Source organism: Elaeis guineensis, chromosome 9, assembly GCF_000442705.2.
Source record: "Elaeis guineensis isolate ETL-2024a chromosome 9, EG11, whole genome shotgun sequence".
Lineage (NCBI taxonomy): Eukaryota > Viridiplantae > Streptophyta > Magnoliopsida > Arecales > Arecaceae > Elaeis > Elaeis guineensis.
The window spans coordinates 60,568,485-60,640,573 of NC_026001.2; the positions used below are offsets into that span (position 1 = coordinate 60,568,485).

Here is a 72,089-nt window from a genome sequence, read left to right on the forward strand (position 1 = left end):
CATTCGAGTGCTCCATTTCTGTTGAAGCAGAATACTGACTTGAGCGTCGGTCTTGCCGGAGCACTCCCAACTCCGATTTAGACTTTTCTTGCAGGTCCCGATGGCGGCCGTGATCTCCTGGACTCCAGCTTCTCCAGCATCGACGGAATTCTGTACCAACAATATCTATCTTAAAGTAGAAATCTTAAAGTTAAAAACTTCTCTACTAACAGAGTCACCAATTTCGTGATGAGAGTTGACCAATGCCAAGCCTCAGGCCTAAATTCTATTCATTTTTAATTAGATTTTAGATCGAGTCTATATAAAATTTAATATTTTTTGGGCCCAAGCCTGACCCATGATCAGATCTATTGGTGATTAAAACAAAGTATAGCATTCACTTTCATGCTTATGTCCAGAACATAGTTTTTATCGGTACTACTATCTAGTTAAGTAATACACACCAAATAAATTAGCCATCAAGCAAATCAATATATATCTCTAAGTAAATCAATACATAGTTTTCAGAATATAAAATTTATCAATATATAGTATATGACTAAATAATATATATTTAAAAATTAGTTATCTAGCAATTTAATGTAAATATTTAAGCAAATTGATATATAATTTCTGAAACATCGTATTTAATAGTATACACTAGTTAAGTGATAGATACTTGTCGACTTTCTAATACATATTGTAAGCTTGTTTTGATACATATCCAATAGTGACCCAATGCATATCTCCAGATAAAAAGTATATTTTGAAAACTATGTATCGATTTATCTAGGGATGTGTATTAAATCAGTGTTGGGTGTATATCAAAAAGAGGCTTATGGTGTATATCAAAAAATTGACAAATATATGTCACTTGGTCATATCATATATATTAGTGAACATGATATTCAAAAAATTATATATTAATTTACTTAAAAGTATATATTGAATTGTTAGATGGTTGATTTGCTTAATATATGCCATTTGACTATGTACTATGTTCTAATAAATATTATGTTTTAAAATTATATATTAATTTAACTAGATGTGTGTATTGACTTGTTAAAAGACTAATTTAGTTGGTTTATATTATTTGGTGATATAGTATTTATCGATAAAAAATATATTTTGAAAATGAGAAAGAAAGAAAATGCTACGTAAAGGTGGTAATTGGATCTGGTTGAGTCATAAACAAGAGGTAGCTCATGATCAAGGAGGAAAAGAGCTCGATGAAGCAGATATTTCTCTCGAAATCCCAATAATATCAATGGCAAAGAGATGTAAGAGAGGTTGTCAGCTACAGGATCTGAGAGAAGGGGGAAGAACAAAACCCTAGATCTAAATCGCAATGAGAAGGCACCTGGGTGGAAATGGGACAAGGCCAAGACAATGTGGCATTTATTCACGATGGGGAGGCTTCATGGGGGAGCGTGTCATGATTTTGAAATTTGAATCCCAATTCCAAATGAAAATAAGCTCAAGCCAAGCGGCATCCAACCCATTTGCCATTTAAATAATATACAGGTCAACTCATTTATCTAATCCGATTTGATCTATTTAATAAATAAATTAAATAAATAAAAATTTAGAATTTGAATCTAACTTAAATAATAAATAAATTAAGTAGATTAATTTATGATCCAAATATATTTAGCCTAAATCCAAACTTGTTTACGATAGATTGAATGCGAATTGGGTTGATGGATTGGATCGCATTTTACCATCCTTATTGCTACATTTAATTATTTTTTTTTTTATCACAGGGCTAACAACTCCACTAATAAGAGAAGTTCCTAATTTTTGGACTTTTACTTTAAGATGGGCATTAGTAAAAACATGGCAAAATAAGAAGCATGCCCCATATTTCCTTCTCTAGCACCCACTTTATATGATTTTTGTTCATAAATAATACCCACATTTCTATTGTCCTAATTAATGGAGCTTGGATCTCATACATTTGTGTTTAAATTGGAGAGAGATAATTCAAATCACTGGCCAGACATATATTGGATGATGGTAGGTTACTAGACAAAACCATGATGTACATGTTTCAGCCTATCAATCACTTGCCATTGCAAGATGTACATGGACAATACGTGATTGACTAAGATGTTTTTAGTACTGGAAGAGGACTAAAATCTAATTTTTGTCACAAATTTAAGAGTGATAGTGGATCGAATAATACATATTTGGATCCATTTTTACATCCGTATCTATCCAAATATGAAAAAAAAATTGAGCATTTGACGGATATCCCTTTTTTTTTGGTAAAAAAGAAAGCCGAAGCTGTATTACTTGAAATAATTGTAGCAAAGTACAAACTATTGTATAGAAATAGCCATTAAGAAACAAACCTCTTTACAAGGAGAAATGAACATAAGAAATACATGACAGATACACATATATATAGCAACTCTCTGCATCCAAACTGAATCCTGGTTTGAGAAGTAAGAACTCAACTATAGATTAATATCCATATTCATATCAGTATCCATTAAACTATTGTATAGAAATAGCCATTAAGAAACAAACCCCTTTATAAGGAAAAATGAACATAAGACACATACATGACAGATACGTATGTATATAGCCACTCTATACATCCAAACTAAACCCTAGTTTAAGAACTAAGAACTCAACTATAGATTAATATTCATATTCATATCCATATCCATTAAAAAAAAATGGACATGAATATGTATAGACAACTATCCAATTCATATCCAAATATCCGATCTCATTTGTAATCCTATTTGATTTTATATAGCATTCATGAGTTTTTAAGATAAATAAGTAATCATATTAACATGCTATTAGCTTGATTTATCATCTACTTAATAATATCTTTGATTCTGTGATCATAAAGTTCAGTCATCCAATTATATCCGTATTTATATCCATACTTCTGGCATCTGATTTGTATAATACCCATTTAAAATAAATATGGATATAAATATTTGCATCTGACTAATATCAATATCCATAACTATATTTATTAAATAAAATAGATATGGATACAAATATATTAGTATCAATCCATATCCAATCCATTTTTAGCCCAATGCATATTGTATAGTCACTTACGAAGAAAGAAGTTAAAAGATAAGTCCAGATTGCATGCACTAGAAAGTTAGACTATATAATAAATATCAAATCATATACTAGCATCCAATTTATATCCAATCTGTTTTCAGCCCTATGCAAATTGTATAGTCATTTATCAGGAAAGAAGTTAAAAGATAAGTCTATATTGCATAACGTAGAAAGTTAGACTACATAATAAATATTAAATCTTTGTGAAAAGATTTAAAATTGAAGATTCTAAAAGCAAATCTGATATATTTAGAAAACCTCTAACATATATGTATTTCAAGTGAGTACAAAAATAAAATGTATCAATTATACCAATGCTAAAATACATGATAAGATACATAAACAAAAATAAACTTTGTTAATCACAACCTGAATATCTTAAAACATAGACAGATCTAAGTCCACAAGGTTTCGATGACTAGATCATAGTTAAATACAATATTTTGCTTATGTAGTTATCTATTTTATGCATATTTAATGTTTAGTTTCAAGACCACCAAAATATATGAATTTTTTAGTTTATAAATATTTATTATGATATAGATTATGTTCAATAGTTTGGATCTTCAACTTTTATGTTGCATCATTGATTTTATATTGTTATCTTTTACTAAAAATTTAATATTTAATGTGTGTGTATATATAAATATATATACTAATAATTGCTAGCTCAGTTGATTGAGACCATGTGGATGCCTCCAGGAGGGATTAGGAATTTGTTAGAAAAAATAATACGACCATCATCAATTTTTTTTAGAAAAAAGGAGAAATAAAAAATCATGATTTAAAATAATAGTTTGGGCATGGGAAGGAATAAAAGGAAGGGTAAGGCTAAGGGTCTTACTAGGGAAGGGATTCACGCCCCTAGGAAAACCCAAATTGGGCTAGGCCTCTAGTTGCCCCCTCTCGGGTCTAGAACAAGTTATGAATACCTATTTGATAAGTGTTAACAAAACATTCAATCCCAAATTTCATAGCAAATCCATGCTAACCTCAAATCCTGGTGACTCCATGGCTTAGGGGCAAGATCTGCCATGCCTTTGGGATGTTTCTAAGGCTGGGCAATTAGGGTTTGTCCTGAAAGGATCCTTTTTGAGGCTATTTTAAAGAAAAATAAAGATAAAAAGGAACATAAACTATCCACCAGCAAAACAGTATGTGCAAATATCCAGCATTGATTAAGCACAAGCTTTAATACAAATAAGATTGCATGGTCTCCAAAAAAGTCTACACAAATGTCAAAAAGAAAAAAAAGGGCAAAGAGTATCAAATCTCTCGGTAGAGGGGGAGGCTTTCCTTCTCGAAGATGACCTTTTGGAGGATCTGTTTCTAAAAACTCCTTAGAAGCTCCTTTCATGCCTTTCCTTCAAGAGGCTCCTTAGAGGATCTAGGCTTAAGGTCTAAGTTTGCTGGAAGAGTTTGTGTCTGCAAAGTTTTCTCCAAGGTTTAAAGCTAAGGGGGCAAGGTTAGGAGTGGAGAAAGAGCACAGCGTCCCAAGGCTTTTCTAAAGAAGGAAAGCTAAAGGAAGGGCTTTATAAACGAGGACCCTAAGGCTTTTCTAAAGAAGGAAAGCAAAAGGAATCTTTCATTTCTCTAATGAAGGGCTTTATAAACGAGGAGGGTCCAGTGCAATGGTTGATAGGCCTTCAGGAGTGTTTTCAATATCAGAGGACTTACTGATTGAATATCCATTAATTTCATAAATTGATCGTTGTCGACCAAAGCAATAAGGAATTAGTCATTACCAAGCCATGGTCTCAACTGTTGAAGAAAACAATCACGATGTTTGGATGACCAATATTAAGATTAGACATTAAGTTGATCCATTACGCAACAAAATCTGGAATAAGTGATATATCTATCATGTGATTGGAGGGCTTGGGATGATCTATTGAGATACACTAAAACAACCTTACAATGGTTTGATGGCAAGATATCCCTCAATGGATCTCATCATCAAATAATGGTGATCCAAATGATAGATTCATATGCCACCAACTAGAACTACACAGTGGAAGCGTCTAACATAATTTGGGTACTTTTAACTTTTTTAGTTGTTCAGCTTTACTTTCGGTTAATTTGATAGTTTTGTTTAGTCTTAAGAGGTTTTAGGTTAACGTTTGCGGTAGATTATAAATTTAATATAACAGGGTTTGGTTGATTAAGAATCCAATTTTGAGAATTCCAAGTATAAATTCAAAGTTAGGATCAAAGTCTTCCACACGAGTGACCTGGGAATGGGCCTTCACCCGCTATCCATAACTACGTTTTTCTTTCCAAGAACATTTTGATTAACAGATATTATGGCAGCTGATGGGGTTCGTACCAGCACGGACCTTTAGGCTTGCACTCTTCAGACATGTGGGATAAAAGTAATCAGATTCCAGTAGCTTATCATCATTACCTTCAGAATAGCAGTCCGCCTTAAATCCTCTCGGATAAAAGACCTTGCAATAAACCCTCTTGTAGGAAGCCATGTGACTTGAGTCTCATTTGTATTCTAATGCATGTCAAACTGAATCAACAACAATTCTACATGAAGTGATAATATGATCCAACGTTCCTAAACAAGAGTCTGATAAAATTATTTCTAGGCCGGTCAAATTGCAAATGGCATGCTCTATTAGCTTTAACAAATGCACCAGGATTCATAAATACACTGCACCTGATTTTCCGTTTAACTGAAAAAAAAAAAAAAAAAAAAAGATGGAAACAGTAAATGGCAGGACCATTAATATCGCATAGTCAAAAAAGAACTCTCTAGGGCCAAGGATACCAAAATTGTTCATAGTCCAATTTTTTTGACCATAAGCTTATTACGAAAGTTACATTCCAATGATAAATGGGGAAAAAGTTTACTTTCGGTCGGCACGACCATCTTTGGCATCCGGAAAATATGACGTTACACCCCCTTGTTTTCCTTTATCTCTTTGATTACGCCTTCAGCAAGTGCATCAGCATCATAGTTCTTACCAAAGAATTTGACAAACTCCATGTTTGGGTTCATCAAGTACCTGAAAGTTGATCCGCATAAATCAGTTACATTGGATACAACCATCATATAGCATAACAGAAGATTGTGATCCATTCTAGTAAATCAGAGTTTGTCAGGACACATAAAAATTCAGAATGTCATCGTAACAGATGGAAACTGTGGGCCAGGCTCATGTCTCAAACCTAGACTCAGTTATTTAACCTGGTAAATAGTGGATTCAACAAAACTGAATCAAAGCCAATAATAAATAAGACATCAAATTGATCAAAAAATTTTAAATGAGATCAAAATTTAAACCCAACACAGTCCTGCATTCCAAAATCAATAGCTGGTCATGTACTGTCCAGATCACGCCAAATCAAGACCTAACTTAACCTGTTATCACCTCATGTAGGAGATCTGAATTATGGGTCAAAACCCCAGTCCATTTGTTATCATCATACTTGCTTTTAATCCAAAAAATGCATTGATTAAGTAAAGGTAACCACAGGTTCCCTTCCTGATGGCAACAATGTTCACATGAGTTTAAGCCCTTGATTAGGGAGTCAAAGGCAGCAAATGCCCTTTCCGTCAATTTCCTCCCTCTTTCAATGAGCCCTTGCCCTCGAATTCTCAGAGTGACCGTCTTGGCTATACTTAACTGCCTCCACGTCATCCTCAGACTAACGATGCCATCCACGCCTATTGACTTACCTTCTTTATTCTCATAATCATGGTGCGAGGCATGCAGCAAGCAGACTGCCCAATGACTACAGTTCAATATGGTCCATGATTTTATTTTTAAAAATGAGGCTAAACAGAAACAATCTCAGAGTTCAACAAATTACTATCGTATAAGCATGCATGATGCACATGAAAAATCGCATTTATATTGACCAGAACAAAGTTCAGTATATATCCAAACAGGGCCTAAATATGAACTAGCACCAAGGATAAAAATCCCGATATTAGGAGCTGTCCCAGTTTGGAACCGGATTTGCACATTACTGGGACTCCTATCCCAGCAGTGGGGATAGGCTAGCATCCCAGGAAAACATTAGGACATCCCCCTCTTGCATGTTTACTTCATTATTTTGTTTTAAATGAGTTTTTAGGCTCTTAAATAGGTTTCTTGAGCCATGACTAGGTTTATCATGCTGGTATTTGTACTAGCACTAATGGTTTGAAATAAAATTAAAAATTTATTGTCTGTGGAAGAATGAAGAATAAAGCCTCTAAATAACCATTAAAAGTTAGAACAAGAAAAAATAGAAAAGATAAATTAGAAAATAGCATCTCAATGAATTGCTAAGACACTAGGCCATCCAAAGTGTCATAACAAAAGACCGGTCCTGGTTCATCTTGACTGAGATGGATTAGGACAACCTGGTTTTGAGAGACCTAGGCCTGCACCTATAAGGCTAGGTCTCTCCCAATGTCCTGAAAAGCAACTCAATGTGGGCAAGCGCAATTATGATTTTTTAACTATTAAAAATAAAAAACTATATTATATATGATAAAAATAATATTTAGGATAGTGATTTTTCAGAAGTACAAGCAATATTAATAACAATAACTGATTACTACTTATTACTTAATACCTAATAGAAATAAATATCATATAATTAAGAATATTAACATTATTAATACTCATATCGGGCCCACATGAAACCAACCTAATTATCATTTTGAACCTATTTAACCTACACAGACCACATAAAGCCTCAAAATCCCAGGTGGACCAGGTTAGCCACGCATATGGCTATATAATGCTAAGCTAGCTGCATATATGACCGTGCAATGCTGAAGGAATTGCCTTTCCAGTCCACACGTCGTATGACCACACAGAAGCCATATATAAGCAATCTAGGGACTGCATTTTGAAACATTAGGGAGCCCTAGCCAGGGGGCTCAAAGTTTTTGATTATAAACGTTTGATCAAATGGTTGACAGCATTATTTTTATCATTTTACCATTAGCTACATTGGTTGGAGGAAGAGTGGTGAATTAGTTGATAGAAGGGAGAAGGAATTTGCTGTTTTGTCTACTGTAAAGCACATTCTTGCTTGTCTCATGTCTTAGGCTGAGATGAAGGCTTGGTTTTTAGTGGTGAATATGCTCATGAGCTACAGTAGCAGTATATGGGATCACTGATGATATTATAGCAAAGAGATTGACGGCAATCACAGGACTCCAAAACAAATTGGCAAAGTTAGATCTAGATTGGCAGCCAAACCCACAAATTCCTGGCTGGGGAGGAACATGAGTTTCTGTTATGCATGGCAGTAGAAGAGAGCCTGATATAAGCTAGGAAAAGTGGTTCACACGATCCTAACAGGCATTTGGTGCTCCAAACTTACAAAAAGAAAAGAAGAACCTTATTTATAGTTCTTTCAACCTCATTTTGATGTCTAATGTGATCATGAAGATTACTGAAATTTTGCTAGGTGTATAAATGGTCCTATGCATTGATATTTGAAATAACACAAATTGATCCAGAGTCAACTTGGTAAAGTCAAGGACCAAATATTTGTACCATGGTTTGCCATACCAATCGATACCAATGCGTACCGATCATACCATACTATACCAATACCAAATCATAATGTGGTACAAGGGCATACCAATACTCAATACATCGAACTCATACCGTACCATACCAATACCCAATCATAATGCGGTACAAGGGCATATCAATACTCAATACATCAAACCAAGTATCATCTGTAACAAGATGCTACCAATATGAGATCCGATACCAAGACGACAAATCTTGATCTGCCTTTGATCCAATCTCAAAACTAGTCTCAAAATGTATACCTAACCTAGACGGGTAGACCTAGTTAGGCATCCATATAGCAAAGATGATAAAGCTTTGACTGAATCTACAGACTCTATGAAAAGTATTAAATACTAACCCCATACTATCAGGTAAATTTATGTCTCGATCCAAAATAAGGTTTATTAAACCAGGCTGAACCAGCTATAGTTCCAAACATACCAAACAAGACCGATTGATTGGACCAATTCAACATATAAATAGGTTCCCCCCTCCCCCACAATGATTCAATGCCTAATCCTCCTCCTTGATCATGACTTCGACCCCACAACCCCCTCACTTAAAACCCTAATCCTCCATCCCTAGCGCTCGACAACGACGCTGTCACCGACGACAATGAGGTCCCCTAGGCCCTTGGTAAGTCTCTCTCCCTCTCAATGATGCCTTCTCCCTCTCCGTCTCCCTTTCTCCCCCTCCCTCTTCCTTTCCCTCCTCACCCCCTACCAAAACAGGGGGTTGCCCTTGTCTCCTTTCAAAGTAGAAGATGTCCTTAATTTTGTTTTTGTAAATTTTGAATTGAAATCAGCAAATAGTTTGCCAACTTCACTCAGAAGAAGTTAGCAAATGGTTTGTTGAAGTTGGCAAACCATTTGCCAATTTCAAGTCGATGTTTACAAAAAAAGTGGGGGCATCCCCTAATTCAAAACAAAACGAAGGCAACCCCATATCAAGCTTTTGAACCCTCTCTCTCCACCTGCCCCCCCCTCTCTCGCTCCCCTCCTCTCTCTTTTCCTCTCTCTCCTCCTCACTCTCCGGCTCTCCTTGGGTCAATATGTCCTGGAACGACATTGCACGAAGCCATACCATGCCAAACTGGTCGCCAGCCAATACCCCCGCAATATAGGTTCAGCAAACCTTGGTCCAAAACCTAAGGTCAACTATTTAGCATTGCACTCAAGAGTGCATATTTGGATCTCAGCTTAAAGTTTTCATTTTTTTTCAAATTGAGATGTTCAATAACATGGGATAGGTAAAGGCTCTTCTATCAAATGAGAGAGAGGAGAGGGAGATAGAGAAAAGAAACTGGTGGATAATGTGTATTGAAATTGAATGGAATGTGACAAAAAATTACACAAGTTTTCAAAAGTTAAGGTTAAAAAACTTCATGATACCTAATGATCTCTTTGCCTATTCAAGAACAAAAATAACTAGAAGTTAGAATTTATTGTTTACAGATTGCTGCAGAGTCAAGGGATTTATAGGTTACAAACTAAGCAATTGACAAAAAAGTTATTAATCTAGAAGAATTCTTCCAATTATAATCCACATAATCCGTACATACATACTCTGTTGCTTCAGAAAAATTTAGCATAACCATACTTTAGCAGAAATGATCATCACAAAAATCACTAAAAAAATGCCTGGATTGCCAAATGTACATCTGATAAAAACAATACATCATCATGCTCATAAAAGTCATCATTTCTTACCCTAGATGAAAAACTTATATGCTTAAGCAACAGAAAAAAATACAATATTTATACAGCTAGCAATTGCATTCCAGAAAAATATAAGCCAAAAATGTAGGGAACTTGAACACAAAGAACTAATACATATCGAGTAATTTACGGGCCATACTCACATAACAATTGAGTGGTCAACAAGGTAATCAGAGCCCTCCTCCTCGGTCTTCATATAATAAACTCGATAAGCACGCGCAACTTGCCTTATCTCATCTGGCGTACCAGTTAAGCCAACTAAATCTGGGTGAAATTCTGCACAACAAAAAAACACGTGGCATTTATCCAGATGAAACAATGACTTAATATAGACTAAAATTACATTGTTCGCATGCATGAGAAACATGATGATGTAGTATCATAGATGTAGAATACAAGAGAATGAAACAGTACTTAATTTGGTTCAGATCTAGATTTATCTGAACAAAGTGCTTATCCATCAGCTTCTCTGCCTTAGTAAGCAGCAAATTAGTTCAGTCCTTATTCAGATATGATCTGCTATGGTACAGCTGAAATTGTATCTCATGCATGCAGTGAAATATAGGTGAAAGAGGGGAAGCCGGGAGGGTCAAAAAAGGAAGAATACAAGGAATAAAAGGAAGAAGTAAGAGAAGAGAAAAGCCCTCCAGCCAATTTTCATTCTCAAATAAACTCAGCATACAATTTCCAAGAGCTCCAAACAGCCAGCCATAAACTTTTTCAATAGGAAAATGCTTTAGGGTGCCCATTATGTGCACATAAGAAATTTCTCGGGCCCGCTAATTCTGACTTGGTAACTACACATTCAACCACCGCCATGTATGGCACCAATGTCAGAGTTACACCAACCCCTCAAGCCACGTGCTAGAAGAACTTTTCAAGTGCACAAAACAGCCACCCCTTAGTATTACTCCTCTCAATAAATTCATCCAACCCCTAATCCTACTCAAATAAGCATTCTCACAGCTGAGAATAAAACTGAATCCTCATTGACTTCTAGGACTCACTTATAAGGAACTAATGACAGCTGATCAAATTCCAATAGAATATGGACTGACCAGATCCCAGTTTAACTAACAAGTGAACTCTTAAGTCTCAAAACCATTTAAAAAATATATCAAAAAATATAAAAATCTGCAAAAATAGGAATGAAAAACCTAAAAATTGAAAATAAATTCAGCCTATTCCAATTGCATCATTCTAGAGTACAAAAAATGGTATACAAGGAAAAGCCTAGAACATCACATTTCATTATCTTAATTTTAAAGAAAAAAGAAAATATGAGTACTCTGCTCACAGCCATTGTTACCAACAAAACAATAATGGGAACACACCTTTGACATAATCATGAACTTGCTCAACAGTATCTCTCTCAGGATCCACTGAAATAAAAACAGGAACAATATGTATCCCCGCCTTCCCTTCTACAAGAAACAAAAGTCTATTATTAGAACAACAGAGGTCCACTATATGGAAGATAAAAAGGAGAATCCATATGGGAACAAACTTGTAAAGATTGCACAAAATTAACAAATGACTCTTAACAAGAATTGTCATATTTCTATAAAACAATCAATAAGAGATAATATCTTATGATAGCAAATTTCATAAATATAGAGACTGACATGGTTTATTGATCTAATATTCCCAAAACTGCATATTACTTTCTTTGTGTCTCACCAATTTTCTTGTTGTTATATATTTCATTCTCAATACCAATGTTTGGAAACCAGCAACCCAGATTAAACCCTTCTTTTGGGGGCCAAAAAAAAGGTTCGGGTCACAGGTCACTAGTTTGACCATGGCTGAACCATGATTCAACTAGATAATAGGCCCTCAATTATCCCTTGAACCCAGCTCTCTTCTACCCTTCTATTCTCAAATGTATTCTCCACCCCTCACTTCTCTATTTTCCATATCTGAGCGATTGATCCCTCCACCTAAGACTCCACCAGCACCAAGGTTCTCATCCATGGCGAACTCAAACCACTTTCATTTCCTCTGCCTCAAGTCCACCTTGCTATCTTATGTCCCCTCAATTAAAGCCTAGAGCCCTCAAACCCTCTCGGCTCTATAACCTTAACCCCTTCAGCCTCATCTCTCTAGCACCGGCACTTAAACCCTCCTCTAGCAGCTGACTTTACCTAGACACTGCACCCTTCCCACTGCCACAATGCCCTCAAATGAACGGCCTTGATCCCCTCCAAACACACTACCCAAGCACAAAAGAAGATCAGGATGAAGAAGAGGAAAGGAGCACCAACGAATCTCATCAATCATCATTGATGTTGTCAATCCAGTGCTTCAATCAAGATGACAAGAGATCATTGAATCAAGGTCTAGGGTAGAAAAAGCAATTAGATTTTCCCTTTTTCAATTTTTTCTATTAATTCAAATGGTTCAAATTAGCCACTGACCGGAAGGTTCGAATGGTTAAACCACTGGGTTAGATGGTTTAGACGGTTTTCAGCCAAATAAGGGTTTGGACCCTATCCAACCTGACCTGGTCACCAAGATTGATAGGCGACAGTCAAACGAGTCAACCCAAATGGGTCTCAAAACACTATTCAATCATAGCAGAACCCTTGAAAGACACCATATTCTTTCCCAATAATCCAAAATTATCTAGCATTTGAGATCCTTGATAGCTAATTTTCCAACTAACTTTCTTGACCGACTCAAATGAAATATTCCATTCTCAAACCCACCTCCTACCACATGCCCTCATATATCTTGATTGATCATCCTCAATCTTGGTAAGATCTCCTAATTCATCTCTTTTTTAAACATTTTCCATGTCTCCTACTCATTATATATTTTAGCTACTTATTAGTATGGAACTAAATCCTAAAATGCCTCTTTGGTTCTTCATTTGCCCTCCTCTACTCCCTTTTACTTGTTTTAACTTTCTTCTACAAATACTTAACAAAGATATGTTAACCACCAAGATGCAATGATGAATGAGATCTGGCATTAGAAATTCTTAAAGAGTGTTATTCAGTATGCCAACTTTTCAGAACACTTAGGTTGACTCCCTAAATTGACATGTGAGAACCACATAGGGCTGAGCCCATGTCACAGCGAAAGGGTGTAGACTTGGGGGTCTTGTAAAGTGAATGAATTAAATATTCCCTTTTCTAAAAAATGAATAAAGAATGTATTAGTAAATGAAATATTAGATTGAGATGACACTCACTGCCTCATAATATAATCTCTCAGGCATGCACTGCACATGCTAGACATAAAAGTGTGAAATTTATGTATGTACCCACATACATATGCATATATCCATGTACATACGTATGTATGCAAAACAAAGTTTAATTCCACATAGTGCTAACACTTCAAGCTTTATCCTGTTGATGTAATGTGAAAAACAGTGGTCCCAATGGTAGCGTATGTCTAGAAAATAGCAGCAGCAGCAACAACACTGAAGGCCTTTTTCATTTTGAAAGCAATGAACAATTGGTATGGGTCAAATGCAAACAAGAGATGCAACACTTGTCAATTAATAACTAGGGTATAAAATTGAGGCAGCACAGATATAGAAACATGCAACTAGTTATCTTCAAGATAAAATAATTCTCTAGATAAAGATGGCAGCAGAATCCATTCTTCAAATGAATATGCCAACAGCAAACTCAGTCTTCTAGTTAGAAATTATCACAATATTTTCTACTATGATAAATATCTCAACGAACCAAACTGTAAACTTCCAGGACTAGATGTTGAATTATGTCAAAGCAACAAAACCTCGGGTTCACCTTGTGAAAGGGATGAGGTGACCGTGGAGACATCAAAATTGTAGAAGCATGTCACACACTATTCTTCAAATTGGACTGTTATCAACTAGAGAAAATATAAAGTTGCTTATGTTGCTTAAATCACTTCAATAGAAAGAAATGTAGCTAAGTTTATATGCTGCTAAAATGTAGCTAAGTTTATCTGCGAACCATAACACAGTTTTTCATCAAATGTGAAATCAAAAAAGGAAAACATCTCATCATCACTATCCTAGAGTAAGCAATATTGCATCATGCTTTTTGGTGGTACAATCATCTTATTCCAATATTTTGGATTTTGTGTGCACTAAATGAGAGCAATTTACTTATTTTATCGATTGCAGCAGCCAATTTTTGGAGTTCATCAGGACATATATCAGGGCAGTGTGTGAATCCAAAATATATCAGCGTCCACTTCCCCAGAAAATCCTTTTCAGTAACTGATTTTCCATCATGGTTCACAAGCTTGAATGCACCACCAATAGCAGCAGTTCCTATGGATGGTCCTTGTTTCACCGCACTTGATCCAGTCTTCAGTTCTGCAAGCATGAAAAGAAAACCAACTGAACCAAATAGAAATAAAGAAAATATGCCAAATTGAAACTTTTTTTGATAAAAAGGGAGGAGAGAAAAGGAAAGAAAGAAAAAAGAGAAGAAAAGAAGGGAATAAAAAGAACTTTGAATCTTTTTCTCTGAGAAAGTGGGTTTCTTTTCTTTCTGAATCTCTCTACTTTTAGAAAGGTTAAAATGCAGGGTAGAGAGGTCTCCTCTCCATTTCTTTTTCTCTTGCCTCCTCATTTGACCTTCCAAGTGAGGTATTCTGACTCGATGTTCTTTTATGTCCTAGCCAGATGAGGGATACTGACATTCTCTCCTTTCTTTTTCGTTATATACAAATCTCTCAATTCAAATGAGTGTAAACGAGATCAGTTTCCAGGGAATTGGTGTATAAACATATACCTGTTTTTGGAAAGTTGAGGAATAAAGTTGAGATGTTCAGACACTAAACAAGGTGAGGCATAACCTCAAGGTATGAGGCATCAGCCTTATTGATTCCTTTTTTAGGAGAAAAAAAAAAAGCTAGAATGACAACAAAAATAATGTGAAATCAAATGACGTAAAAGGGTTTCACCATTATGTTTGAACTTGGCTAGGATTTTGGATGGACACAATCTACCAAATGTTCACAAATCAATAACTGAAAAACATATTTTACCATCCACGGATGATGTCATGCAAAAGCATAAAAGAAACTTAACTTCTCCCCTTCTATTTAGTTGTGGAAAGTGATGGAAAATATCAAGGTCTTACAGATACGCACAGTATATAAGGACACTTAAAGTTACAACTTACAGGGCATGCACCTCACATAGACCTTACAATATTAATCACATGATAAAGCCTCACAAATAAGCCTCAAGGTATTCTTCTAGGGCATTTCCTTCGCACATAAGGTAGAGGCATGCCTCAAAGAAGCAACATTAAACAATGGAGTGCAACTTAAAATACATGCTTAGTCCATCCATATTTATCACTTTATGGAATCACCTTCTGAATGAACTGAAAATATAGTCTTTCATCATTACATGGTCTTACACTAGCATTTATGAATGTTACATCACGCACATCAAATACCAAATTTACTGTATACATTTTGCCCGATGCAGGGATGCCCTCATGGGAAGAATATGTTCTCAAATAAAAGAAATGTTTTCCACATGTCTGGAAATGATGTGGCATAGACATAGTAAATAAAGTACATCTCATAAACAACAAACTAAAGAGGATGGATTTGCATATTGCATCATCACATCAGCTTCTAAATGGCAGCACAATAAAAGGGAAATCATCTCAGTTGTGGAACCTTCGGGACTCGGAGACAGATCAAAAAAAGGAAGCGACTCCAGAAATTGCACATTGTTATTTGGGAACTGCTTCAAGTAATCTCTAGGTTTGACAGGCATAAGTCAAAAAAAGATATTGCATCTTCGATTGTGCTTAGAATCAAGATTTTACATCCCGGTGGGACGGGGGCCATCCCATTCGTCCCGCCACATCTCATTTCTATGAGAAAACAGAATCGAGACAAGTTTGAGACTTTGAAACCCATCTTTGCAGGGAGAGAAGAAGAAAGAGAAAAAAGGAAATAAAAAAAAGATGAAGAAAAGAAAAAAATAAAAGGAAAGAATAAGAAAAATGAAAAAAAAAAAAAGAAAGGAAGGAAGAAGAAAAAGAAAGAAAAAGAAAAGGAAAGAAAGGAAAGCAAAGAAAAAGAAAGAAAAAAGAAAGAAAATAAAGAAAGATGGAGGATATCCATTGGGATGCATGATCGAAACTGCTGTTGGGATGGAACGGTCCGGGACATCCCATTCTATGAAAAAACCGGAACACTTTTGTTCCACGGGATTTAAAACTTAGAATAGAAAGTTTTTTCCAAGTTGCCTATGGCAAAAAATATCATAAATAGCCATAACATCCACATAAGGCACATATTTTTTTAATTCATACAGAAGTCAAGAAGCATGGCAAAATGGTCAATTAAGCAGAGGCAATGGGATAAACAAGCAGGAGGGAGTGTGAAAGGCAGTCAATCCAATAACCTCGAAATATTTAGAGTACTAAAAATCACCTTTAGATCAATTCAGGCATTCTGTAGACAGGGATTTCAGGACTCAGATATTCCAAACCCTCCCACTTCCCTAGTTCTACCTACTCTTCTTCGTGAATTCCCATCCATTCAGGATATATTACATGGACATACTAAGCATGCATCACAACAATAAGTTACCCCAAAGGCTCCTAAAAAAATAGTGTTGGTGCAAAATTCCGCCGACGCTGGAGAAGCTGAAGTTGAGATGACCGCGGCCACCGCCAGGACCTGCAAGGGAAGTCTAAAACGGAGTTGGGAGTGCTCCGGTAAGACCCTCCGACACTCAAGTCAATACTCTGCTTCAACATAAATGGAGCACTCAACTGAGATTTCGACAGAATTTCGAGATAGAGTTTAGAGCTTAGAGAAGAACGTATCTGGGAGTCCCTTTTTATAGACGGAGAGCGTAACTGATTGACAGCAATGTCTGTAACCGCCTGATAGTGGGTCGTTCGGGGCCACGCGGAGTTTGTTACGGAGAGTAATGGCGTCAGGGGACCGTTCAGGGCCACGTGAAGTTTGTTATGGAGAGTAGTGACGTCAGGGAGCCGTTCAGAACCACGTGGAGTTTGTTATGGAGAGTGGAGTGGTGTCCGTTGTCGCGACTTGCCAGAGAGTTCGGGCTTGATGGCTGAAGCTCGGTTGGGACGTCTGATGGAGCAGAATGGCTCTCTACTTCTGCAATCTAAGAGAAGCTGGATGTCTCCGAGATTGCTGACGAATCCACTGTTGTCGGATGTCTTGGGCGCTGATTGGACGCTGATGTTGCAGACGAAAATCATCCGCTGTAGAAGCTCAGACGGAGACTTTCTGTTGGAGAAGTCCGATAAGAGTCCAGCTGCTAGGAGAGTCCGTCTGAAATTTGCCTGATGTAGAAGCTCGTCTGTAGATTGCCCGTCGGAGAGGTCCAGTTTCATGAGGAATCCGGCAGAGGATCATCCGACAGTGGAGTTCGGATGGCGCTGTGAAGGTTTGTCCGCTGGAGGAGTCTTGAGGACACTGGGGAAGGTCGAACGTTGGAGGAGTCCGGGATTCAATTCTGTCGTAGAAGTTCGGACGGAGTCCAGCTCTTATAGGAGGCTGAAAGGAGGCCGCTTATTGTAGAAGCTCGATCGAAGATCGGTTGTCGTGGAAGCTTGGATAGAGATTTTTTATTGTAAAAGCTCGAAATAGTGACCTGACTGGTGGAGCCTGTCCCGTTGTAGAAGCTCGTTTGTGATCCATCCACTGTAGGAGCTCGGTTGGGATCCGGCTATATCGGAGCTCGGGTGAAGCCCACTTGCAATAGAAGTTCGGAGTAGAGATCCGACTGGTGGAGCCCTTCCGTTGTCGAAATTCGTTTGGGATCCATCCACTGTAGGAGTTCAGCTGAAATTCGATTCTCATAGGAGCTCGGATGGAATCCGAAAGGTGGTCGACCGTCGTAGAAACTTGGATGGAGTCTGGTTACTGTAGAAATCCCGCTGTCAGAGAAGCTCGGACATTGACGAAGTCCGAAAAAAGTTTAGAGTAGAGTCGTCCATGGCCGGAAGAAGTCTGAAAGAGATTCGGAGAATAGTCAATCACTGTAGAAAATCGACTGATAGTGAAGCTCAGAAAGCATTTGGAGCAGCCCGGTAGATGAATGGAGGAGCTCATTGTCGAAGAAGTCCGAATGGCATTATGAAAGCTCGGACGGTCGGGGGAGTTCAGAAAGATGCCACACAAAGTCGGAAGCCGAAAAAGCCCTGGAAGGGTCGGCCTTTTACAAACTTCGACTGGGGGTATTTTATACCCAACACCAGTCTCCCTACTTTCGAGTTCGAGTTCCAAATAAAGGAAGTACAGAGAAATTTTCACAGCCGAAGTTGCCTCCCTTGATTTCCGCACTTGGTTGTTTCCAGATATTTTGGCGTTTGGCGTTTGGCGCGCTGGTGCCGGAGCCTTTTCAAATCGAGGCGATCCGAAAAGATTTTTTTGAAATTCCCACTGAAGCGTTGCCCTAGGTACGGCGCAATAATGGCTCTGTCAGCTGTCGGCCACTTTCAACCGCCTGCCATGGTGAGTGGGACATGCGGCAAGTGTAGGTCGGCCAGAGGAGATCCGCAATCATTACTGCGCCGGGCCCTGTTGCCTATTTAAACCCGCTCCCCTCTTCCAGGGATTTCACTTTGCCTGAGAGTCCTGTTGGTGCCCTTCTTCATCCCCGAGAATTCTATCCCTCTCGACCTTAGACGTTCTTCAAGTCGATCCCCATCTCTGCATCTCTGCACCTCTCGGACCAGTCTAGGTTAGTTCCAGAACTCCCCTCTTCTCCTTTTTTTTTTCTTCCCTGCTGTTCTTCCATTTTTCCTCCTTTACATTCTGCCTGTTCAGTTTTCCACGAGCGCCCCATCTCTTATTTTTCCCAATTTTTTCGAGATTTTTAGGATTTTCACTTGATTCAAAATGTCCTCCAACACTTCCTCCTCTAGCAGTTCTAGGAGTTCGTCCGTTCCAGTCCCACAAAATCCTAGCTCTGTAGAAGAACCTCGTCTGATCTTTGTATCAGACACCATCCCCAGCTCTCTGACTCCGGAGAAACTCTCACTGATTAGGATTCAGTACAGGATTCCTCCGAAGTACGAGCTGGAGCTTCTCGGACCAACTGGCCGGACTAGCGCTCCTCCCCCTGGCTGCTTCTGTTTATACCAAGAAGCTTTCCGCGCCGGACTTCGACTTCCGCTTCTGTCTTTTGTCATCGCTCTCTTCTGCTTTTTAAACATTTCTTTAGTTGCTGTAGCGTCGAACTCCTTTAGATTTTTGATAGGGTCTCTTTCTCTCTATCGCCTAGCCGAAGTCCAGCCAATCCTTTCTTTGTTTAGGAATTTCTATACTTTCAAGCATCATCCTTCGACAAAGGACTGGTCCCAGTTCGGTAGAAAGGGGTTGTTGAAAAGTGCCCCCTCTTCTATCCACAACTGGAAGGAGAGGTACTTCTACGTCCGATGTCCGACCTTGGAGTTGGGATTACCTCCCTGAGGCTCTCTAAGGGATTCCATCCGTCGGGCTTCTAGCCTGAGAAGGGACGACCTCGAAGCCTCCAATAAGCTCGAGGCCTATCCAGCTCCCTTCCTCTCTGACCTTCTGAAGGAACAACTCTTATTCAACATCGGCCTGAACCCTCTTAACCCTACCGATACTATTATTATTATTATTATTATTATTATTATTATTATATTTTTTTTTGTTGTTTCTCCTTTCTCTTATTCTATTTCTGAGCCATGTCGATCTTCTTTTATTGCAGACATGGACACAGGCGTGGCTCGAAGGTTAGCCCAGAGTCTCAAGACCCACAAAAGAAAAGGCGCCGCGACTTCGAGATTGGTGAAGAGAGCTAAGACAGGAGAGACGAGCTCGGCCGCACCTGCCCAGGTGACCATTGCCGTCGATGCTCCCTCTGACGTCGAGCCCGAAGTCCCCCGAGCCTCTTCAAGGAGCCCCCCGACCGGGGTTCCCGCTCTAGAGGCTCGTCCCGAGGGGACGTCGGGGGCCGAAAGGAGGAGGAAGAAGACCCTGGCCCGCAAGAGCCGCAACCGCAAGGCTGCCATCGAGGGGGCCGATGGCTCCGAGGAAGATTCGGGAGAAAATCCCTTTAATAATAGGGATTTAATAAAGAGGTTAGTCGAAGGGTGCATTCTGCCCGAGGTCATCCACAGGATCGTCCATGCTGATCCTGAGCAGCGGGTCTGGGACTCTCTGGGATCCTTTCTCGAGGTAAGTCAATTCACTTTTTTCTTCTTCTTGCTTCTTTAGTTTATTCCTTAGCTTTTATATTGACTCCCTGACCGCTCTTGCAGATTGGACACCAGCTCATCGCCAACATCGAGGCGATGAAGAACGCCAAGGAGGCAGCCCAGGCGGAGGACGGTCGCCTGATCGAGGCCGCCCGCCTCAAGGAGAAGATCGCCGAGGTCACAAGTCTCCAGGAGGCATTGCAGGAGGAGGGGCAAACCTCGTCCGAACTGAAGGCCGCCTTGGAGGAGGAAAGAAAGAAGGCAGAGGCCGAGATCTTCGAGCTGAAGGCGCAGGTCTCCGAGCTGAAGGTGCAGATCTCATCCCTAGTCTCGGAGGCAGGGGCCCGAGCAGTGGAGGAGTTCAAGACCTCCTCCGAGATGGAGGATCTGCAGGTCCAGTTCGGCCAGGACGCCTTCATCAAGGGCTTCGAGCTCTGCCAAGAGAAGGTGGCCGGAAAGTTTTCCGAACTGGACCTCGACTTCTTGAATGAGGCGTCCGACGATGAAGCTGGACCTTCCGAAGCCGCTGCCGGTCCTCCAGTCGGGACCTCTTCGACTGCCGTGACCGACCTTTCGAGGGTGCCGAGCCCCTCCACTTCTGTCCCAGAGATCCGAAACCTCTAATTTTGTATTTTTCCTTTGTGGCGGCTTTTCTTCGTTCTCTTGTACTTAAAAACTATTTAATCAATGAAATCGGATTCTTCTTTACAGAAAGCTCCTTTTTCTTCTTCTGCATTCTTTTCCTTCTCTTTTGTCTTCTTGCACTAATTTGAGTTGTGGCGCTCTTGTCTCCCAACGACAGTGTCCTGCCGAAGCTCTTCCCCTACCATAGGGATTCCTCTGAAGTCGATGATCCGAGATCTCAGAAGGAAAGTTCGTCACTTGACGAAGAAATCCAAAAAGCTGGATGACGAACTTCACCGACTGAGGAAGAGCCATTCGAAAGTCACTGCGGAGGCTACTCGCTTTCAGGACCTCCACAAAAAAAATTTCATAGAATACACCCGGAGGAAGGCCGACTTCGTGGCGGAGCTTGAGGAATTCCGAAAATGCGCCAGCGACCGATCTTGGACTCAGGCTTCCAAGATCAACTCTCTTGAAGTTGAGCTGGCGACTGCATGGGAGAAGATCGGCCAATTGGAAGGGAGCTCGTCCTGACTCGCAACTCAGGCCGACCACGATCGAGACTGATCGAAAAAATACTCCGACCTTCAGAAGCAGCTACAGGACGCCGAGGTGAACTATAACACCGACCGAGTCAGCTGGTGCGGACAAATAGATGACTACCGAAAGAAGCTCAAGACGGCGACCGACGAAGTTGCCCGCCTTCAGAGCAGTTATCTGAGAGAGTCCAGGCCGTCTCTGCACAAGACTCCGACGAGCTCCGCTCCTTGAGGGGGACCACGGAAGAACTGTCTGTGGCCCTTGGGCAGGAGAAGGCCGAACTGCAGCGGCTGAAAATTCAGCTGACCTACGAGCAGCAGACAATCAAAGATGCTGAGGCGGAGTCTGAGGTTCTGAGGAAGAGGCTTCGAGAGTCAGAGGACGAAAGCCGGCGGTTCCACCAGATGTACCGAGAGATGCTACTAAGAAAGATAGAACTGGAAGAAGAATCGAAAACTTAAAGCAATCCCTAATAATGACTGGAACCGAGAGCTCGAAGTCGGAAGAAGCCGAGCTTCCTTAGAGCTTCTTTTACCTTTTGTTCTTTCATGTATTCTTTTTCTTTTCTTATCGTTTTTCTTTTTTGACCTTCAAAGGCTTTGTAACGTACACTTCACTAATGAAATAAAAAGAAAATTTTTCATTACCTTGTCCATTCTTGCATTAAGTTGTCGTTTACCGAACTTCTTTTATCTTTTGTCTTGTTCGATGTCGACATTGTTTGAAGGTTCCTGGTCGTCGCCGTGTTGATTCGCCTTTAGGGACTAAAAATTTTCGACAAGGATTTTCTTCCTCGTTGAGACGAGGTCCCTTGAGTCTTGGCCTTCTAAGACTTTGTAATGCACACTTTACTAACAAAATGAAAAGGAATTTTTCTCATTACCTGTCTATTCTTGCTTTGAGTTGTTGTTTACCGAACTTCTTTTGTCTTTTGTCTTGTTCGATGTCGACGTTGTTTGGAGGTTCCTGATCGTCGCCGTGTTGATTTGCCCTTTTTGTTCATGACCGTAGGTCTTTTCGAGGCCATTTGAGTTTGACGCTTCCTCCCGGTGCTCGATCTTGGGAGCCCGAACTTCTCGTTACCTTGAGGAAGTCGATTTTTCCTCGACCTGTGTTGAGTTTCCCTTAGAGACTGAGGATTTTTGATAAGAATCTCCTTCCTTGTTAAGACGAGGTCCCTTGTGTCTTTGATGTAGTTTGTTTTTCCCTTATCACTGGTGCAGTTCGTCGCTTTCCCTTTTTATCTCCCCCCCTTTTTTTATATTTGGGCAGGGTTTTCCCTCTGCTCTTAGCGGGGTTGTAGGAATGTAGAAGAGCCGTTGAGGAGACTTTTCTCCTCATCTGGTCTTGAACGACCAGATCTTCATTTGTGTCAGGACGAGGTTCTCCTCCTGCTCCCGACAATCAATTTCAGCTCATGCTAGAACGAGATTTTCCTCCTGTTCCTGACAGGGCTATGGGGGCACGTAAGGGCCATTGCAAGGATCTCTTCCCCTATTCGGTCTCTAAATAATCGGGCCTTCGATTTTGCTCATGTTAGGACGAAGTTCTCCTCCTGTTCCTAACATGGCTATGGGGGCACATAAGGACCGTTGCAAGGGCCTCTTCCCCCATCCGATCTCTAAATAACCGGACCTTCGACTTTGCTCATGTTAGGACGAGGTTCTCCTCCTATTCCTAACATGGCTGTGGGAGCACATAAGGGCCATTGTAAAGATCTCTCCCCCATCCGGTCTTTAAATAACCAGACCTTCAACTTTGCTCATGTTAGGACGAGGTTCTCCTCCTGTTCCTAACATGCTCAGTTTCGATTGTCAGAAGGAGCTATTCCCTGTCGTTATGAGCTCATGCCAAAAGAAAAGATATGCAAATATGAAAGAAATTTTTATTTAAGGCAAAATTATTGGTAATACATTCGTAGATTTTTCGAATCCCATAACCGTGGAAGGTCTGCTCTTTGTCGGGGTCCTCCAGAGATGGAGTTGATGATCCTATTGGAGGCCGATCTTCAGGCTGCTCCTCCCTCCTTGGCGGCTCCGATTGCGATAGGGCCCTCGATCGATCTTCCCTACCTTCAGATCGGCATCGAATGAATCTGTCGAGCCGACCTCATCTGATGAGCTCCTCGATCTCGTCTCGGAGCTGAATGCACTCCGTGTCGTGGCCGTGGTCACGATGATAGAGGCAGAACTTGTTAGGATTGCGCTTCCCGAGATGTGTGCGCATCCTTTCTAGCCTCGGCAGCTGCTCTCTGACCTCCATCAGCACTTGGATTTTCGATGCATTGAGAGGGGCGTAGCTGTGAAATCTTTTTGGGGGAGAGCCCCGCCGAACTCTGCGGTCCGGGCTTCTCTGCCTACGAGCCCGAGGAGTCTGGACACGCTTATGTCCGGAGAGAGTTCGAGAACGTGGCCGAGCTTCACTCGACCCTTTTTGAACTGCGGGCTTGCTGGAGTCTCCCGCCTGCCGCTCCTTCGCGGCCTCCTCGTCCTTCATCTTGAAGGCTTCTTCCGCTCGGACATATCCTTCGGCTCGAGCCAGCAAATCAGCAAAGTCCCTGGGATACTTCTTTTCTAAGAAAAACAGAAGATCGTTCTTTTGAAGACCGCCTTTCAGGGCGGCCATCGCGACCGATTGGTCCAAGTTCCGAACCTCCAACATAGCGACGTTAAAACGGTTGACGTAAGCTCGAATGGATTCTCCCTCTTTTTGCTTGATATTGATGAGGGACTTCGAACATCTCCGGAGACGTCGGCTGCTGACGAAATGAGCAACGAACTATTGGCTCATCTGATCAAAGGAGAAGATAGTACCCGACTTCAGTGCCGAGTGCCAATTTCTTGCTGCTCCCTTCAAGATAGACGGGAAGGCTCAGCACAGGATGGCGTCTGGCGCGTCATGGAGCAGCATCATTATCCGGAAGGCCTCCAGGTGGTCAATCAGATCCGAGGTCCCGTCGTAGGTCTCGAATTGGAGGAGCTTGAAGTTCGGCGGGATTGGCTCCTGCATGATCATTTGAGAAAAAGGAGGGTCAGTGTAGATGTCCTCACCGTAAGCAGTAGGAGCATGACAGAGCTCTTCGATCCGCCGATTCATCTCCCGAAATCTTTGATCCAGAAGGTCCTCTCGACTGCGAGTCTCGAGGGTCTTCTGGTGGAACGGAGGTAGGGACTCTCCGGAGGTGGAATTGTGATCGGATGGTGGGCTCTCCGCCTTCTGCTTCCCCTTTCTGGGGAAGACAGAGCGACTTGCCCAAGTGGCCCGCCCAGTCGTCGGATTCTGGAACTCCGGCGATGCTCTTTCCAACCGCACTGATGCCTGCGGCTGCTGCTGCATGGCCTACACTGCTTCGGTGAGGCCCCTGACCTGCTGAACCAGCAAGTCAAACTGCTCCATGCCGATTGCCGTTCCGGAGGAGCCTGAAAAATTGGAGACGAAGTCGGAGCTTGCGGAGCTCACTGAGATCTGACCGCGGAGGCCGTGGATCGCCTGATGGATGTCTTTCGGAAAGGCATCAGGTGGAGATCTGGCAAAAGGAGAAGATGTCGAAAAAGATGACCGAAGACAGTCCCGTTGAGCACTCCTTTAAGAACAAGGGTACTGCGAAGACACACGCCCTTCCTCTAGCGCCAATTCTGTTGGTGCAGAATTCCACCGATGCCGGAGAAGCTGGAGTTGAGATGACCGCGGCCGCCGTCGGGACCTGGAAGGGAAGTCTAAACCGGAGTTAGGGATGCTCCGACAAGATCCTCCGACGCTCAAGTCAGTACTCTGCTTCAACAGAAATGGAGCACTCAAATAGGATTTTGACAGAGGAGTTTAGAGCTTAGAGAAGAACATATCTGGAGGTCCCTTTTTATAGACGGAGAGCGTAACTGATTGACAGCGACGTCTGTAACCGGCTGGTAGTGGGCCGTTCGGGGCCACACGGAGTTTGTTACGGAGAGTAGTGGCGTCAGGGGGACGTTCAGGGCCACGTGGAGTTTGTTATGGAGAGTAGTGGCGTCAGAGGACCGTTCAGAACCACGTGGAGTTTGTTATGGAGAGTGGAGTGGTGTCCGTTGTCGCGACTTGCTAGAGAGTTCGGGCTTGACGGCTGAAGCTCGGCTGGGACGTCTGATGGAGCGAAATGGCTCTATGTTTCTGCAATCTAAGAGAAGTTCGGATGTCTCCGAGGTTGCTGACGAATCCACTGTTGTCGGATGCCTTGGGCACTGATTGGACACTGATGTTGCAGACGGAAATCATCCGCTGTAGAAGCTCGGACAGACACTTTCTGTTGGAGAAGTCCGGTAAGAGTCCAGCTGCTAGGAGAGTCCATCTAGAATTTGTCTGATGTAGAAGCTTGTCTGTAGATTGCTCGTCGGAGAGGTCCGGTTTCATGAGGAATCCGACAGAGGATCGTCCGACAATGGAGTTCGGATGGTGCTGTGGAGGTTCATCCGCTGGAGGAGTCTTGAGGACACTGGGGAAGGTCGAACGTTGGAGGAGTCCGGGATTCAATTCTGTCGTAGAAGTTCGGATGGAGTCCAGCTCTTATAGGAGGCTGAAGGAGGCCGCTTATTGTAGAAGCTCGATCGAAGATCGATTGTCGTGGAAGCTTGGATGAAGATTTCTTATTGTAGAAGCTCGGAATAGTGCCTGGCTGGTGGAGCCTGTCCCGTTGTAAAAGCTCGTCTGTGATCCATCCACTATAGGAGCTCGATTGGGATCCGACTATATAGGAGCTTGGGTGAAGCCCACTTGCAATAGAAGTTCGGAGTAGAGATCCGGCTGGTGGAGCCCTTCCGTTGTCGAAATTCGTCTGGGATCCATCCACTGTAGGAGTTCGGCTGAAACTCGATTCTCGTAAGAGCTCGGATGAAATCCAGAAGGTGGTCGACCGCCGTAGAAACTTGGATGGAGTCTGGTTACTGTAGAAATCCCGCTGTCGGAGAAGCTCGGACATTGACGAAGTCCGAAAAAAGTTCGGAGTAGAGTCGTCCATAGCCGGAAGAAGTCTGGAAGAGATTCGAAGAATAGTCGATCACTGTAGAAAATCGGCTGATAGTGAAGCTCAGAAAGCATTTGGAGCAGTCCGGTAGATGAATGGAGGAGCTCATTGTCGGAGAAGTCTGGATGGCATTATGAAAGCTCGGACGGTCGGGGGAGTTCAGAAAGATGCCACACAAAGTCGGAAGCCGGAAAAGTCCTGGAAGGGTTGGCCTTTTACAAACTTCGACTGGGGATATTTTATACCCAACAAATAAGATGGATTAAAGATACCGCAACTTAAAAGTAAAAGAGAGATAAAAATATAAAGCAGTAACTCTCAGTGGATATCATACCTACCATGCATCCATCATCATCTCAACGGCTCGCAAAAGATCTTGACAGTATTAAGGATATTAGAGTAGGGAGAAGGCATAGTAGATTTACAACTAAAGGAGAATGGACTACATAATATTCGAACTCTCACATTGATTTGACAATGCAAAGACTAACATGATTAATTTCTTTTCTATTAATTATTTTTTTGATGAAAAACAAAAATAAACAGAAAATTAAACTTTTATGAATAGAAATATAAAGAACCAACTGCAGCATTTACTAAGAAAAATTGATACAACTTATACTATTAATCCTAACTTTGAGAAGAAACCAATAAATCGATCTCCACCCAAAAGATAAAATTCCTACTCCTACAATCCTACTCACCATAGTAATCTACCTTCAATGTGTCGTTTCTTCTCCTTGTCATAGTAAACTATTAGTCCTCCACCAGTCATAATAAGCAAAAGAAGGCTCAACCATGAGACAGGCTGCAGAATCAAGACATCAAATTATTACATCGGAAGTATAAGCACTCAACTTCATGAAAAATAATGCTCGGTCTTGAATTCGGAAAATAACCTATATTTGTATATAAAATATTTGAATTGTCTAAAAGACACCTAAAGAAAACATCTGTCATGAAATTTAATAGATTAATAAAGTAAATGCGTAGGGGTCATTTAGTGGTGCAAAGGTAAAAGGCTTCAGCTAACAAGCATAATGGCACGGACTCAAGTCCTAGGCAGCCACTGTGTGGCAAAAACTGCTAAAGGTTAGGTTGTCCCCAGTATGTCCCTCCCAAGACCTCATAATGTCAAGACCATGAATGGGTAATGTACTTTAATATAGTAAATCCATGGCTTTTAAAGGGGAACATAAACTTAAATAATCATTAACAAAATGATTTGCACACGAGTTAACAAGCTTATAAAATTAAAAGTTAGTACATATTTCGAATTTTATTTTCTGAGCATTTAAAAAATAATAAGAAAGTTGCTTTAATCTATATGGCAACGGTTTCCAAGATCATATTTTACCATTTCAACAAATTCTTCAGTACTTCTATTTAAACCTTCAATGATATATTTCAAGCAACCCTTTGTTCTCTAGCGATGTGACTCCTACATCTCATCTTACATAATCATTTACCTTATTCCATTTTTCCTATAAATTGTTACACCAACATAATGATACATATCTTCAAATATGCTCTTAACAACTAAAATGCTTACAGATTATGATGATAAATAACACTTTGGGCGTGCACTAACACATGATCCACCTTAATGCGATCCTATGTGGGACATAAAATACATACCCATATACAGTTTAGCAACCCTGCTCCATAAATGAAATACGAAACTCTCACTTCTTACAGGTATTCACCAAATTTCCCTTGCATCTGAAAATAACCGACCCACATCCTTATATGCAGAATTGGCGAGCTAACTCGGCATATAGCTCTTGACCAACTTTGCTCGTGATCTACCCCATTCTAAAACTCTAAAGATCCTAGATTTATGTGCAAAGTAATTGAACAAATACAACCCCAAAATGATGTAAATCAACTAAAAGATAGTGCAGTGAACTCTATGAAGGAATCTAGGGAAGGCATGGACACAAGAAAAGAGGGGAAAGAAGTGGACAATGCGTTGGAGTTTGCTTCCTTCTGCCGAGCAGTAGTTTAATGAGTGATGATATCATTTCCAATATGGAGACTAAAATTTCGAAAAACATCTGAGATCATATTAAATATATGAGCCTAACTTGGTACATAGCTTAAGCATTGGTGATCGACATTCACAGAATACACCATAACTTGACTTGCAGAGGATGCACTTAAGCAGAGAAGATTAGGAAAAAAAAACACTACAAGAAGGGAAATTTTTGGCAATGCTCCAAACTGACATTGATAGGACCTTGTGAGTCCTCTAAGATATAAGGAGGGTCTTTCTGGAACAAGCAGGTTTACCATAAGTGGCATGATCCACCAACAGTTTGATTCTATGTTGCTTTGGCCCAAGTAGTGAAAGCATTCTATCAGATAAAAAATATAAGAGATTCTTCCCTATTAGGAAATGAGGAAACCTCAGATTTCCACATCTCTTCTAAGATTGCTATATCATTTTCAAGATTGAGCTGATGAATTACCACCATAAAATGCACTGAGGTGATCACTTATTAAAATTCGTCAAATATATAGCTTAATTTTTATGACTATTTCTCTCTGCATCAAAGTGCCAAATCAAACTGTAGACCCATCTACAAAACTTGGTAAATAGTTTCGTCAAAATGGTAGTGAGCTGGCAACTCCATCTTTGGAAAATGCTTGAACCAAGTTTCATTAACGAGAAGCTTTAACAACTAATAGCACATATAGATTGTTGTTTTTGAAAAAAAAAAAGACACGAAAAGAGATACTAGTAACACCTTGAAGTTGGATTCATCTGCAGCTTATCAAAAAAGATTGTACTCTTTAAGAAGAAAATCCCTGATAGAATCCTGACTGTGGTTAATAATAAGACTAGATACCCATCTTCTTTGTCAAATTTATAACATAAAATGAAGGGAGGGGTTTTCCATGCTACCTACAAACCTGAACCTTCAACTTAACCAGCTATTCTGATGCTTGGTGCACAAAATGCTGATTCTGTAAGCTGCTTGTAGGGAAATTTATTTTTCTAAAATTTTAAGTAGGCCATTATTTATATGATTTGGAGACAGTATATGCATGAGTTTGAAATAATATATTGATTCTGACTTTAAAAAGCAGTTAAATATTGCTCCAAGGAAATTGAAAACCAAAAAGACATTAGTTATTTTAAAAAAAAAAAAAAGAACTGCTTACTGCAAACCATTATCCAGAAAAAAAATATATATATTGCATGAGTCTATAAGGTCAAGGTCTACATGCATGCTATGATGCATCATAGAGCTGCAGCTTGGGGATTTAGTTAGATTTAATTTTAGTTATCAATTTTCTGATTTCTGGTTATTTTGAGTTTTAGTGGGTTATTTTGGATCCAATAGCTGAGATTAAAGGATCTCAATATTTATCTATAAATCTGATAAGGGTAATTACTGTAGGCATTACTATTCACAGCGCTGCTCATGCTACAGTAACTGTAAACAATAACCATGCCTTACTAGGGGGGACAATTTTGAGATTTTAAAGTAGACTTGAATTAGTTTCCATCTTGTTATAAAAAAGGACTCTTAGGGTTTGATGTAACAATGTTGGATGATTGCTCAATGCAGAAGATGAACGGAACATCAGCCTTTTTTCCTTTTCTTGGTGAGATGCTGTAGAACAAGCATGCTGCTTACAACCATACATGTGATTCTTAGGTTCTGAACTGCGCCCAGTATTATCATCCCTCTTTATTTTTTCTTCTTTTGTTCCTTTATTCTAGTCATTATTTGCTTTTCTTCTAATCTTCTTTGATCAACACATATTTTTATCTTCCCTAGAGATTTTTTGTCATATATAATCAGATCTTTCCCAAAAAAAAAAATTTCCAGCAACCTTTTGATTTTGGCTATTCAATTGCATAAAACTGCTGAAATCCAATTCAAGCTCTAAAACCCTAAACCCTAGCTCTATAATCCTATGCCCCTAAGACTTCCCCAGAGTACACTCGAAAACAATACCGGATTTGGTACTGGTATTGAAAATTGATCCCCTTCCCTCAGCTATCCTACATCACTATATACTGCTGCAATATGAATTCTATCCTTTAGCAGAAAGGACGAAGTCAAAAGTCTTTCAAAACCACAAAAATGAACACCAAACTTTTCATTAATTGGTTTCAAATAAGGCACCTTTTGAAAGCATCAATTATTGAAAAATGGAAGTTACAAATTGTTTAAGCTATGTATAAGGGGTTGCAACATGTGGAGTGCATTAATAGTGTCACCCAAGAATTCAAGAATCATGTGCCACGATTGTGCCAATCAAGGGCCATCATGGCACAGTTACAATGTCATGTTGTGCTCATACCATGGAAGCACTAGCACAAAGGCATATCACAAAAAGATTCACAGCTAGTGTGCTAAAAGCTTTGCACTAGTACAGAGAAATACCTGTACACCAACTTTATTTTGTTTTGAAACATTAATGTTTCCTTTTGCTTTATACTAATATATGGACATCAGAACTTGTTCAAAATAAATAGTTGCAGCTCTTAAATAAATAGAAGAAATGTAGGATCATAAGTAAACCTAAAGTTCTGTGATTATTGTAGTTTTGCATGTGTATTGAATAGCTAGAAGTAATTTCTTGTGCAAATTGGCATTAGGCAACAACTTTATAAATAAAAAATTCAGGATAAAAAACTAAAATGTGATATGTAAATATATTTATACATTTATAACATTTAACATTTTAACAATTGTATAAACATCAATGACATGAGGCAAAGCTTATATATCAGCAGTAGCATGAGAGGCTTATATACCAGTGGATACGAGGATTTTTAACTTTTGATCTAATGTAAATTGATGGTCTCTTGTTATTACCATGTCATATCCATAGATAAGTCCTAATCCTCATTGGAAGAAAAGCGAAAAAGGAATGTGGGAGAGTTTCATACCATTAAGAGTACAAAAGAGGCTGTTTAGGATGGCCGGTTACAAGTTTAAAAATGGCAAAGTAGGTCACAACATCCTACCACCATGTATCCACATAGACCAAGGTGAGATTTATTGATACGCACCAATATAAGGCGACATGCACCTATTGGCACATTAATCCCTCATGTTTCCTACAAGAAGCAAATAAGCACTCGAGCAATTTCTCTACCAACCAAATTTTATCATATGCATTAAGGCGTAGATGAAAATACCCAAACGATTCTTCACGCCATCTGCATTGTTTATTGTCTGTGAGGAAAGAAAAGTACCAGCAATGCAACAGTTTGAAGATTTCAGTTCAAAATGACAAACCAAATTTTCAGAGTTGAACAGTAGAAGACACCTAAAATGGAAGGAGGGCATATAAAACTCATGCATGAACCTACACCTAGTCTGTTTTAGTAGGTCAATTAGTAGGGTAGTGATATATGTTTTCAAAATAGAGTCAAAAAAGTACACAATTACACATGTCCTACAAATGAAAAAATGGGTAATAAAACCAAGTGTAAATTAGTAGTTGGAAACATGGGATGAGAAGAAAACAAGGAGAAGAAAAGGTGGTCGATCACCTCAATAATGCATTGGCTATATATTGCACCAAGAGAGAAAGATAAGCACATCAGATAGTAAAAGATAATTGAAGCATAACCTATCTTTCTCTCAAAGATTTCGTCCAAATTATCTCAAAAAAGTTTCACAGTCATTGTACTTGCAAATTGTTTTTTTGGGACACAGTCCATGCCCTAGAGATGATGGAGCTTCCTGTAGCAAACAATGCCTTCTCCTCTATTTATATAGACTTTCTAAGTCTTGATGCTTTGAGAGCTATTCCAACAAGGTAGGTCTCCCTACACACCAACTAGCTTTGTACGTTTAACAGCACGCCCTTGGAGATGCCTAGACTAACATTACAACTTTTAATTTACAGGATAAGTTTTTTGTTAAGGGCTAGTCACAAGACAACCTTAAGCACACAATGGATAAAGCTTGCTGGTTTGTTCTAGTATGCTAATTGCTCTTAGAAAAGAGAGGATACTTAAACCATAGTAGCATTTGCTTCTGAAAACAAGGCAATGCTGTGGCATGCAAATAGTCGACGGCAGCTTCCTATTAACAATTGGCTGAGCAAACCAAATTGGAAATGTGATTGTTCCAATGACTGCATCTCCCATCATTATCAGGTTGACTGTAAGTAGATAAGTGCAGGAATTGTTCCAAGCAGAAAATGTTTACACATTCTAATACAGTAGCAGAGTACAACATTGCAACTGACAAAAAGAAAACCAGAAGATTGTTTTGCCCATGAGCATAGGTTGAATCATTAATATCAAATTCTTCCTGATCTATGCAACTAAAGCATGTAGAACCAATTACTGCATAATTGTTTTTCAGGAGAAACAAAAGCAGCTGGACAAATAAATAACGGAATTGTTGCAACTTTGATCCTTTAGCAGGATAGCTGTCATTTTCAGTCGTGTTCCATGAATAACGACTAGGAACTTAATTTGGTCCTTTATTTGAGCACAGTGATCAAGGTTCACCATTGAGACACCAAGGTGTACCAAGTGCTGGTATGATATGAGACAGTGTAACAGTTCAGTACTGGTATGGCACAATATGCTCGGTACAGCAAACTTTGACAGTGATATGAAATGATAATAACTTAAGTTGCAAAGACCACCCACTTATCAGTAGAAGATGGCCCTCCAGTAATATGAGAATCCCCCAAGCTTTCACCACTAGTCCTGATTGAGAAAAAGTATATTGGCTAGCCATTTGTAAAAGCAAGGATGCCACAATATTGCAGCAACCCAGCATATCGACCTTTGATAAAATCACATGAAGTATACAAAAATATATTTCTTCTTTTTTCACTGGAAACAAAAAGTTCTTCTTTTCTTTCAGTCCAGTAGCCTTTTCCCTTTAAGTAGGAAAAACTCAGAAGGAATTTGAAACATATGGAGAAAGAGGGCATGGCCTTGGCAAAACTATTAGATTATTTATAGAAGAAGGTTGATTGTTGTGAATTTAAAGAAAGTATTAGAGATTAAGTTTTCTCCTATTTTAATCAAACTTTTTTGCTTTACTTTAAAAGAAGCATATGACAGTTTTAGTTACCCCTCCTCGAATAGGCTTCTTAGTAGGACCAGTCTGATCTGATTCCCCCGGCCCTTTCCCTTCATGAGAGGCAGCTGTTGATGATATCTCCCCGCTGGCATTATCTGAAGATGTAGCAGCACTAGCTAGATGGCGATAAGAAAAAGCTGAAGTTTCCCTTGCACTTGGCAAATGGATAAACTGCAAACATAAAACATTATTTAGAGAGATGCAAAGAGAATAGAGAAAGTATTTTCAATTGCAAGATGATAAATATGCACCCAATTATAGATGATGATGTCGACAATGATAACAAAACCAATGAGAAACAAGCTAGCAAAAGTTTATTTTATGCCATTCAAAATATTTATGAAAATGTAGTAAATAACACTCTAAAATATAACATCTCCATAAATAAAAAGAAGCAATCTAAATGTCAGTAACAAATGATTAAAATTCATCTGAAACTCAGACGATGTGAATGATGTCCTGATCTAGAATTTATCTGATATCCCTATTAACATTATCTTTAAGAAGATCAAATTTTGGTATGGCTGGAAAAGCCTGCTTGGGGACAATTTGACCAACCTTGATATAAATCAAGCAAAACCTTTTATGCAAAACTTGTATTTTTCAAAAATAATAGACATATTAAAAGTAAGGTTATAAATCCCGTGTGATAAAGATGTCTCAATTTCTCTATGGAACAGGATGTCCCACTGTCCTGTCTCATCCCAATAGTAGTCCCGATCATGCATCCCGATAGATATCCTCTATCTTTCAACCAATAGATTTTGATGTGATTTCCTATTTGAGTTTTCCATGTTGTTTCTTTTCATCCTTCTTCCTCTCCATTTCCTCATTTTGTCTTCTAATGGTTATTGGAAAAAGAATGGTACAAACAACATAAGCTGCCCGACATCATTCAATACGTATATGGCCCAAAAAGAACCATACCAGGCTGAACTTGTGGACTTAGACCTCCTATGAATTAGTTCTATACTAGCTAAGCTGATACTGATGCAAAGTCACTATGAATAAGTCTTTAGCCTTTACTTCATAAAATGAGACAATAAATCAAAATCATAGGGGAAAAAATCAGATGGACGAAAACAGCTTTAGAAGAAATAAGGATCCTAGCGTAATACATTCCCATTATAAAGCAAATGCAAAAATAAAAAAACTTTCCAGAAATATAGAAGAAACCTCCGAGGCAACAACGTTCAGGCACTTTCACTCAAATAGGAGGAAATACTTGACATGATGACATCACCAACTTTTTCCGAGGGCAACTTTAACATTACTAGAAAGTTTTATAATTTCTTACTTGCAGACTTGAACCAATTTTGATGGGAGATGGAGTACTATTCTATTATTTTATACTTCCCATGTGAAGGGATGGATAGTTCCAAATCTCAAGGAAAGTTGTAACTTTCTAGGAATCAACCAGCCCATCCATGGAGTCAAAGGCAAATTGTAAACACTTGATCCATTCTTTTTAGAAAAAGGCAAAAAAATAAGTGATATAGAACCGGGTGTAACAAGCGACAATAACAAGAGTGGCCAGCTAACATTATCAAGATATCATGGTGGCAGGATTGCCCCAAAAGCATAATATCCAAACATAGAATTAAACAAACAAGGATCAATCAGTCAAGAACATATCCAGTCTACTAAAGCACCAAATATCATCAATTTCTTGGGTGGAATTTAGAGTCTCTCTTTTGTTCTTCATGTCCCAACCATCCAACCATGCTATGTGGAATCATTATCAAAGGATCTATGTCCAAGCTCATCAATGAAAAGATCACCCCCTGTTGTCACTAGCTCCAAAATCAAGTATATGAATTTCTAAAGAAACATAGCTCCAATGTTCATACTCATCAACAAGGAGGGAATAACTCAAACATGAAAAAAAAGGATCAATGAAATTCCAATATTGCAACAAGAAAGGAGTCGAATCAATAGGACTCAAGGATAACAAAAGATGGAATCCTAACCCAGTGAAGATAAATGGTTGAATAAATTTAGAATGGATATAAAGGATAACATTTTAAAGTAAATTCATAATATAATGTAGTTTACGATCTGACAATTAGAGATTCTTAGAGCATCACAAGCAAAAAATATGATGAAAAAAGAACCCAAGGAGACACATAGAGGCTCCTCTAATCACTTGGAAAAGAAAATTTCACTAGAACATTCACAAAGTGATCCCTTAGCACTCTAAGAAAATTATAGAGAAAAACATTTACAAATTTTGGATTGCCATGGAATTCCATATGCAGAGACTTTTGATGTCAAGGAAAAAAACACTGTGACACCAATCCAATTTTTACGAGTACATGGCATCCAGCATAATCATAGTCAACAAAAAATAAATTGAAATTCCAACAATCAAAACAAAATTAACTACACAAAAATGTTACTCTTAAACACAAGATAAGCATAGCAACTGTAATAGGAAAGATTAAAGAAGCATAGTGACCTGAGGATAGCTTCCCCTAGTTACTGATCTGAAGAATCCTTGAAAGACCCTAAGCCCACTCATCGTTCTTAAGAAAACCTGCAGGAACAGATAGAATTAGCACTTCAACTATAATTTACACTAAATGACTTCACACAAACTAAAAAAGATACATTATAAACTTTATAAACCTTGCAACAAATAAATAGAAAAAGAAAAGAAAGTGAGAGGTGGAAGATTTTAAAATGGAATACAACAAGGAAAAAAACTGCAAGCAGATCATCTGGCCTATTTTAGGTTAGATAACCAAAGTCTTAGAAGCATAATGTAGTTCTGAATTGTGAAATAACCCAATATTGAACCCTTATTCATGAATTAATTAAGAAAAGCCGACCCAAGTTGCTATTATCAACCATAAAGACCATCGACTTTTGAAGGATATATTGCACATTTCAACTGATCTCTCATGTGGCAATTAACAAAACCAATAATTTTTCAACAAGCATGGAGTAACTAGGTCATCATGATTTGGAATCAAGAATTCGATGACCATATGATTTCAGCATGTTAATCTTCGCCATTCAAAGTAAAGCTTGAGCCTTTGCCAAACAGATTCAGACCTCCAAACCCATTAGGAATAGCCAAGAGTAAGTACAAGTGTCCAAGGATAGAGATGATGCGGCAAAAAAAATCACTCCTTATCATCCTGGAAGCAACAGGTAGACTATTTGACTATTGATGTAATCAAAGTTCTGTCTTTGGTCTAATGGGAAGGGATGGTAGAAGGGCTGCAAGGAACAGATATTGTATTTCTTTTAGCTATCATACAGAACAGTGTATAAAGCTTCCAACTCCATTTCAAAACTAATGACAAAAACTTGTCTGAGGAGGTATTTGGACTCCTGAATTAATCTGATGGGATCCACATTTTCTGAATGGTATTTGTTAAATATATTCTATTAGAGCTTTTATCTCCAGCTAGTTGATCTAAAATTTGGTGTATGTGTACATAACAAATTGAGATTTTCATACCTCTATCTAACCTTAACAAAAATACTATGGTAGAATGATCATACATCGACATTCCGTCTCCTTTCAATAAAATACAAATAGAATGAAAGAGTTGACACAGAAAAAAAATGCAAGTTTCAATTGTTCTTAAGAATAAGTTTCCTCTACTACACTACTAATAGGCTTTATTCTGTCATCCGGTACATATTTGTTGGATACTTGGATTCAATGGTTGTTCTTAAAAGCAAATGATATGAAAGGACATAATAACTATTAAGAATTTTACCTAGGTGTGCATAAAATCCTTGTAACTGCTGAATAGTGTCGTGTTATGCCCGCTCGCCCGTTCTTAATGATTTCATTTATACAGAAATAAGAAAGAAAAACACTGTAACCTCTGCGAATCTTGTCATTACCTCAACTAAAAACACTGTAACCACTGCGAATAACAGCAACTAATGCAAAAGCTCCTGATTCCTCTAATCCAAAGCCCAAATCCAAGGAGACAACCCTGCGTTCTGCATGGAGCACACTCAGATTAAGATACAAATCCAAGAATAAGGTGAATTACCGCCAAATCAAGAAACGGAGGCTAAGAATACGAACAAGAAGACGACGAAGAAAGTGAGGAAAATCCAAAAGAATAAGGGTAACATCTACCCTTAGGGACCTAATCTTAGAGATTACCACCATGATTCCACTTCTCCAACTGTTTCAGATGACAGGTGCGTTGGAGTTAGGGTTGGATCAGGGTTTGAATGAGAGAAGAAAAAAAGAAGATGGATGGTGGCTACGGCTAGAAGAAGAAGTGGAGGAGAAGGGCGGTTGCCGGCTAAAATCAAAGAAGAGGAAGCGGACGGGTTGCCGTTTTTACTTCCTAATCTCTAATCCCTAATGCAGCAGCGTCCTGGGTTCTGAACTCTCCCTATACTCTATCTATACGGTTAAAAGAAAAAAAATTGTACGGTGCCCCCCAATCACTTCTAGCATGCCTCGATCGAAAATGCCGCGGTGATTCCCGTCGGGCAACCCCATCATTGTAATGAGAACAGAACCCATCGAAAATTTTGTAGCTAAGGAAGAATCTTTTCGACCAAAAATTTTCAAACCCTATAAAATATCATGCTTCTACCAAGATTAAGCATTTAAAACATCAACATACCAAGATTAAGCATTTAAACCCTCAACATACCAAGATTAAGCATTTAAATCCTCAACAGACCGCCCCGCCACAACTCGCACAAAATCCCATATGATTGAGAAAAAATCCAATCAGAATCTAAGAAACCCTCTAATCTCCGAAAAAACTAATGAAATGAAAAGAAAAAGAAACGAAAAAAAAAAAACCAAATGATCATCTATGTGGGAAACGTCTTACCTTAATTATTTTTCCTTCGTTCCTTCGTTTTCATTTCCTCTGTTCCTATGTTTCGCCGTGTTTCCTCTGTTTTCCCGTCCTCAGGAGTCCCAATCGGTGGGAGACTTGGAGCGGCCGAATAAAGAAGTCTAGACGATGGCCGGGGTTTTGCGTTGGTACTTTCTTTTCTTTTTCCGCTGTGGGTGGGAGACTTGGAGCGGCCGAATAACAAAGATTTAGGGCTCAAATGTGCAGCGCAAAGCCAAATCAGAATAAATTTTAAATTCATCTCAAATTTTATAAAATATTGTTTAATGGATTGAATAGGATCTCCGGAAAAAATTAGCCGACAACCATCATTGAGCCCTTTACACCTTCAGACGCAAGATCATCTCGCTGAGGTCCATGTATTATATTTTAACATAATTTTTTAGATAAATTTTAAAAATTTATATATAAATATGTAAAATATCTTAATTTATTATCTATTGATAAAAAATACTAAAAATTAAAAAAATAAAATAGATTGTGTTAATTAGATAAGCCTAATTCCTCGAAAAAGATTTTTTTAAGGATTTTAAGATTAAATTTAGGATTCTATATTTAAATTTAGAAATATTTAAATTTATTATATATGATCCGAAAAATATCCAAAGATCAATATAGATAAAGTTGGTGGTTTTGGTTGTATGAAATTAAAATATATATATATGTTTATTATATAAAAAATTAAAAATTAGAAAATAAATTTAAAATTATGGATTATATTTGCTAATTTATTTTAAGATTTAATAATAAATAAATTATTTATGAGCTTAGATCTAATCAAGACATATTGGGCTGGATCAATTTAGTATTATCCTATAAATTGGGCCCGAAAAATCGATGATCAAAATTGGATTAAAATATAGAGTTCGTTTATTTTTTTGAATTCAATTTGAGTACATTGTTGATTTAACTAGAGGTCGATTTACGGTTGGGTTGATATAGAAAAAATTAAAGTAAGAATAATTTTACATATCACATTTATATTAAAAAAAGATTATTACAAGTATTTTATTTTTTTTATTCTTATTGAATATTTTTTTTACGATATTGATGTATTTGTATTGTTTGTATATTTGTATTCTGCAACAAAGACATTTATATATTTTGTGCTCAAGATTTTTATTCTAGTTTCATTTGAAAAAAAATGTCATTGGACTCTATTTGTGATGTGAATTTTTTTGGTAAGACGGAGCACTCATATATTGCGGGTATAAATCCAACAAACAGATCGAAAGAAGAATATCATAAAGTGCCTGTACCTCAGTCAACTCAATCCACACAACTCCTCTGGAGTGCTTAGCCATAAAGGATGCCATCCAATCCACCATACTATTAGCCTCATGGTAAATATACCTAAAGTCAATTGAGAAGCAACCTTGTACAAAATGCCAAATATCACTGAGGAGAGGATGAGCATCTCTGACCCTCGACTGCTTCTCTAACTAGCCGATGATCGTAAATGAATCACCTTTTATCATCAGTCTCTCCACCTGCAACTGCAACCGCATGAAAAAGACACCCACCTAGGCCACCCGTAGTTCAGCTATAGGAACAATACAATCAAGAAGGTGACACCCATCAATCGTCACAAATTTGAAGTTGAGGCCGTGGATAATAAAGCCAACACCACCTTTGGAACATCTCACACTACCATCAAAATTGATCTTAAGGAAGCTCAGGGGTGGGGGCTCTCAAGTGATGAACAGCACATGGGTTGCCACCTGAGCAATCGAAGAGTCCCAAATGTCTCAAGCAACTAAGATGAACCATCCACCATCACCTCCATAATCTCCTTGGCCTGGACTTGTGTCTGCTCCACATTAAGTCTCATTGGCTGTCAAAATGCCTCAAAGGTTCTCTGATTCTAGGCAAGCCAAATGTGATACGCTATATATGCCGCTCTGATCCTGAACTCCCTAGCAAAATCACTCTGTAAACTCTTTTGAGGCTCCTCTAGAAAAAACTGAACTGGCTCCATAGAGGCATACGCCATCCGAGAGAATCTCGTCAGCATCCAAATAGTCCGAGCCTTAGGATAAAGGAATAAAATATGGTCCATTGTCTCATCCTCAGTGCACCCATTCGGATAAGAGAGAGAAATGTCCATACCCGTAGCACCACCCTGGTCAGAAGTCTACAACAAGCCACCTTCCAAAAGAATAGATAAATCCTTGAATGGATGCGAAGCTTCCAAATCCAGGCTCCATCCATCCTCCTATCAATCACTCCTCTGAACACCTCACAGAGGTCTCTTGTCACTACCCTCAGAGTACAAATGGAGCTCCAAACTTTGATATTCAGACCACTGAAGATAGGGATAGCTATGGCAAATACTCTCTTTTCTAAGACTAGTCTGAAGAGCTAGGAAACTACATCAACTCGCCAAGCAATCCTCTCTGGCTGAAGGAGATTCGTAACCTGCATTGAGTTGGTGGTCTCCATTCTAATATTGGTTGGCCAACAAATCATCGACACATCAGCAATCCAAGAGTCATGGAGGAGACCCATCTCCCACAATCCATCAGACACATTGAGAATGACCAGGGCTCGCAAACAAATCTCCTTCCACATGAAGGAGTCCCTCCGTCCAGTTCGGATGACAAAACCAGTGGTCTAAGAGTCATACCCATATCTAGCTCGCATCATCTCACTCAACATGGAGTTCGGTTGACGTAGTAGTCTGGCCGCATGGCGAGCAATCAGGTAAAAGGAAAAACCGCCTTTTTCCTTATAAGATCTTTCAGATTTCATCAAATCTAGGATGGAATAATTTTAAATAAAATTTATCCTATATTTATTTCAAATCTAAATCTCTAGATCTAATTTTATTATCTGATATTAATTCTAAAATAAATCTAAAAATATGAGGAAACATGAAATACCTCAAGGATAATCTGATTACCTTGTAGATGATCGCAGCAATGTCCGAGGTTCAAAAATAACCACGCAGTTGCCTGGCCTCTATCGATATCCACTCAAGTAGGATCTGGATCATCTTCTCCTTACGAATCTCTGCTCTAAAAATCAGATCTAGAAGATCTTCAAAAGATCTTCTGAAGCTGGAGCAGCAGTTTCTCGACAAATCCCTGCAGCCTTCTGTTCAAAGAGTCACCACGCCTTGGACAAGCACCAGATGGATGTCCAACTTCTTGGACGTGAAGAGGGGAGAGAGAGGAGCAGAGGAGATGTAGAGAAGTGGAGGAAAATCTCATTTTTGCTGGGTATTGAGCAGCTTCTTAACCCTAGGTGCAGACAGGGTTTAAATAGACCCTGCTGCGCCATGCAGTGCCACATCATTCGATCAATCAAAAAATTTCAATTAATTTTAAAAAAATTTTGATTGATGGAGTGATATTATTTGATCATATCAGATAAGAATCTCCTCAATTTTCACCTCTGTTGGTGCCAACATTGGATAAGCACAGTGAGATTGGTGCCCCACAGTCCAAGTCGATCAAGGGATCAGAGTTCTCATCTCATGGGACTCTATCCTTATCCACTTGGGGCGCACGCCCAATCTGATCTTGGTGTCCACTTTGAAGCCTAATTTAATAGGTGGACACTCTATAAAAACTATCCAATAATCTCTTGCCAAATGGCCTTCAGTTTAAGATCCATAAGTCAACATTTGACCGATATCCTAAAACAGAAATGGTAGGTGACAGGAATTGACAGGTGTTGTCTTAAATTCATCTCATGAATTAAGATAAAACTTTTTTGAGCTGGACTAGCTCCAGTCAGACTGAGAAAAACCTTCTCAAGATTCTCTAGGTGAGTCAAATCATATTTGGCTCAGTCGAGATGAAAAAGATTGCACGAGGAGAAAGTTAGGCTCAATCGTGTGCTAGCATGATTTCTTTGACCTAATTGGATCTAATCCAAATCAATCAAACTGGACTAGCTCAATTGATGACATCCAGACCTTAACTCTTATTTGTATGACCCAGTTAGGTCAATTCTGTATGATAATGAGACATGTCGTGATCTCATCATTAACATCATCGAAACTCCTTTCGATGAACCAGAACTCTTCTAATTCAGACAATTATAATGATCGATCATCAAGATCATTCTAATTGCTCCCAAAATCCATCAGTGACACCTAGCAGTATATGGTGGAAACTCATCAGAAATAAAGATGAATATCTCGGTGCAGCTACCTGTGTGATTGAGTTCCTCTATCATGAGTCCTGTTGGGTATAAAATACCCACAGCCGAAGTCCTCAACAGAATCAACGATTCGCCCACGATGCCGACCTCAAAGGAAGACTCCGCCCGGACTCCTACAGGAGCCGGGCTTCGCCCTCGACTCCAACGGCTGCAGAAAGACTTCGTCCGAACTCCTACGGGAGCTGGACTCCGCCGACAACTCCGACCTCAAGTTGACTCTGTCTGGACTCCTACAGGAGCCGGGCTCCGTCCTCAACATCAACTGCTGGTAAGCCCCGTCCGGACTCCTACGGGAGCCGGACTTGGCCTTTAACTTTGATTGCAGGAAGACTCCGTCCAGACTCCTACGGGAGTCGGGCTTCGCCCTCGACTCCAACGGCTGCGGACAGACTTCGTCCGGACTCCTACGGGAGCCGGACTCCGCCGACAACTCCGACCTCAAGTTGACTTCGCTCGGACTCCTACGGGAGCCGGGCTCCATCCTCAACATCAACTGCTGGTAAGCCCCGTCCGGACTCCTACGGGAGCCGGACTTGGCCTTTAACTTTGATTGCAGGAAGACTCCGCCCGGACTCCTACGGGAGCCGGGCTTCGCCCTCGACTCCAACGGCTGCGGACAGACTTCGTCCGGACTCCTACGGGAGCCGGACTCTGCCGACAACTCCGACCTCAAGTTGACTCCGCCCGGACTCCTACGGGAGCCGGGCTCCGTCCTCAACATCAACTGCTGGTAAGCCCCGTCCGGACTCCTACGGGAGCCGGACTTGGCCCTTAACTTTGATTGCAGGAAGACTCCGCCCAGACTCCTACGGGAGCCGGACTTCGCCCTCGACTCCAACGGCTGCAGACAGACTTCGTCCGGACTCCTACGGGAGCCGGACTCCGACGACAACTTCAACCGCAAGGGGGACTCCGCCCGGACTCCCACAAGAGCCGGGCTCCGTCGCTGACTCCGATTGCCGGTAAGATTCGTCCGGACTCCCACGGGAGCCGGACTTTCCACCTGACTTTAGTTGCAGAGGACTCCGCCCGGACTCCTACGGGAGCCGAGCTCCGTCATCAGCTCCGACCACTTTCGAGCTTTAGCCGATGGATCTGCACTCCCTGACAGGCTATTTTAACGGCCACGATCCTGCTCCACTTTTTATGGCGGATTTCATGCAGCTCCATCACTCTCTGACAGGCTATTTTAACGGCCACGATCCTGCTCCACTTCCTGTGGCGGATTCTGTGCAGTCCATCACTCCCTGACAGGCTGTAGTAACCGTCGCAGCTCTGTTCCACTTCCTGTGGCAGATTCCGCACAGCTCCACTACCCCCTGGCAGGCCACAATAACGGCCACGATCCTGCTCCACCTCCTGCAATGGATACCGGGCGATTCTCCCATCCGCTGGCAAGTCACGACAACGAACGCTGCTCCACTCCGCGCAACTGATTCCACGTGGCGAGCTACGGTGATAGCCACGATTCTGCTCCACTACCCTTCGCAATAAATTCCCCCTGACTATGGGTGGCCCACTACCAGATGGTTACAAACGTCGCCATCAATCCGTTACCTCCTCCGCCTATAAAAAGGGGGACCCAGATACGTTATTATATAAGCTCATTTTTTATCTCAAAACTCTGCTAAATTCTCCGTTCGAGCGCTCCATTCTTGTTGAGGCAGAGAACTGACTTGAGCATCGGAGGATCTTGCCGGAGCAACCCCACCTCCGGTTTAGACTTCCCTTGCAGGTCCCGACGGCGACCGCAACTTCTCCGACTCCAGCTTCTCCGGTGCAAGCGGATTTTTGTACCAACAGGATTGGAGCTAGAGGAAGGGTGCGAACCTTCGCAGTACCCTTGTTCTTAAAGAAGCATTCAACGGAGCCGCCTCCGATCATCTCCTCCGACACCCACTCCTTATTTTCCCCCGCTGGGTCCACACTCGATGCCTCCACACAAGGCGTCTACGCGACGGTCCACGGCCTCCGCGGCCAGATCTCAGGCTCCAGCCTCCCCTCCTATTTCTTAACCTCCTCCTCCTCCTCCTCCAGCGGCGGCGGTCGGCGCGGAGCAGTTTGACTTGCTGGCACAGCAGGTCAGAGGCCTCGTCGAAGCTGTGCAAGCAATGCAGCAGCAGCAGCCGCAGGCGTCAGCGCACCCGGAAAGGGCGTCTCCGGAATGCCAGAACCCGGCGGCGGGGCGGGCCACCTGGGCCAGCCGCCCGTCCTTCCTGGGAAAACAAACTCGAGGGTAGAGAGCCCTCAATCGGACCACGACTTTACCCCTGGAAGATCCCTGCCCCCGTTCTGCCAGAGGACCCTCGAGACTCAAAGTCGAGAGGATTTCCTGGACCGGAGGCTCCAGGAGATGAACCGACGGATTGAAAAACTCCGCCACGCGCCCCCCACTTATGGTGAGGACATTTGTACTGACCCTCCCTTCTCCCAAACGATCATGCAGGAACCGATCTCGCCAAATTTCAAGCTTCCCCAGTTCGAAAGCTACGACGGGACTTCAGACCCGGTTGATCATCTGGAGGCCTTCCGGACGATGATGCTGCTTCACGGTGCTCCTGACGCCGTCTTATGCCGGGCTTTCCCGTTTACTTTGAAGGGAGCAGCGAGGAACTGGTATTCGGCTTTGAAACCGGGTACCATCTTCTCCTTCGATCAAATGAGCCACCAATTTGTGGCCCATTTTGTCAGCAGCCGGCGCCCCCGGAAGGATTCGGAGTCCCTCATCAACATCAAGCAGAGGGAAGGGGAGTCCATACGGGCCTACATCAACCGCTTCAACATCGCGGTGCTGGAGGTCCGGAACTTGGACCAATCAGTTGCCATGGCCGCCCTGAAAGGCGGCCTTCAGAAGAATGATCTTTTGTTCTCTCTGGAGAAGAAGTATCCCAGAGATTTTGCCGATTTGCTGGCCCGAGCTGAGGGATACGCCCGAGCGGAAGAAGCCTTCAAAATGAAGGATGAAGAGACAGCAAGGGAGCGGCAAGCGGGAGATTCGAGTAAGCCCGCAGTTGAGAAAAGGCCAAAGGAAGTCCGGCCGCGTTCTCGATCCCCTCCTGGGCATAAGCGCGCCCATACTCCATCCCGGGCACACAGGCAGAGAAGCTCGGACCGCGGGGTTCGGCGGGGTTCCCTACCAGGGAGATTCCGCAACTACGCCCCCCTCAACGCCTCGAAGGCCCAGGTATTAATGGAGGTCAGGGAGCAGCTCCCTAGGCCGGAGAGGATGCGCACACACCCCGGGAAGTGCAACCCCAACAAGTTCTGCCTCTACCACCGCGACCACGCCATGACACAGAGGAATGCATCCAGCTCCAGGACGAGATCGAGGAGCTCATTCGGCGAGGTCGACTTGACAGATTCATCCGCCGCAGGCCTGAGGGTAGGAGAGACCGGCCAAGAGCCCTTTCACAGCCTGAACCGTCGAGAAGGGAGGAGCAACCCGAGGACCGGCCTCCCATCGGGACCATCGACTCCATCACCGGAGGGCCTCAAGGAGGAGCGGGCCACCCGCGACCGAGGAGCTCGGAAAACCTGTAAATGTATCACTTACGATTTCGCCTTGAATCTAATTTTCTTTCTACTTAACGTGCTCTTCCCACCTGGCGTGGATTTATTATGACTAGATACGACCCCACCGAACGCTTAAAACATAGCCATGTCAGGAACAGGAGGAGAACCTCGTCCCGACATGAGCAAAGTCAAAGGCCCGGTTCTTTTAGACCGGATGGGGGGAGAGGCCTTACAACGCCCTAATGTGCCCCCACAGCCATGTCAGGAACAGGAGGAGAATCTCGTCCTGACATGAGCAAAGTCAAAGGCCCGATTCTTTTAGACCGGATGGGGGGAGAGGCCTTACAACGCCCTAATGTGCCCCCACAGCCATGTCAGGAACAGGAGGAGAACCTCGTCCTGACATGAGCAAAGTCAAAGGCTCGGTTCTTTTAGACCGGATGGAGGAGAGGCCTTACAACGCCCTAATGTGCCCCCACAGCCATGTCAGGAACAGGAGGAGAACCTCGTCCTGACATGAGCAAAGTCAAAGGCCTGGTTCTTTTAGATCGGATGGGGGGAGAGGCCTTACAACGTCCTAATGTGCCCCCACAGTCATGTCAGGAACAGGAGGAGAACCTCGTCCTGACATGAGCAAAGTCAAAGGTCTGGTTCTTTTAGACCGGATAGGGGAGGAGAGGCCTTACAGTGCCCTAACGCACCCCCACAGCCAAGCCGGGAACGGGAGGAGAACCTCACACTGGCTCGAACAAAAAGGAAGACTTCACCCGGACTCCTACGAGAGCCGGATTTCGCCCACAAGGAAGACTTCACCCGAACTCCTACGGAAGCCGGGTTCCGTCCACAAGGAAGACTTCACCCGGACTCCTACGGGAGCCGGGTTCCGTCCATAAGGAAGACTTCACCCGGACTCCTACGGGAGCCGGGTTCCGTCCACGACGCCAAGGAAGACTTTTGGCACCGATTAGGAAGACAACGACATCCCCGAAATAATGTGGGGCCCGGACGGCCAAGCTCGGGCTTGCGGCCACGCACGACGAGAAAGGCGAGCTAACGCTACGATCGGCGCCCCCTGACGACGTCTACATCAGATAAGTCAAACGACAAGAAAGGTTCGGTAGACAGCAATGTTAGTGCAACGCGCGGACGAGGTAACACAAAACGCTCTTTTTATTCCATTTCCGATATACACACTACAAAGCCAGGAAGGCCAAGGAAAGAAGGGCAAAACGATAAAAAGGAAGTAACTATATGACAAGACAGAAAGACAAAAAGAGCTCTAAGGAGGCCCTGCTCCCTCCGACCTAGAGTTATCTATTTCGTTCCTCAACCAGGACTACCTCAGATTCTCAATCTCCTCTTCTAGCTCTTCCCTCTTCCGCAGCGCGTCCTGGAGCACCCGACGAAGTTGCTGGCTCTCAACCTCTGCCTCTCGATGCCTCTTCCTCAAAACTTCGGACTCTGCCTCCGCGTCCGCGATGGCCCACCGCTCGAGTGCCAGTTGGATCTTCACTTGTTGCAGCTCGGCTGTCTTTTCCCCGAGGGAGACAGAAATCCCCTCCACGATGCCTCTTAGGGCTTGGAGCTCTTCAGAATCTTGGGCGGAAGTAAGCTGTGCCCTGCTAGCCAGCTGTCTCTGGAGACGGATGACTTCGTCGGCTGCCGTCCTGAATCTCCCTTTGTATTCTTCCACTTGCCTGCGCCAGCTAGCCCGTTGCACGTCGTGGCTCACCTCGGCATCCTGAAGCTGCTGCTGAAGGTCAGAAACCTTCTGCGACCATCTCTGGTCATCGTCGACCTGGGCAAGAGCCGGGATGAATTTTCTTCCAGCTGGCCGATCTTCCCCTTCGCAGCTGACATTCCACCTTGAGGGCACTGATCCTGGCGGCCTGGGCCCAAATCCGGTCGCTGGAGCTCTTCTTGCATTCTTCGAGCTCCTTTGCGAAGTTCGTCTTTCTCCGGTTATACTCCATGATCCCCTTCACATGGAGACTCTGAAAGTGGGCGGCCTCAGCGGCGGCTTCAGAGTGACCTTCTCTCGATTTGCGGAGCTCGGCTTCCGTCTTCTTTAACTTCTTCGTCAGGTGAAGGGCCTCCTTTTTCAACCGCTGGATCATCGATTTCAGCGGGACCCCCAAGGGTAGGGGGAGTGCTTCTGCAGGACACTGCCATCGGAAGGTCAAGGCATCAAAGAACGATTCATTGCAGGAAGAAAAACAGAGAGAAGGAGGGAGGAGGAAAGAGAAGCCGTCCGCAATGAGAAATCCAACTTGATTGATTGAATGATTTTTAGAGACAAATGGAAAAGAAAAATTATGACGAAATAAAGGTATAAGGTCGGAGGTCTCAGACCTCAGGGGCGGGGGGTGGAGAACTCGGTGCGGGGGCTGCGACAGCAGTGGCGGCTGACGAGAGGCCGGCCTCATCCTCAGACTCCTCGCTAGGAAGCTGAGGTCGAGCTCTGAGAATTTTTTGGCCACCTTCTCTTGGCAGAGCTCGAACCCCTTAATGAACACTTCCTGGCCGAACTGGATATTCAGGTCCCTCATCTCCGCGGAGGCCTTGAATTTCTCCACCGCAAGGGCTCTGGCCTCCGAGACCAGGACGAAGTTTGCTCGACCAAGTGGGCGACCTCGACCTCCGCCTTCCTCACCGATTCCTCCAAGATCTGCCTCTCCTCCTCCCAGGCTTTCTTCTCCCTTTCCAGGGCCTCCTGGAGGGCGGCTACTTCGGCCGTCTTTGCTTGGAGGCGAGCAACCTCCGCCTGACAGCGTTCCTCCACCTGGAGGATGTCCCTCCTCGTACGGCTCATCGCCTCGATATAGGCGAGGACTGGTGCCCAATCTGCAAAGACAGCTAGGAAATTAGTACAAAGGCCGAATAGCCATGTAAATGAAGAGTCGCTCACCTCAAGGAAGGATCCCAAAGAATCCCAAGCCCGCTGCTCAGATCGGCGTGGTCGATCCTCTCCACGACGTCAGGCAGAATGCAGCCATCGATCAGCCGCCTGATCAAGTCCCTATCATTGAAGAGATTCTCCGACCCCTCCTCGGAGCAGAGGGACTCGTCCGCAGCATTTCGGTGGCTACTCGCCCTGCGGGCCACCGATTTCCTCCTTTTCCCCACGACGGGCGCCTCCATGGGGCGAACCCCCGGGGCGGGGGCCCCAATCGGCGGGCTCCTCGAGGAGGCCCGGGGAGCTGTTGGCTCGCATCCGAGGGAATGTCGATGGCCGGGGCCGCCTGGACGGGTGCCACTAAGCTCGTCTCCTCCGCCCTGGCCCTCTTCACCGATCCGGAGGTCGTAGCGCCCTTTCTCTTGTGGACCCTCATGCCCCTGGCGAGCCTCCGCACTGCTTCGGCATTCTTCCTAAAAAAAAAAAAAAAAAAAAAAGAAGAAGAGAAGAAAAGGCGAGAGAGAAAAGGAAAGAAGAAAAAAAGCAAACCAATCAGTCAAAAAAAAAAAAAAAGAGAGAGAAAGAAAGAAGCAGAGGGGAAAGAGAGAGAGAGGGAAGAGGAGGTAAAAAGAAGAAGAGAAGGGAAGCATGAAAAGAGAAGATAAGGTAAAAGATGAATACTCGCTGGATCCTGGGGACTCAGGCCGATGTTGAAAAAAACTGCTCCCTCAGAAGATTGGAAGGGAAGGAGCGGAATAAGCTAGAAGCTTCTGGGCGGCCTGGAGGTCGTCCTCCCCCAAGCTGGGAGCCCGGCGGACAGAATCCCTCAGAGAGCCCCAAGGGGGCAGGTCTAGTTTCAGGGTCGGGCAATGGACGAAGAGGTATTTCTCCTTCCAATTGTAGATCGAAGAAGGGGCGCCTTTCAGCAACCCCTTCTTGTCGAACTGGGGGGAGAAGTACCACCAGTCCTTCGCGAAAGATGGCGCTTGAAGGTATAGAAGTGCCTAAACAAGGAGAGAGACGGCTGGACCTTGACTACGTGGCAGAGGGAGAGAAATCCTATCAAAAACCTAAAAGAATTAGGGGCCACGGAAGCCAAGGAGATGTCCAAGAAACGGAAGAGGGCAACGACAAAGGAAGGAAGCGGAAGCCGGAGTCCGCACGGAACGCTTCTGGTACAAGCAAAAGTGACCGGGAGGAGTGCTGGCCCGATCAGAAGGGCCAGGCAGCTCCAGGTCGTACTCCGGAGGAACTCCGTACTGAACCCTTATCAGAAGGAGGTCCTCCGGGGTCAGGGAACACGGAATGGCGCCCGATGCAAAAATCGAGAGGAGCCCAGCCCCAAACGCGGGTTCGTCTGCAGAGACGGGGACCTGGGGATTTGAGGCAGAAGAACTCCCGGAACTACAGGGAGCAGAAGAGCCGGAAGACATTTCGAGTAGTTTCGAAGTGGGGGCTCCAAAGGACCCTAAGAAGGCGGACAGAAGGGGGAATGAGAGGTCACAGGAAGCTAACTCGGAGGGGTGCAAAAAGATAATGACAGAAAAGAAGTCCCTAGGTGGTGAGAAGAAGGTTGGCGGTGCTGGAACTAACCTATATCGCTCTGAGGGACCTGAAGAATGAAAACAGGAGACGCCTACGACTCGAGAAGACGCCCACTGAAATAGGGCTCTCGAAGAAAAGGCAAACGCTGGTGAGAATTCAGGAATGAAGTAGGGCACCTAAAGGTGGGAGGACGGATTTAAATAGACCCTGGGATCCAGCGCCATAATGATCGCGAATCCCCCCAGGTCAGTCCGCATCCGACACGTGTCCCACTCCCCCTGGCAGGCGGCTAAAAGCGGCTGACGGTGGCAGGACCATTATTGCACCGTACCTAGGCCAGTGTACCTGCGGGAATTCGAAGAGTCACTTCGCACCGCCCCAATTCAAAAAGACTCCGGCACGCGCGCAATTAATGCCCGAAATATCTGGAGGCAGTAGTGCGTGGGATTCGAGGGACGGCTTCGACTGTACCCATCTCTCTGTACTTCCTTCGTTCGAAATTCAAACTCGGAAGTAGGGGGACTGGTGTTGGGTATAAAATACCCCAGCCGAAGTCCTCAACAGAATCAACGATTCCGCCCACGATGCCGACCTCAAAGGAAGACTCCGCCCGGACTCCTACGGGAGCCGGGCTTCGTCCTCGACTCCAACGGCTGCAGAAAGACTTGTCCGGACTCCTACGGGAGCCGGACTCCGCCGACAACTCCGACCTCAAGTTGACTCCGCCCGGACTCCTACGGGAGCTGGGCTCCGTCCTCAACATCAACTGCTGGTAAGCCCCTCCGGACTCCTACGGGAGCCGGACTTGGCCTTTAACTTTGATTGCAGGAAGACTCCGCCCGAACTCCTACGGGAGCCGGACTTCGCCCTCGACTCCAACGGCTGCGGATAGACTTCGTCCGGACTCCTACGGGAGCCAGACTCCGCCGACAACTCCGACCTCAAGTTGACTCTGCCCGGACTCCTACGGGAGCTGGTTCCGTCCTCAACATCAACTACTGGAAGCCCCGTCCGGACTCTTACGAGAGTCGGACTTGGCCTTTAACTTTGATTGCAGGAAGACTCCGCCCGGACTCCTACGGGAGCCGGGCTTCGCCCTCGACTCCAACGGCTGCGGACAGACTTCGTCCGGACTCCTACGGGAGCCGGACTCCGCCGACAACTCTGACCTCAAGTTGATTCCGCCCGGACTCCTACGGGAGCCGGGCTCCGTCCTCAACATCAACTGCTGGTAAGCCCCGTCCGGACTCCTACGGGAGCCGGACTTGGCCCTTAACTTTGATTGCAGGAAGACTCCGCCCGGACTCCTACGGGAGCCGGGCTTCGCCCTCGACTCCAATGGCTGCAGACAGACTTCGTCCGGACTCCTATGGGAACCGGACTCCGACGACAACTTCAACCGCAAGGGGGACTCCGCCCGGACTCCCACAAGAGCCGGGCTCCGTCGCTGACTCTGATTGCCGGTAAGATTCGTCCGGACTCCCACGGGAGCCGGACTTTCCACCTGACTTTAGTTGCAGAGGACTCCGCCCGGACTCCTACGGGAGCCGAACTCCGTCATCAGCTCCGACCACTTTCGAGCTTCAGCCGATGGATCTGCACTCCCTGACAGGCTGTTTTAACGGCCACGATCCTGCTCCACTTCCTGTGGCGGATTCCGTGCAGCTCCATCACTCCCTGACAGGCTATTTTAACGGCCACAATCCTGCTCCACTTCCTGTGGCGGATTCCGTGCAGCTCCATCACTCCCTGACAGGCCGCAGTAACCGTCGCAGCTCTGCTCCACTTCCTGTGGCAGATTCCGCACAGCTCACTACCCCCTGGCAGGCCACAATAACGGCCATATCCTGCTCCACCTCCTGCAACGGATACCGGGCGATTCTCCCATCCGCTGGCAAGTCACGACAACGAACGCTGCTCCACTCCTCGCAACTGATTTCACGTGGCGAGCTACGGCGATAGCCACGATTCTGCTCCACTACCCTTCGCAATAAATTTTCTCTGACTATGGGCGGCCCACTACCAGACGGTTACAAATGTCGCCATCAATCCGTTACCTCCTTCGCCTATAAAAAGGGAGACCCAGATACGTTATTATATAAGCTCATTTCTTATCTCAAAACTTTGCTAAATTCTCCATTCGAGCGCTCCATTCTTGTTGAGGCAGAGAACTGACTTGAGCGTCGGAGGGTCTTGCCGGAGCAACCCCACCTCCGGTTTAGACTTCCCTTGCAGGTCCCGGTGGCGACCGCGACTTCCCCGACTCCAGCTTCTCCGGTGCAAGCGGATTTTTGCACCAACCCAACTGAATTAGGGTTCAGGTGAACTCGTCAAACCCAACATCAGTCATATGATCAATCGATCGATTCGAGTCCAATGTGAAACCCCAATGAAAAACTCTTTTCCATTGTTTCACTCTGCCATGGCCATGGGCTTAAGGACTCGATCTTTCGATCATCATAGGACTACTCTTCTCATCTACCGAGGTTGATAGATCCCATCTTGGTGCAATCTGGTTCCTACAATGAATATGCTACAGCCAACATACACCTCAGAGTTTCGAATAGCTAGGAGATCGAGTTATGGTATAGTCAAACTATAACACACTCAAGGTAAACTGTCAATGCACCTCAAGTCAAAGAACTAGTCACACAGCTGCAGCATCGAGCTAGTCATTGATGAGAAGGTAGACTTCCTTATGACTGCTTGATATGGTTACGCTCAGTACTCTCATTCTCAATGAATACCTGTACTCTCGCTTCGGTGTCTCCACACCGTAGACTCAAGACATATCTACCCTAAGGAAGCGATCGTACACCAACATTCCAGATCGATCACCATCCTTGTGATGATCCTATGGTCAGGAGCTGTTTATGAGTTAGTTATGTAAATTCATGCCTTAAATTTTCAACTCTTGAAAATATGAATTGACATTCCTACTAACTCAAAGGATGTATCACAGACACAATGTGATAGAAGAATAATCCATTTATTATTTATAGTCAAAATTATAAATTTATCCTTAGATTTGTACAGGAATGTGTCAGCCAATCTGGCATCTAGGGCATACATCTAACAAACTCCCACTTGACCTAATGCCAATTGGCTACATATCTAAGTCCCATCTTCTCAAGGTGGGTTTCGATCTTCTGCTGGCCTAATGGCTTTGTCAGTGGGTCTGCCACATTATCTGTGGAGTCGACTCTCTTAACCTTGACATAACCTTTTTCGAGGTAATCATGGATCAGATGGAATCGCATTCGATATGCTTGGACTTCTGATGAGATCTTGGCTCTTTAGCTAGGGCTATGGCACCATTATTGTCGCACTAAAGAGGGATGGCATCCGATGACATCACTCCAAGCTCTGCGGCAAACTTTTTGTACCAGAATACCTCCTTCGCAGCTTCCGATGCAACAATATACTCTGCCTCCATGGTGGAATCTGCAATCACTGTCTGCTTGAAACTCTTCCAACTAACTGCACCACCATTGCAAATGAACAGACTCCCAGATGTCGACTTTCGATCATCTATATCAAACATAAAGTCTGAGTCTGTATATCTTTGAATCTGGAGTTCTCCATTCTCAAAGACTAGAAACATATCCTTAGTCCTTCTGAAGTACTTGAGGATACATTTCATAGAAGTCCAGTGCTCTTCGCTTGGATTTGACTGATATTTGCTTATGACACTCACAGCATGGGCTATATCAGGTCATGTACATAGCATGGCATATATGAGGCTCTCTATTGCCGAAGCATAAGGGATTTTGTTCATGCATTCAATCTCCTCAGGTGTGCTAGGGCACATCTTCTTGGAGAGATGAATGCCATATCTAAAAGGTACTAAACCTCTTTTGGAGTTTTCCATGCTAAACCTTTTTAGCACCTCCTCTATGTACATCTTTTGTGAAAGTCCCAGCATCCTATTTGGTCTATCTCTATAGACCTTAACACCCAGTATAAAGGATGCCTCTCTAGATCTTTCATAGAGAACTCCTTAGACAACCATACTTTGACTGAGGTCAACATGGGAATGTCATTTCTAATTAGGAGGATGTCATCTACGTACAATACGAGGAAGACAACTGCGCTCCCATTGACCTTTTTGAACACACATGGTTCCTCCTCATTTTAGATGAAACTAAACATTTTGATCACATCATTGAAACGAGTATTCCAGCTCCGAGATGCTTGCTTAAGTTCATAAATGGACCTTTGTAGCTTGCAGACCTTGTGATCATCATCACAGGATGTGAAACCAAGTGGTTGTTCCATATAGATATCTTTCTCAAGATGTCCATTTAAGAACGCCATTTTCACGTCCATCTGTCATATTTCATAATCGAAATAGACTGCAACAGAAAGCAATAGCGGATGGATTTTAGAATGGCTACGGACGAGAAGGTATCCTGATAGTCAATACCTTCGCGCTAACTATAACCTTTCGCTACGAGCCTAGCCTTGAATGTCTCTACATTCTCATTTGCACCTATCTTTCTCTTGAAGATCTATTTACACCCAATAGGAATAATACCTTCAGGTGGATCTATCAAGATCCAGACTTGGTTTGAGTGCATCGATTCAATTTCTGATCTCATTGCCTCTAACCATTTTTCGAAGTCGATATCTGATATCACCTCATCATAGGTCTTGGGATCATCACCATGAGCCTCATTTTCTATGAGAAAATTTTCTCTATATCCTCTTGTATAGTACCTAAGTGCCTTTCAGGAGGATGAAAAACCCTAGTCGATCTACGAGGTGAAAGAGGTTGTGTTAGGACTGATTCTGATTGATTTGATTCCTTAGGTTCTTTAGCTCATTGCTCTTGGGAGACATTCTCCTTGAACTTAATTATTCTTTCGATGCCACCATCTTGAATAAACTATTTTTCAAGAAAAATAGCATTTTGACTTACAATCACATTGTAGTCTTCCAGAATATAGAAATAGTATCCTAATGACTCTTTAGGATATCCTATGAATCGAGCTCTAAAAGATCTGAACTCTAACTTGTCCGCCTACTGTCTCTTGACATGAGCCAGACAACCCCAAATTCTAAGATAATTCAGACTTGGCTTCTTACCATGCCATATCTCATATGGGAGTAGGAATGGTTTTAGATGGAATCCTATTCAATACATATATTACTGTCATGAGACAATGTCCCCAAAGAAACTCAGGGAGGTCCGTGAAGCTCATCATAGAACGGATCATATCTAATAGGGTCCGATTTCTCCATTCTGAAACCCCATTGAGTTGTGGTGTTTCAGTAGAGTCCATTGAGAGACTATGCCATTGTCCTTAAGATAGTCTAGAAACTCCCGACTAAGGTATTCACCTCCTCGATCTGATTGAAGAATCTTAATGGGCTTTCCTGTTTGTTTTTCTACCTCATGCCTGAATTTATTGAACTTTTCAAAAGCTTCAGACTTGTGTTTCATTAGAAACACATATTCGTACATAGACATATCATCGGTGAAGGTAATGAAGTAGATATAGTTGTCTCTAGCCGGCACATTAAATGAGCCGTACACATCCGTATGTACTAGGACAAGTAGGTCTGTGGCCCTTTCCCTATATCCCACAAAAGGGAGCTTGGTCATTTTGCCTTGAAGGCATGATTCATAAACTGGATATGACTCGGAAGTCAATGGACTCAATAGCCCGAATTTTTTCAATTTATTAACCCTGTCTTTCGCTATATGATCTAGCCTTAGGTGCCACAGATACCTATCATTTAGATTATCTCTAGGCCTTTTAATTCCTATGGTATTCATATTTTGCTCGATATGAAATACAGATACATCAATATGTAGCTGATAGAGATCATTAATAAGAAAACTATTTGTAACTTTATTATTTTCATAAAATATGTTACAATGGTCCTTATGAAAGCTAATCACATAACCTTTTGTGCTAAACATGAAACAGAAATCAAATTCCTGCTTGCTGTAAGCACATAATAACAGTCTCTAAGAACTAAATCTAATCCTAACGATAATCGCAGAGGATAGATTTCCACGGCCACAGCAGCAACTTTTGCTCCGTTCCCGATGCGTAGAATCATCTTTCCATCCCTCAGTCTCCTACTCTCCTCAAGACCCTGCATAGAAGTGCACAAATGAGCACTAGAACCAGAGTCAAGCACCCAACTAGATGTAGAAGAAATTATAAGATTAGATTCTAAAATGAGCATACCTCTAGAAGGACCATCCTTCTTGTTCTTCAGGGTGGCCAGGTACTGAGGACAGTTTCGTTTCTAATGGCCGTCTGAATTGCAGTGAAATATTTTTCCTTTTCAGCAGTCTTCTTCTTTGGTTCTGTCTTCTTCTTCTTCCCATCCACCTTCTGCTTCTTCGTAGACTTCTTTTCCTTTCCAAAAGACTTTCTCTTGGAAGAAGTCCGCTCCACAATAAGAACTGAGCCTTTTGAATCCTTCATAGAAAGTTCAGCCGTAACCAGCATATTCATTAACTCGGCCAAGGTACACTGCATCTTATGTATATAGAAGTTCATGATGAACTGACCATAAGCATCAGACAAGGACTGAAGGATCACATCAATCTAAAAATTCTTGTCTAAGATGACACCGAGCTTCTCAAGCTTTTCAAATCTTTGATCATTGTCAAACAATGATCTTGGACTGACTGCCCATCACGCATTTTAGTCTTAAAAAGTCTTTGACAGACTTGATACTTGGTTGCGCGACTTTGTTCACCAAACAACTCTTGTAGGTGAGCCAATATTTGGTGGATAGTCATAATATTCTTATATTGGTGCTGCAAGTCATCAGACATTACATCCAACATGTAGTACCTTGCTTTGTTATCATCATTCATCTACTTTTTTAGAGACGCTCTCTGTTCAGCAGTCGGATGTGCTGGCATGGCAGGTGGGTCTTGGTCCAAAACATGGATTAATTTTTTAGAATCCAGAATAATTCTGTAGTTTCTTAACCAGTCTTTGAAATTGGGTCCAGTCAATCTGTGGGTGTCTAGTATTTTGGTCAGGGGGTTGGACGCAGACATGTTTTCTGTAGAGAGTTAACAGTTTCTAGTTAGATTTTGTAATCAGACTTAACCAATTTATTTAGGAGTTTCATTTTTAAACAAATTAGGCTCCCATTATTTTCTCAGATCCTTACACTCCCTAGGTAGAAATGTGAAAATCTCTGTGATTAGTGATTTCTAGTGGGTGGTGCGGTCTCACCGACTGGCTCATCACCTCACCTAGCAGTTTTGATGATGGATCAACTGATGAGTGGACAACTCTTATCCAAGATTCTCTAATCATGGTGCACCCAAAACTTGATCTCTAATTCATGAAGCTCACCGTGCCAGGAATATTGCTCTAATCTTAGTTAAGTCAAACCCACCATTTGCACAAACTAGATTCCTGATTGGATCCCTCATCATATCCAAAATATTGAGCCCAACCCATCCTCTAATTCGTGACATCTAATGCCTAATGGATATGGTTGCATCTTTCCGGTGCAACTGAGCCACTGTATCCAGTCGAGAACAATCAACCTTGGGAAGGGCCCGCACATCCACAATGGTGGAAGATCTTAGACTTAATATTTTCTTAGAGAGATTTGATTTAGGTCTCATTAAACTTGGCTTGACATAGTCATAACAATTATGACTAACCTAGTGGCATGGGTTAGCTCGAATTGTTAGCCACCTCAAATCAAAACTGGATCGACACATATGGCCAGATAAGTGAGATCGGTGGAAGGGATATGCCATTAACTCGACAAGAATGCATTCGAGTCGAGTAGCTCCCAATTAAAAATCAGTCGGTCGCATCTGTCCAACTTACCTTAGACACCAAATTGTTGAATCAGAACTAATTGGGTTAGCCTACAATCCAGGTTCTAACCATTGAGTCAAATTAGTTCTTAACTTGATCGAGTCACATATGAATGTGATTCGACCTTGATCTAGACTTAATCCTATTAGGCTGGTCAATTATTAGCTTTCATGATCCCACCTAACCAACTTTTGATTCGGTTTGATCAACCGCTAGACCTAATTGAGCTACCTAAGCTCAAACCCAATTTTATGAAAATGACTTAGATATGAAATTTTCAATTTTAGACCTAATTTAATTTTATAAGCTTAATTCATTAATTAAGTCTTGGGTTCATAAACAAAATATGTAAAATAAATCCTAGGGTTTCAGGATCTAGGGTTTTGCAGAAAAGTAAGTTTTGATTTCTGATTAAGGATGAATGTGCAGCACCCCTACACGTCATAAGAACACCCATTGAATGGGAGAAGAGGGCCTTTAAACTCTACTTTATTCTTATGACCGGACGGCCATGAGGAACACCTTAATCAAAAATATAAATTTAACTACAAAATTAGTTAGATCTAAATTTACATATCATATATACAATTTAAGATCTAATTAATACATGCTTTGCATACATCTCATGTATTAAAATCTGATCTAATTAGCATGCTTTTAGATTTAATACATCATATGTAATATCTGAAAAATAAAATTTAAATTGAACTATTCAACATAAAATTTTTCTAGACAGTTACTAAAATAATTCTACAATTAGTGTAAACACGCAATAGATCAATCTTATGTATTATCCAAATTTTTATTTTTTATTTTTGATCTGAATATAATATTTATATCATCAAAAATAGAGAATAAATTAGATATAAATTATATTTTAATCTCATTAAAATATAAACTTACAAGACTATTTATAGATCAAACTATTCCTAGTCTAGTCATGCATCTCATGCATGTTAGATCTTCTCAGATTTAATTTTAAATATTTTAATTTTAGATCCTATCACATCTGATGTGATAATTGAAATTTTTTAATATTATATAAATTAAAATTAAAATTAGATCTAAATTAGATCTGAAACTGAGCCATCAACTTGGCTCTGATACCAGTTGAAAGGAAAAATCACTTTTTTCCTTGTAGGATCTTCCAGATTTCATCAAATCTGGGGTGAAATAATTTTAAATAAAATTTATTCTATAATTATTTCAGATTTAAATCTTTAAATCTAATTTTATTATCTAATATTACTTCTAAAATAAATCTAAAAATATGAGGAAATATGAAATACTTCAAGGGTAATCTGATTACCCTGTAGATGATTGTAGTAATGCCCGAGGTTCAAAAATAGCCATGCAGTCGTCTGGCCTCTATCGGTATCTACTCGAGTAGGATCTGAATTATCTTCTCCTTGCAAAATTTTGCTCCAAAAATCAGATCTGGATCAGATCTGGAAGATCTTCAAAAGATCTTCTGAAGCTGGAGCAGCAGCTTCTCAACAAATCCCTGCAGCCTTCTGTTCAGAGAGCCACCACACCTTGGACAAGTACCAGATGGATGTCCAACCTCTTAGACATGAAGAGGGGAGAGAGAGGAGTAGAGGAGATGTAGAGAAGTAGAGGAGAATCTCATTTTTGCTAGGTATTGAGCAGCTTGTTAACCCTAGGCGCAGACAGGGTTTAAATAGACCCTGCTGCGCCATGCAGTGCCACATCATTCGACCAATCAAAAAATTCTAATTAATTTTTAAAAAATTTTGATTGATAGAGTGATGTCATATGATCATATCAGATAAGAATCCCCTCAATTTCCACCTCTGTTGGTGCCAACATTGGATAAGCACAGTGAGATTGGCGCCCCATAGTCCAAGTCGATCAAGGGATCAGAGTCCTCATCTCATGGGACTCTATCCTTATCCACATGGGGCACATATCTAATCTGATCTTGGCAATAATCTCTTGCCAAGTGGTCTTCAGTTTAAGATCCATAAGTCAACATTTGATCGATGTCCTAAAATAAAAATGGCAGTGATAGGAATTGGTAGGTGTTGTCTTAAATTCATCTCATGAATTAAGACAAGACTTTTCTGAGCTAGACTGGCTCCAGTCAGACTGAGAGAAATCTTCTCAAGATTCTCTGGATGAGTCAAATCATATTTGGCTCAGTCGAGATGAAAAAGATTGCACGAAGAAAAAGTTAGGCTCAATCGTGTGCTAGCACGATTTATTTGAACCTAATTGGATCTAATCCAAATCAATCAAACTGAGCTCGCTCAATTGATGACATCCAGACCCTAACTCTTATTTGTATGATCCAGTTAGGTTCAATTCTGTATGGTAATGAGATATGTCGTGATCTCATCATTGACATCATCGAAACTCCTTTCTATGGATCAGAACTCTTCTGATTCAGACAATTAGAATGATCGATCATCAAGATCATTCTAATTGCTTCCAAAATTTACCAGTGACACCTAGCAGTATATGGTGGAAACCCATCAAAAATGAAGATGAACCTCTCAGTGCAACTACCTGTGTGATTGAGTTCCTCTATCATGAATCCCAACTGAATTAGGGTTAAAGTGAACTCGTCAAACCCAACATCAGTCATATGATCAATCGATCGATTCGAGTCTGATGTGAAATCCAAATGGAAAACTCTTTTTCATTGTTTCACTTTGCCATGGCCATGGACTTAAGGACTCGATCTTTCGATCATCATATGACTACTCTTCTCATCTACTGAGATTGATAGATCCCATCTTGGTGCAATCTGGTTCCTACAATGAATATGCTACAGCCAACATACACCTCAGAATTTCGAATGGCTAGAAGATCGAGTTATGGTGTAGTCAAACTATAACACACTCAAGATGAACTGTCAATGCACCTCAGGTCAAAGAACTAGACACACAGCTGCAGCATCGAGCTAGTCATCGATGAGAAAGTAGACTTCCTTATGACTGCTTGATATGGTCACGCTCAGTACTCTCGTTCTCAATGAATACCTGTACTCTCGCTTCAGTATCTCTACACCGTAGACTCAAGACATATCTATCCTAAGAAAGCGATCGTACATCAATCTTCTGGATCGATCACCATTCTCGTGATGATCCTATGGTCAGGAGTTGTTTATGAGTTAGTTTATATGAGGAACTATCGGTGATGCTCTCTCCATATCAAGCTTAATGGCCAGCAGGCATCATCGGATTAGAGCTCTCTGAACATTGTGCCAAAATTCTAATGCATTTAGCACATTATCTGAGATACTGCGACCTCCAACAAAGGCTTCCTACTCATCATTGATCAATCAAGGAAGGATAGGTTTTAATCTTGCAACCATGATCCTCACACAAATCTTGTACAGAGTAGCACATAAGCTAATGGGCCTAAAGTGGCTCAGTTTGAAAGCATCTTGTCTTTTACGGATCAGCAAAATGAAAGTCCGCTTTCACGCCTCAGGCATCGACCCTGAAGCAAAGAAGAGCTGGATAGCCTCGATCACCTCCTCTCAGATTATTTTTTAATACTATCTAAAGAAGAGCAGTGGAAAGCCATCTGAATTCGATGCCTTATCTTCACCCATGGGGCAAACTGCCCTCCGAACCTCCTCCATTAAGATAGGACCTATCGAAATAGCATTCTCTTAGGTCGAGACCCTATCATCGGAGTAAGAATAGTATCGAGCTCACCTTCACCTAGCTGAATAGTCCACCACCCACGAAGAAGTGGAGAATCCCTTGTCGAATCTTCACACCTAGGATTAACTTTTGCTCCACTTCCTGCAATAATCTATAAATTTTACCAACTTCCTCATTTAGTCTATCGGGCTAATTTTGATAGACTCCTATAATCCAATTTGAGAATTAAGGTTTTCAATGTTGTCAAAACTAGCACGCCCAAGGTCATACACCATATCGCATACTCCATCATATTATTGCTCTTCATTCTCATCATCACTCTTTTCATTAAATTGATAAATTTGCTCTCTATGATGAAACCATCACCTATAGTCCTTATTTATCCTATTTATAATCAAGTATTCATAAATGGATTGTTGAGTCCTAAAGAAATTGTTGTTATATTTTTTCAAATTCAAGAAATTCATGAACTCCTTTCTCATATGTGAAATTTATTTTCCTATAATCTATTAGAAATCAAACATTGCAATAATTCCAAAACTTTCGATGACATCTAAAATCAAATTCTCGGCTAGAGAAGGCATTTCGAATACTTAAAGAAATGAAAAGATGACAAAAGATAAGCATCAGAAACTTATATATGACATATTGATCTAATAAGTTTATTTTAACTAAAACTATCACACCAAAATGTTGAATTAGTTCTCATTATAATTGTGATACCCAGACCCAATTTGAAATCTAGCCCGAATTAAAACAATGGCCCAATAAGTTATAGTATGATTTTTAAAGCATGAAAAAAAAAGAAAAAACAATAAAAGAGGAAATAGAGAATGAATGGGAGGAAGAAGACTCCCAATGAGAGAAAAACTATCCCAACGAGGACTCCTAATCTAAGCCAGAGAAACCTAAGCCTCCTCTATAAATAATACATCCCTCCCTTCCTTGGCCTCAAATCATCAGAAATCCTTCTTCCTCTCCCTATTTTTTCTCATTGTTTCTCTATCCTTATTCTCGGTGGGCCGATGGATTCATGGGTTAAACATCCCCAAGAACCAGGAAATCCCTTAAGAAAATCTTTTCTTCGATTTCTTTTGAATCATAGACTGAATTTTTTATGATTTAATTGCTGATTTCTTAGAGAAAATTGGGTTTCCAACTATCTTATCTTTGACTGTCTATATGGATTGAATCTCTGACGCTATCCATCACCATCATGTTGGAAAATGTAGGTGATTTCATGTATGTATTTCAAAAATTTTTGAAATAAAATACAGAAAATAACTAGATTAATCATATTAATCTAACATGCATATGATTAGATCATCAAATCAATCTACTCTAGGATCTATGACATGCTATGTAACATATAAATTCTGAAAAAAAAATCACAATATAAAATATGCATGCATACATGTGAGCAGCAGATCAAATCTACTTCTATCTAAGTTCAAAACTTGATACCTGAGCGTGGATTGATGATCGCCACTACTAAGAGATGTGGTAAAGATGATCTTTACTGATTGTTCGTAGCCACACATGCATCCGACCTCTACGAAAAGTCCACTCGAAGCTCCAATCTGATCGGTCTTCTCGAAAGTGCTAGCTCGCACGAAGACCATCTTCTTGGTTGATCTGGATCTTTTCTTCAAATCTTTGAAATCTTTTTAGAGATTGAAGATAGACTTCTAGAGGAGATAAGGATCTAAAAAAATATAGAGAAGAGACTCTCTTCTCTTTTTTTTCTCTCTTCCCAAATACTTAGGAAGAAACCCTAGAAGACTAGGTTTTGCGCACACCCCAAAAGAGAGGACTCTCCTCTCTTTTTTTTCTCACCATGAACCATGCCCCAAGGCCTCCTCATGTGAAGGCCCTTTGGTATCTTACATGCACAAAAGTGAATGAAATCTCCTTTTTATTTGGTGTGTAAGGAGCGAAGATGAAGAGTCCAACAATGTTTGGACTCTTCCTTTCTTTTGTCGCACCTTCCCAAAATTTCACCGTCCAAAAAATATGGGATGCCCCAAATAACTTTCTTTCACATGGAATCAGATCTCCATTTGATTTTCCATGATGAAATCCTCCATATTGTTGCACAAAATAAGAGGGAAAGAAGGTATGGGCAGCAAGGTCTTATAGATAAGGTCAAACCTTATCTAATATGGTAACTAATTTAAATCATATTTGAACCTACCATAAAGACTAAATTTTATCTACTTTTGGATGTGAGAAAGAGAGGAAAGAACACTCTTTTGCATGGAGAAAACTTCATGCAAAAAACTTTTTGGCGTGAAGAAATATAGGTGTCCAAAATTGGGTGGTACAAGGGAAGAGTCCTACACTTCATGGACTCTTAGTTTCCTTATTTGACTTCTAACCAAATCTCATTTGGTTAAGCCTAAATAAATAGATAAAATCCAATCCAATTAGATTTATAAATTCTTAATCAAATTAAAAATTGATTAAACCAAAGCTTTGATCAAATCAGGGATAATTCTCTCTTAGCGATTAGATCATCTCATAATCTAATTTGGTCAAACCTAATTAAATCTAATTCAATTAGATTTTATCAAATCTTCTTTGCTCAATTAAATTGAGTTAATCAGTAATCTAATTACTAATTAATCTTTCACTAATTTACTAACACTGAATGAATAAATTCATTACAACTTTTGCATAAGGTTAACCATCAATCGAATTGACGATTAAACCCTTAAACAATTCTTAATCGTTGATCAACCACATGATCAGTCAAAAATTTCTTTTGAGTGTGACTAGGTTCAAATCTAAGTCGGTAGCATAGAAATAAATTTTTGAATCAATCGATGTAACCATCTAGTAATGGGACCCGATGTCCGGATAGGTTGAACGACAGCGAAGTAATATTTAAGAACCTATAGGTGTATGGTTACCGTATAATTCATCCCTTTAACCCTAATGCTCAAAGACGATCTACAATTTAATTGTCAATCCTAGATAAGTCATCCACATTGTATTTCAATCTTTCAAATCCATCACATGAATTATTCAGGTCTAGATTTTGCTAAACTAAAATACATTGATACATATCTCCTATTAATTTGAGGAAATCAATTCCATCTTGACTCGTGCACCAACTTGACAAATACTTGACGCATCCAGAAACCTTCCATCACTGAATTAAAATTTTAGATAGTCTAGTATTAAAGTACAGTGAGTTATTTACAAGTCATCGTGGTGATCTCAGATCAGAGGGACACTTATACCCATACCCTTCGCGAGCTACTTTTGATACTTGAGTGCTCCACAGTTAGTCATATTTAGTGATGATGTACTCCTACATCTCACCTGCATGCCATACCAATATCCTTATACTATTTGGTTGTGAGGACAATCAGTGTATATGGCACACAACAATCTACACTTGATATCACTATCATCCTAATAATAGCGTATCATTTGGTTACGAACCAGTTTAATGATTACGCGATAAATCCTCCTTTATAGATCAAAGTAATCTTAAGGACTTCATCATAATACAGGAGTTCTTTTAAAAGATATAACCTTAATAAAAAAGGCTAAATAACTTTTATTATTGATCAATTCACATACATTTATAATTAGCACAATCATCAAACAATTAGCTTTAGGACACATTTTCTAACAACTTCCACTTAGACTAAAGCCAATCAGTATATTATTTGTTAGAATTTTGTGGTTTCATGTATGCATGATTTTTTAAAATAAATACGTAGTGAAATTTAAAAATTTTTCAGATTAAATCTAATTTAATCTAAACATGCATAAGATCAAATTTTCAAACCATAAACAGGATCATCATATGTGAGATAAGATTCAGATACAAAAATCAAATAGAAAAAAATAAATATAAAATATACCTGGACATGGATAAATCTTCAATATGAACTGATGATCATGGATGTTATCCGAAGGTCCCTTTTAGCTACACAAGCATCCGACCTCTACGGATATCCATACGAGACTCTAATATGATCAGAAGCTTTTTGATCTCATCGAAGTACTAGCTCCCTTGCAGACATCACATCTTGATAGTTGAAAATCTTCTTTTTTCTTAAGATACTCTTAGAGAATAAGAAGATATAGGAGAAACTTGATCTCTATGCTAGAGATCATAAGAAAAACTCTTTCTTCTCTTTTCTTCCTAAAATTCATACACCAAATCTCTACAATAAAGATGTAAGAATTTTATCCAACTTTTGGATAAAGGAAAGAGGAGACATCCATATCTAAACATGGACAAGAGATAGAGAAGAAAATATTCAAACAACCAACAATTGGTTGTTGCAAGAAAGAAAGGATGAAAACCATAACTAACCTCACACCTCCCTTCTTCACACCGTCCATCTTTTCTCCTTGATTTTTCACACACATAAAGCCTCCCTTTTAGGCATCAATCTGATCCTTTATCACCACCTTTTCACATCTTATAAGGTGGGTTTTTATAGGCTAAGATGGAGTTCTAAATGGAGTAGGAGATAGAGTCCAAACATCCATGGACTCTTGGAATTTTAAGCCGCCCACCCCATCGGATTTGCACCCAACTTTTACACAGAACAAAGGTGTCTTAAGGGGCTTATTACACGCACAAAAGAAGGGTGAAATCACATTGAAAATCTGGTGGAGCATGGAGAATTTGTGGCGCACAAAAATAGTTGGCATGGAACCCTTTTGTGACGCATGGAAAGAAGGTGTTTCATGATCATGGGACTCTTCATTAGATGGCTATTTTAAATCAAATAAAATCTCAATGAATCTTAATCATATTAGGACTAGATTAGACTCAAATAGATAAAAATTCAAATCTAATTTGGAGCCCAATCTATTTAGATTTTATGTCTCATAATTGGAGGAGGACTCTTAGTCCTATTGGACTCTTTTTTGGTGCTTGAGTCAAACTCAATTTTAATCCTAATCCAATTAAGATTTGATGCACTCATAAAAATAAAAATTCCTAGTCTAAATAGAAATTCATACATTTTAGTCTAATTAAAAATTGAGTCAAACCCAAATCCTAATTCAACTGGGACTAATTCTCCGATCCTTTTGGGTATCACATAACCCTATTGGGGTTGATCAAATCAAATCCATATTGAGTCAAATTAAATTCAATTAAATTAGACTTGATGCAAGCCCCATTGTTCTATCAAATTGAGCCAATTAGCAATTCTATTGCTAATTAATCCTCCTATAACTCACTAACTCTTTAGTAAGTTACATAATACAATATTTGTATTAGATCAATTATCAATCAAATTGATAATCAAATCCTGTTACGATTCATAATCATAATCTAACCATCTGATCAGTCAAAAGTCTCTTTTATGTGTGACCCTATAGATTCTATTTTGTCTGGTAGTAAGATATATTATGATTTTTATCACAATATTATTGAAATTTTTTTCAATGGGTTAGAACAATTCCAGCCCTGCCCACCAAGGATCATTGATCATCAAGATAATCCTCATTAGTCTCACAATCCATCAGTAACACCTAGAAGTATGTAGTGACAATCCAGTAGAATAAAAGATGATGAATCTCTAGGTGTAGTTAATGCATGATACAGTCCTTCTATCATGAGTTCCGACCAGATGGCAGGTCATGGATGAATCGTCAAATCTCAACATCGATCATATGATAGATTCAATCAGCTCGAGTCTATATGTGACTCTATGAAAACTCTTTTCCATCAATCACAATGCTATGGCCATAGACTTAAAGACTTAGCTTCTTAAATTTTATAGGATTACTCTCTTCTGTCAGGTTCGATAGGTCCCATCTTGATGCACACCCCACTCCTACAGTGGACCAATTGTTGCTAACATCCACAGCAAGGGCTCATTGAGATCCATGTTGATATGTGCAGCTTTATTGCGAGCAGTAGTACCATCTTAGGTCAAAAGATCAGTCATACAACTGCAGCATCGAGAAAGTCACTAATGAGTGAGTGGACATCCATATGACTTCTCGTGTTGGTTACGCTCAGTGCTAGTTGTTCTCTAACAACCATCGGCACTCTTGCTCCAGTGTCTCTACACTGCAGACTTGAGATCCATCTGTCCGAAGGAAGCAATTCGTGCATTGGTCTATCTGGATCAATTACCATCTTCATGATGATTCTATGATCAAGAGTAATTTAGGAATTAACCATCAATGACACATGTCTCAAATTCTCAACTCTTTGAGAATACGTGTCATCATCTTGTTAATTTTTTAGATGATTCATGGACACAAAAATATGAATGATAATATAACCACTCAATAAGTACAAAATCATGTCCTAGAGATATGAAATATGTCAACCAAGATTGACTTATAGAGCATACATCCAACAATTTTCCACTTATACTAAAGCCAATCTGCCATGTATCAAGCCCCATTTTCACAAGACAGGCTTTAGTATTAGGCTAGCTAAGTGACCTACCAGTGGATCAACCACATCACAAGTGGAGTTTGCTCTCTACACCTTTATGTATTTTTACTTGAGGTAGTTGCATGTTCTGCTGCTCTATGTGCTTAGATATCTGATGAGTCCTAGGCTCCTTAGCAAGGATTATGATGCTATTGTCTTTGCAGTATAGTATCATGTCATCTGATGGCACGATATTCAATTCTGCAACTAACATTAAAATCAGAATGCATCCTACACATCTACAGTGTACTTAACTTTCATTGATCGATTATTTGGAATCCTTTCAAGATATCGACAAAGGAACATACCCCATGATGTAGACATTCTATCATCAATGTCAGATATAAAATTTAAATTGATGTATCCTCCCACTCCTATCTTTGATCCTTCTCCAAATTAAGAACATATCCTCAATTCTTTTTAAGAGCTTAAGGATGTTTTCACAGCAATCCAATGCTCTTAGTCTGGATACAATTGATATCTACTTGTGACATTCACTATATCAGTTCAAGTACATTACATGGCATACTTGTATGTCCAAGAGGGTAGCAGACCTCTCTTCGAGATTTCTATGCTGAATTCTTTCAGCATCTACTCTCTGTACTATATATGTGAAAACACAAGTATCCAATTGCATCTATCTCTATAGTTTTTTAGAATGCCTGCTTTATGTCTTTCATGAAGAAATCTATATTCAACCATATTTTAATCGATATCAATATTGGACACTCCTACGGACCCTTTTGAAACCTATAATTCCTCTTATCTGATGTTCCAACTCCAAGATTATTACGGATTTTGTGATCTTCTATCACAAGAAGTAAAAGCTATACAAAAATCTTCAAAAGATCTCTTCTCAAGAAAGCTATTTCACATCCCTTTTTTGGAGTCGATGTCTCACATCGTCTCGTTGTAGGCTTTGGAATCATCTCTATGCTCTCCATCTCCTATAAGAAACGACTTTCTCTACATCCTCTGTTAAGCATACCCAAGTACCTTTCGAGAGGATTGGAGATCCTACTATGTATACGAGGTGGAGGAGGAATATACGTCTACTGGCTCATGATGAATAGATTCTTAAGGTTCTAAGGCTCGCTACTCTTTAGAGACACTCTCTTTGAGCTTAACTTTTCTCCCACTGCTTCATCTTGATTAAACAATTTTTCAAAAAGATAGCATGTTAGGTCACAATCACATTATGATCCTTTCAGAAAGTAGTATCCCAAACTCTTTTAGGATGAACTTTATAGATCTATCCTCTAACATATCCACCTACTATCTTAGACATAAACTGGACATCCTTAAATCTTAAAATAATCAAGATTCAATTCTCACCATGCCATATCTTATATAGTGTGGTAGGAACAGATTTAGAGAGAATCTGATTTCATAAAAATAAAGCATGTCCCTAAAGAAACATAAATAAATCAGTGAATTTCATTATGGACTAGACCATATCTCATATAGTCCCATGACTCTTCTTATCTCATGGAGCTGAAATGTACTAAGAGCAGTCCAATATGAAACTATGCCATTTTATGAGATAATCAAAAAATTTCTTTTATTGGTATTGCATCCTCGATCCGATCGAAGTATCTTTAAAAATTTTTCAATTTATTTCTCTACTTTACATCTGAACTCTTTGAACCTTTCAATAATTTCAGATTCGTATCTCATATACTTACCCATACCATGACTGATCATTGATAAAGGTAACAAAGTCGAGACAACTTCTTGGTTAGCACATCACATGGGCTACACACATCAAATGTGTATAAAGATAAGTATCTCATGGTCCTTTTTCTCTTATCCCACAAGAGTAGCTTGGTCATATTTTTTCAAAGAGATGATACACAAACTAGGTATGACTCGACAGTCAATGAGCCCAAAGGCCTATATTTCTTCAGTTTGTTAATTATTTCTTCTCCAATATAACTTAGCCTAAGGTCCCACATATACTTTAGATTTATCTTAATTTTGGATCTTTCAGATCCAATGATATTCACTGCTTGCTCAATTAAGTTCACAGATGTACCACCATGTAAATGATAGAGACTATCTTTAAGAATTAAATCCAAACGATAATCACAAAGGAAGATATCCATGGCCACAGCTGCAACTATTGTCCTATAGCCAATTTCAAGGATTACTTCCTCAGCCCTCCATCTTTCCATCGACTCTACACTAGAGTCTAAAACTCAATCGAGAGAGGAGAAATTCGTAAGGAAGTATTGAGCAATCTTGATATGTCTACTCTAGGTGTGTCTTTGTTTCTTTAAGCTCTTTAGGTTTTTATCTCTGAACTCTTTCAAGATTTCTTTATTAGCAATATTTTGATCAATTTAGATAAGGTGCCTTGATAGTCTTTTATATGGTAGTTCACATTAAACTACTCATATAAACTAATTAGGGATCGCAGGACCAAATCTATAAGCAATTCCTTATGCAAGGTCATGTCGAACCTTTTAAGCTCCTTAATATCCTCGATCATTATCAAATAACGATCATAGACTGACTATCCATCACACATCACATGCACTGTGCAACTCTGATCATCTCACAACACTTGCAGATGAATCAAGGTATCGTTGGCAGTGAACATATGCTCATGCATAGCACCTATCTTTATTGTTATTATCTATCCACTCATCAAGTATAGCTCGTTGACTATGGGTTGGACAGGTTGTTAATATTAGAATAACCTAGTAGAGAATATTATTTAATTTTTAAAATTAAGAATAATTCTTTAATTTGTGAGCCAATCTATATAATTAATTTTGGTTAATTTGTTGATATCTAGAATTCAAGCTAGAGGGTTGGAAGCTGACCAATGAATAGCAGAGAGCAAAGATTCTAATTGGATGTTTGTATTTATTTTTATAATTTATTCTAAAAATTTTTAGATGCAAAAAGAGACTCCTACTATTTTATCAGATCTTCCACACTGTCCGAATGAAAAAATAAAAACTCTAACGCGATAACTGGATTTCTAGTGCGTGCTGCGGTCCCACCGATGCCGTGCACCTCACTTAACAGTTATCGATAACATGAATGAACACTGATGCGTGGACAACTCTTTACCCATACTCTTTTGTTAAGCCAGATCCACTATTCACAAGTAGGTGTAAAGCCATCGTTGGATCCCTCACCTAACAGTTATTGGGTCCAACTCCATCTTTACCCCACAGCAACTCTTTGCTAATAGAGTGATTGCGTATTCCTGATGCAACTGAACCACTGTGACCAGTCGAGAATAATCAATGCTGGTAGCACGCCCGCACATCTACAACGGTAGAAGACCTTGACTTAATATTTGATGGAAAGATTTGGATTTAGATCTCATCTAATCTATCATCACATGACTGATATAATCGGCATGGGCTAAATCAAATCACCTAGCAACCATATTTGAGGCTCAATCTTCCAAATTGACCAGGTAAGTGGAGATTGGTGGGGGTCCCCCGTTATTTTCTTTAAACA

The 72,089-nt window shown here is 41.0% G+C and overlaps 1 protein-coding gene across 4 annotated transcripts; it reads right to left on the minus strand.

The window, feature by feature from the left end:
• Positions 1–5,439: 5,439 nt before the first annotated feature.
• On the minus strand, positions 5,440–38,895 carry LOC105035135 (protein SCO1 homolog 1, mitochondrial). 4 transcript variants are annotated; one of them, XM_010910567.4, is made up of 10 exons: positions 38,574–38,895; positions 37,612–37,713; positions 36,206–36,283; positions 33,739–33,918; positions 27,386–27,476; positions 14,433–14,645; positions 11,659–11,748; positions 10,468–10,600; positions 5,932–6,086; positions 5,440–5,753 (listed from the first exon to the last, which is right to left on the minus strand). In XM_010910567.4, exons 3-9 carry the CDS (start codon positions 36,266–36,268, stop codon positions 5,975–5,977), a joined length of 882 nt encoding a protein of 293 aa, XP_010908869.1. In that variant the 5' UTR covers positions 36,269–36,283; positions 37,612–37,713; positions 38,574–38,895; the 3' UTR covers positions 5,440–5,753; positions 5,932–5,974. The 4 variants fall into 4 exon arrangements, with proteins under 4 accessions (XP_010908869.1, XP_073099587.1, XP_010908867.1 ...); XM_073243486.1 differs by lacking the exon at positions 5,440–5,753 and adding an exon at positions 37,482–37,537 and having other exon boundaries at positions 5,760–6,086; positions 37,611–37,713; positions 38,574–38,894; XM_010910565.4 differs by lacking the exons at positions 5,440–5,753; positions 37,612–37,713 and having other exon boundaries at positions 5,760–6,086; positions 38,574–38,893.
• Positions 38,896–72,089: the final 33,194 nt, after the last annotated feature.

Excerpts from the sequence above, each read along its gene's own strand:
- LOC105035135 (XM_010910567.4), bottom strand. The coding sequence starts at position 36,268 with ATGAGTGGGCTTAGGGTCTTTCAAGGATTCTTCAGATCAGTAACTAGG. Across the intron at positions 33,919-36,205 it reads CTAGGGGAAGCTATCCTCAG|TTTATCCATTTGCCAAGTGC; the intron begins GTCACTATGCTT and ends TTATGTTTGCAG. Across the intron at positions 6,087-10,467 it reads GTTGACCACTCAATTGTTAT|GTACTTGATGAACCCAAACA; the intron begins GTGAGTATGGCC and ends ATCAACTTTCAG.